This window comes from Phyllobates terribilis, unplaced genomic scaffold (genome assembly GCF_046119375.1).
Source record: "Phyllobates terribilis strain yellow unplaced genomic scaffold, ASM4611937v1 Scaffold_2__4_contigs__length_985480577, whole genome shotgun sequence".
Taxonomy (NCBI): Eukaryota; Metazoa; Chordata; class Amphibia; order Anura; family Dendrobatidae; genus Phyllobates; species Phyllobates terribilis.
In genome coordinates, this window is record NW_027362762.1 from 425,571,701 (window position 1) to 425,643,789 (window position 72,089).

Genomic DNA, 72,089 nt, shown 5'->3' on the forward strand with positions numbered 1-72,089 from the left:
TTAGGAAATGAGCCATTTCTTAATGATTTTGACCTCCTGAATTCAAATCTGACAATGAAAAATTTTAGTTGGCTCTTGTTACTATGATGTCAAAGAGTTTTCCTTTTACTGTTATAAGTAATTAATGCATAAAAGTTTCAGTACTTTGAAACAGTATTTTTGCAAATATAAAGATGCTGAATACTATTGCAAATTATAAACAATTATATAAATTGCTCTACAAAATTTGGTCCTGATTCAGTGACAACTCTTTTTTTGTTTGGCTCAATACCATAGGCTCTAGCGAAAACCAGGTAGTCGCTCAGTCATGCCCCTCCAAGGTAAGCCGAGCTCGTGGCGCAGTAGGTCCATACCCACTAGCGTTATATTCACCCACCAGCGTTACACCCACTCACACACAAAGTAGCAGTACTTTGTGTATCCACCCTGGAGACCAAGTAAGAGGGCAACCACCTTTAAGTCACCACAGAGGGGCCACAAATGTTGGTCATAGTTCAGCACCTTTGTAACTGTTTCATGTTGTCATACAAGTGCATCTCACTAAATTAGAATATCGTCAAAAAGTTAATTTATTTCAGTTCTTCAATACAAAAAGTGAAACTCATACATTATATAGAGTCATTACAAACAGAGTGATCTATATCAAGTGTTTATTTCTGTTATTGTTGATGATTATGGCTTACAGCCAATGAAAACACAAAAGTCATTATCTCAGTAAATTAGAATACTTTATAACAACAGCTTGAAAAATGTTTTTAAAATCCGAAATGTTGGCCTACTGAAATGTATGTTCAGTAAATGCCCTCAATACTTGGTCGGGGCTCCTTTTACATCAATTACTGCATCAATGCGGATTGGCATGGAGGCGATCAGCCTGTGGCACTGCTGAGGTGTTATGGAAGCCCAGGTTCCTCCAGACTCTGGGACCTTGATTTCCAAATGAAATGCAAAATTTACTTTCATCTGAAAACAACACCTTGGACCACTGAGCAACAGTCTAGGTCTTTTTCTCCTTGACCCAGGTAAGACGCTTCTGGCGTTGTCTATTGGTCATGAGTGGCTTGACACAAGGAATGTGACACTTGTAGCCCATGTCCTGGATACGTCTGTGTGTGGTGGCTCTTGAAGCAATGACTCCAGCAGCAGTCCACTCCTTGAGAATCTCCTCCAAATTTTTGAAAGGCCTTTTCTTAACAATCCTGTCAAGGCTGCGGTTATTCCGGTTGCTTGTGCACCTTTTCCTACCACACTTTTTCCTTCCACTCAACTTTCAATTAATATGCTTGGATACAGCACTCTGTGAACAGCCAGCTTTTTAGCAATGACCTTTTGTGGCTTACCCTCCTTGTGGAGTGTGTCAATGACTGCCTTCTGGACATCTGTCAAGTCAGCAGTCTTCCCCATGATTGTGGAGCCTACTGAAAAAGACTAAGGGACCTTAGATGCTTAGGAAGTCTTTGCAGGTGATTTTTGTTAATTATTCTAATTTACTGAGATAATTACTATTGTGTTTTCATTGGCTGTAAGCCATAATCATCAATATTAACAGAAATAAACACTTGAAATAGATCACTCTGTTTGTAATGACTCTATATAATATATGAGTTTCACTTTTTGCATTGAAGTACTGAAATAAATTAACTTTTTGATGATATTCTAATTTAGTGAGACGCACTTGTATGTTTCTTTCATGTGGACTGCATAACCAACTGGAATTGAAGGTAACCCATTGCCAATATGCAGCAAGACGGCTTTTAGGCTTGTTTTGGACGAATCGATGAAGAGCCTCAATTCCTCTGGATTATGACTTATCTTCAGAGCTTCCATTAAACTGTTGATGTTGTTGCATGGCACAAGATCACCCTCCATGAAGAAGTATTGGACAAGATATTTATCACAGCTGCAGAACAAAGAACACTGAACATCACCCGCTAGGTGTCACGGGTGTGTCAGGGGTGACAGACAGTTGCTCTGGAGCCAGCTGCAGAAGGTCACTGCGCTTAGCATTGCAGACGCCTTCTTGATCCTCTCATCACATCATTTTTATGCGGGGGCATTTATGCATATAGCATTTATGCATACTTTATCGAAGTGCCATAGTTTATCAAAGTGTCTCAGCAGTCAGATATGGCAGTTCTAATATTCAACTCTCTTCTCTTCTTACAGGTATATATATCTCACTTCTCTGCTCCGTGTTATCTCTTCTGAAATCTACATTGTATCTACATGTTACTTGCAATGCTCTGCAGCTAATCACTGGTATATATATCTCACTCCTCTGCTCCATGTTATCTCTTCTGAAATCTACATTGTATCTACATGTTACTTGCAATGCTCTGCAGCTAATCACTGGTATATATATCTCACTCCTCAACTCCGTGTTATCGCTTCTGAAATCTACATTGTATCTCCATGTTACTTTCAATGCTCTGCATCTAATCACTGGTATATATATATATCATTCATCTACGTTGTTTAATCCATGATACTTTAAGGTCATCACACTTACTTTAACAGTTTATGATCCATGTTGAGTTGCCAGTCTGTTTTTTTTTTCTGCAGTTTTATTGTCTCCTGTTGTCTTAAGCTAGTTGATTGATTGCTAACGAGTTAAATCTGTGTAGATCTAAGCAGATACGTCCCTATATATTGAGACATAGTCAAGGGGCAGCATTTATGCGGGGGCATTTTATGCATATAGCATTTATGCATACTTTATTGCAGTGTCATAGTTTATCAAAGTGTCTCGGCAGTTAGATATGGCAGTTGGACAGGGCAGGAGACAGGTAAGACATGCAAGACAATTAAACAAACTTGTTTCCAGGTCATCGGTTTTGCAAACAGTATTCACCATTTGTATTTGTGCCATTTACGTTCTGGCTGCTACAATCATCCACATTCACCGTTCTCCCACAAATTCTGCACACTTCATCCATATTAACCCCTCTCTCCTCTCTTCTCCTATGTACAGTTGTCATGCTCTCTTCACAATGTTATACCACACAGATCCATTCATTTCCACCATACAACACAGGAAAAGCTCTCACAAATCACTCAACCATCTGCTCACTCTCTGTATCTTCCTTCTCTTAGTCGCAGGTGATATTTCTCCTAATCCAGGACCCTCCAGTAATAACACTAACTCTTTCCCTGTTACATTCAGTAACCCTGCTAATCTCATTAATATTCTCTGCATATCTTCTGTCTCATTCAACTGTGCCATTTGGAATGCACGCTCAGCATGTAATAAACTCTTACATCCATGACTTTTTCCTCTCTACTTCCCTCAACCTTCTGGCTCTCACCGAAACCTGGATCCAGCAGTCGGACACCACCACCGCTGCAGCTCTCTCCTATGGTGGCCTACACTTCTCTCATACTCCAAGACCTGACAACAGATCAGGTGGAGGTGTTGGTCTGCTTCTTTCAACAAAATGTACTTTTCAGGTTATCCCCCCAGTACCCTCCCTTATCTTCCCTTCTTTTGAGGCCCACACAGTCAGACTCTACCGGCCCTTCTCCCTGCGAGTGGCGGTTGTCTATCGCCCTCCAGGTCCCCCCCGTCAGTTCCTGGATCACTTTGCTGCCTGGCTTCCAAATTTTCTATCCTGCGACATCCCCACGATAATCATGGGAGATTTTAACATCCCAATTGGCGATTCTCTTTCCCCATCTGCCGCTCACCTTTTATCACTAACCTCCTCCTTCGGCCTTTCACAGCTTGCTAATTCTCCTACACATGAAGACGGGAACACATTGGACCTGATCTTCTCCCGGCTTTGCTCAGTACATGACTTTACTAACTCTCCCCTTCCACTCTCTGACCATAATCTTCTTTCATTCTTTGTCAAGAACTGCGACTCTAATCAAGACACCCCCACTTTCCACACTTATAGAAATATATGCACCATTAACACCCAGAAATTTATGAAAAAGTTGCAATCAACATTGGCCCCAATCTTCTCCCTCTCATGTCTCGACTCTGCATTGAAGCATTATAACGAAATAATGCTATGAGCCCTGGATGAAGCCGCACCTCCTACACAAAGAACAATTAGGCATAGACGGCGACAACCCTGGCACACGCCTCAAACACGTCTTCTCCAGCGGTGCTCCAGGTGCGCTGAAAGGCTGTGGAAAAAATCTAATCTGCCTGAAGATTTCCTCCATTATAAATTTATGCAGAAAATATATAACTCTGCGCTTCACCTCTCCAAACAAACCTACTTTAACAACCTCATAATCTCACTTTCCAATAATCCTAAACGACTCTTTGACACGTTTCCTTCTCTCCTCAATCAAACAGCACAGGCCCCGATCACTGACCTCAGCGCTGACGATCTGGCCAATTATTTCAAAGAAAAAATTGACCATATCCGACAGGAAATTTTCTCCCAATCCCCAAACGTTATGCATGCTCTCCCCCGCCACATTGTATCTTGCTCATTTTCTGACTTCGAACCAGTCGCGGAAGATGAAGTGATCAGGCTCCTTGCATCTTCTCGCCCTACCACCTGCACCAGTGACCCTATTCCCTCACATCTCCTTCAGTCCCTTTCTCCATCTGTCACCACTCACCTAACTAAAATTTTCAACCTCTCCCTCTCATCTGGTATCTTTCCCTCTTCTTTTAAACATGCCAGCATACATCCATTACTTAAAAAAACATCCCTTGACCAGAACTGCACGGCCAACTACAGACCTGTTTCCAATCTTCCCTTTATCTCTAAACTCCTGGAATGCCTGGTCCATTCCCGTCTAATCCGCTATCTCTCAGACAACTCTCTTCTTGACCCTTTACAATCTGGTTTCCGCTCTTTACATTCTACTGAAACTGCCCTCACTAAAGTCTCTAACAATCTACTAAGAGCTCAATCTAATGGTCACTACTCCCTGCTGATTCTCCTGGATCTCTCTGCAGCATTCGACACTGAGGATCACCAGCTCCTCCTCACTATGCTCCGCACTGTCGGCCTCAAGGACACTGTTCTCTCCTGGTTCTCCTCCTATCTCTCTGACCGCTCCTTCTCTGTGTCTTTCACTGGCTCCTCCTCCTCTCTCCTTCCCCTTACTGCCGGGGTTCCTCAAGGATCAGTCCTAGGCCCCCTTCTTTTCTCCTTATACACCACTCCCATTGGACAAACAATCAGCAGATTCGGTTTTCAGTACCATCTCTATGCTGATGACACCCAATTATACACCTCTGCTCCAGACATCACCCCTGCATTACTACAAAAGACGAGTGATTGTCTTTCTGCTGTGTCTAACATTATGTCCTCCCTCTGTCTAAAACTGAATCTGTCAAAAACTGAACTACTCGTATTTCCTCCCTCCACTAACCTACCTGTGCCCGATATTGCCATTTCCGTTTGTGGCTCAACCATTACTCCCCAGCAACAAGCCCGCTGTCTTGGGGTCATTTTTGATTCAGATCTTTCCTTCACTCCTCACATCAAATCACTCGCTCGTTCATGTCATCTACACCTCAAAAACATCTCAAGAATCAGGACTTTTCTCACCTTTGACTTGGCAAAAACTCTTACTGTAGCTCTTATTCATTCTCGTCTGGACTACTTCAACTCTCTACTTATCGGGCTCCCTCTTACTAAACTCTCCCCTCTCCAATCCGTCCTTAACGCAGCAGCCAGGATCATATTCCTCGCCAACCGCTACACCGATGCCTCTTCCCTGTGCCAGTCATTGCATTGGTTACCCATCCAATATAGAGTTCAATTTAAACTTTTCACGCTTACCCACAAAGAGCTGGCAGGCGACCAGTCTATGTATTATTTATCCTATTTAGTATATCAAGGCTGCATTATACAATATATGTACATTCTACCTTTTGTGTCTCCCCCATTTCCTCATAGACTGTAAGCTTGCGAGCAGGGCCCTCATTCCTTTCGATATGAGATATGCTTATTCTGTATTGTCTTTATAAGTGCCCCCTAAAATTTGTAAAGTGCTGGGGAATATGTTGGCGCTATAAAAATTATTATTATCTCTTTAGTATTGTTATACCCTTCTTTCTTTAGGACCCAGCAGCTACCTCCACCTTCTGCTGCTGATTGACACACCCTTGCTTGGTAGTTAAAAACTTTCAGTTTCTCCGGAGAGGTGCCGGTGATAGTTCTATGTACCCCTGTGTTGGCTTGGAGCACTTGTTGGCTAGTTTCTTCTCTGGTGCCCTTGGAGGACAGGTGGCGTTATCGCTCTGGTGTCTGCTCAAGCTAAGTGTATCCCCTTTGTTTGTCTACCTTGTTGTCTTTAGTTTATAAAGGGGCTTGACTAGTGCTCACCCTGTCCCCTCCCTATCTAGGGGCAAGCTCTAGGGACATTCAGGGCTTAGGTTCCTGCTCGGCGATAGGTGCAGAACTTATATAGGGACAGTAGGGTAGGCAGGGTGATATTAGATCTGCCTACAGGTCTCCGCTTCCCCTTTCCCTAGTGTTTGGGCTTCCTTCCCCTCTTCCCTTATTGTTGCACTTAGTCTTTCCCTCACCTTGCATGACACTAGGAGATTCCACTGCTATAGGTTGCTGACAGAAAGTGTGGGTTATGAGAGAAAGATGCTTCATGACACTAAGCGCCCTCTTCTTCCTCACTTGACTCGACTGAAAATGTTTCTGGTGCTTTTGGCACCGGCCAGTTCTTCTGTATGTGGTACTGGGTGTAATGCAGATGTAATGTTTGGATACTGTAAAGTCCACTTCTTCTTTCTTGAAACTCCTTTCCTAATGGGGGGCCCCATGCAGTAATAGCAATTGGTAGTGTGATCAGTTGGCTCTCTCCAAATCATTGGGAATGCAAAAGGCATACATTGCCTCATGCAACCACTGGGTAAGATGTGATGCACATCTTTTACAGCATATGTGTGGAGCCTAACTCTTGTCCTGATCTCCTATTCTGCAGCCAAAATACAGGTTGTAAGCTTTCCTTATCCTGGTAGTCAAGTTTCGCCTTTGTGACAGAAAAGTGACTTCTCTGCATATGTAGCAAAAACTATCCTCTTTCTAAATGCAAGAAAGAGGCATATCTGCAAAAACATATAGATACATGTTAATATGTTAAGAAACTGAGCTAAGAAATCCTAAAACTGTATACCTTACACAGAGAGCATTTATAAAAGTAGTTGATGCAACTGTAATTAGGATTACGTCACTGGAGCTGAGTTTTTTGATTGGTCACCCTAAAATGATAGAATACTGAAGGCTCAATAGACTAAATAGATGATGTAGTAGCTACTAACAATGCAATAATGATGATGAAATAATAAAGGCGCAATTTTTGTATAAGTCTGCATGAAAGGTGTCATAAGTAATTACAACCTCCTCTGGATCTTGAAAATTAGAGCCAATCAGCAAATTTAAGCATCATATTCGTTTTCAGCAACACAAAATTAGTTGAGCTCAACTATTTTGGCTGTAGAACAGTGTTATTAGCTATTACGGTAATGAATTGGTCACTTCTGATTGGCTACAGTGGTCATATTCCCGTTTGACTGGAAGAGTGTAACACAGGTGCCGGAATGCAACGCACAGAGACACAACAGTCAGGAGTTGATATAACCACTTTATATGTATAACAACTATTCTGCAAGGGGGTTAGTAACAAGGGTAATAAACAGCAACTTGGAATAACAAGAAATATCTTCAGTGAATTACAGTAAAGTTCTTTGTAAAAGTGTGATGCCCCCAGTCGTGGGAGTCGCATGTGACTTCTCTTTATATGGCCCGAGCGGGGGACACCGGTTCTTGACGCTAGGCCGCAAGTATTTCCCGGATAAAGTTTATCAGATCCCGTTTAGCCTCCCACACACCAACCGGCCTCTCCCAACCTGAAGTCCTAATCCCAACTGTTCCCAGTACCGTAGGTTAAAGTTGGAAGTGACGGCCCTGTTCACTTGTGCGATTCCACCGCTGTTGCTTGCGTGTCTCTCCTGTCGCAGTCCTCTCTCAGCTCTTCTCGGCTTCACCGTCGACGGTAGTCTCTCACGCTTGGGATAAGGGGAACCAGACCTCGGTTCTTGGCAGGCGGCATCAGGTTCAGGGAACTTACTCAGTGTGGAGCGCAGGTCCTGACTCTGACTCAGGGCGCTTCTGTGAGGAGTCCAGAGCTTATCAGGCGGTGTCCGGCTCTGGTGCGACACAGTCCTCCGGCTGAGGCCTATCGCGCTGGGCTCTGCGGCCCATCAGGAGCACGTCTGCTCCACTCTGCAGCCTGGCGCGAAATCCTCCTGTGTCTTGGCGAGCTGGACTTTTATATCCAGGAAATCCTTCCTGGAGGTCACCTGATCAGGTCCGGCATCTAAATTTGCTCCCCCTTTAACTCTTCTAGAACAACTTGGTTCCTCTTGATTTCGTCTGGCCAGCAGATGTCAATCTCTCCTCATCTCTGGCACATCCTGCAAGAGTTCTACTGGTTAATTGCCTTCTACTACAAGAGCAAGCATGGAGATTGGTGGGTGACACTGGCAGCATTGTAAGGGTAAACACAGGGGATCAGAAAGGGTACTTTATTTATTTTAAACATTCTTTCCATTTTTTTTACATCCCAGGTGAAATCTCTGTTAGGGTATGTGTACACGTTGAGTATTTGCAGTCGATTTTTCTGCAGCAAAAACCAGTGTTGGCAGGAAAAACATTGTGCAAAATATAGGCGTTTTTACTTGCTCTCTTTCCCCATTCATTTGAATGGGTCAAAAATGGTGCAAAATGCTGAAGTTATTGACATGCTGCAGATTTGAAAAAAGTCTTTGAACGTTCAAATCTGCAAGGAAAAAATAAGCAGCATGTGCATGAGACTTCAGAAATCTCATTCACTTTGTTGGTAATGTAAAACGCTGCATTTTTTCCGTGACAAAATCAAGGGAAAAAACACAGCAAAAATACAGAGTGTGAACAATCCCTTAGAACTGTCATTGTCAATTAGAAGGAATCAAAAATGAAGTACTTAGGAGCAATAACATTGAAGAGGAAGGCAACACGATTTTGCAGAAAGGGGCCACCAAGTGCTTTGTCTCCCTCGCTGTAGCACTCACTAATGAATTACTGTCTCTGATCACAACTGTTTGCCACTAGCCTCCTGGATTGGGTTTCCACGACTGAGAAGTCATAAATAGCCCTTGATCATCATGTGCAATGCCTACATTAGCTAGAGTAATGTGAAACACACAGTGGCGTAACTTGAAGCTCATGGGGCCCAAAGCAAAAGCTCCAACTGGGCCCACAATTATTGCAATTATTTTACAGTATTGGTATTTTCATATAGGCCAAAGGGACTTTTTGGGTCCTTTAGGCTCCAGGGCCCTGATGCGATTGCAACACCTGCACCAGGGGCATAACGATCGCGGTTGCAGAGGTCACGACCGGGTCCGTGCAGGTGAAGAGCCTTCAGACACCAGGGCAAACTTCAATTGAATGTGCGTCCAAGGACGCACATGCAGCTGAAGTGTATTGCGGTGCAGAGACATGCTGCACACTGCAATACACGACACCAGCCAATTAGAAGCCAGCAGCTAACGTCTGCATGCACGTGACTGAGGGCGCATGGCAGTGACATCATGTGCGCCCATTGCTTGCACACTGAAATCAACTGCCGGCTTCAGAAGAGGACGCTGCATGGCGGGGGAGTGGAGGGAAGGTGAATAGAATAATTTTTTTTCCTATGCATTAAAGAACAGCGGCAGAATGGGGGGACATATATACCAGGATGGGAAACATACATACCAGGATGGGGGATATATATCCCAGGATAAGAGACATATATACCAGGATGGGGGATATATATACCAGGATGGGGCCCAGGATTGGGGCTACATATACCAGGATGAGGGATATATATACCAGGATGGGGCCCAAGATAAGGGATATACATACCAGGATGGGTCCCAGGATAAGGGACATATATACCAGGATGGGGCCCAGATTGGGGGATATATATACCAGGATGGGGGATATATATACCAGGATGGGGCCCAGGATAAGGGACATATATACCAGGTTAGGGAATATATATGCCTGGATGAGGGACATATTTACCAGGATGGAGGACATATATATATATAAACACCAGGATGGGGCCAGGATGAGGGACATATATACCAAAAAGGGAAGGAGCCCAAGATGGGGGATATTACTAAATAATGGGGGAAGAGGTGCAACTTGTATGTTATATGATTTAGAACACTACAGGACCCATACATCAGACCAACATGTGCAGGGTGGGGGCAGATCCAAATCTTGCACTGAGGCCCTATCGGACTGTAGTTACGCCACTGTCCTGCTCCTGAAGCTGTGGCCATGCTTAGGCATGATGTACTACACTGCACCATTTGTAGGGTAACAGCTCTTCCATGAAGTGCAACGCTAATAATTATATACAGGTGGTTCTCACAAAATTAGAATAGCATCAAAAAGTTAATTTATTTCAGTTCTTCAATACAAAAAGTGAAACTCATATATTATATAGAGTCAAACACTTGAAATAGATCAGTCTGTTTGTAATGACTCGATATAATATGAGTTTCACTTTTTGTATTGAAGAATTGAAATAAATTACCTTTTTGATGATATTCTAATTTTGTGAGAAGCACTTGTATTTTCACATAAGTTATCAGTGCAAGTAACACAAACAGACAGACCGGTACAGACAGAGAGGACCCTGCACACACAGGCTTACAATCTACAAGATACAGTATGTGAGAAGGAGGCAGGAGGTCAGAGGGTGAGAAGCCGCTCAGGTGGTAATGAAGCGACGGTGGCGTAATTGTAGACATTTCTGAAAAGATGAGTTTTCAGGTTGCCAGTGTCTGTCAGGGCCGGGGGCGCAGTTACAGCTGCCGCTCTGGTGACTGAAGCCGCGCCGGCACCACTAAGTGACTGGAAGCTGAACGCAGCTGGGGGCAATAAAGTGCATTTTCTCCCGGTACTGTTTGGCTAAGTGCAGGCGTCGGGCAGGATAATAACACTATATTCCTGCAGATTAAGCCCATATCTACTGGTTATTAGCGTTTTTTCTGGTGACAGGTTCCCTTTAAGGCCTCTATTACAGTATTCTAGCAAGCTGTGTATAAATCCCCAACCCTCTCTACAGAGCCAAAAAATACCTGTTCTAATATAATTGCCTGAAAGAGACGTGGGGTGCACATACTCTAAGATGGGCGACCACAGATATAGCCTGAACGTTGGAGTAGTCCAGGCGGGGGATGATGACGGCATGCACTAGCAACGGTTTAGAATGGAGACAGAACAAATAGGACACAGGCAATAACTGGGCTGTTTTGCAGGGTTTGGGGGGTCTAATGAGAAGTTATCTAAGGGCTAATTCACACGCCTGATTTTTTTTTCCACGTACGAGAAAAACAGATGGATTATTCTGATCAGAGTGTGGTCCGAGTGTCATCCGTTTTTCTCGTGCATGGAAAAATAAAAAGTTTCTTCAACTTATCCATTCTGACAGTCTGTGAAAATCGGACTGCACTCGGATGTTATTTAAGTGCGGTCCAATTTTTTTCACGGACCCATCGACTTGCCGATTTTGATCCGATCATTATAATCAGACATGTCTCCATGATTTTCTGGGAAAAATCATCTCCATGTGAATGACCCCGTAGACTATCACAGGTGCCGGTGCTATCTGTGAAAAATACAGATAGCCCTCGTACGTGAAATCGGACGTGTGACACGGCCCTGACTTCTGTGTGCGAGAGGGCGAGTACAGCTCAGTTACGTATTCTTAGAACAGGCAAGTCTTTCCAGTAACAAAAATCATTTTCCAAAAATGTCTTTAATTGATCTTGAACCTGGTGAGGCTGATGTACTTCCTCTAAACATTCATGGCACAATGACTTTATACTTCTGAAATTAAAAAAAGAGTATTTTATGGACTGCTAATTCTAATTGAAAGGTAGAAATTTTAAAATAAGACTGTACAGCCATTCTGACAGGGATTTTCAATGTGCATACACCGGCCTCATTAGGTCTAGATTTAATAATGGTTGCAGTTTTTATTGTGAAATCTGGCGGTGTGATGCCCTGTTCTCCCCGTATACTGATAGGTATATAGGGCAGTGTGTGGAGGGTTTGGGGTCACTGTTCCATGTCTGGTTTATCGCACAGGGTCACTGGTGGGTGTTTTCTGTGGTCACCAGATCTCTTCCTAGGGTGTAATCCGAATGGTGGACATGGCGAGTCTCCGTCTTATTACAGGCCACCCTGCAGGCCGGCTGTGGAGAGACTACACTTAACACTTTTCTTATTACTTTGCATACAGGAAGCAGCGGTCGCGTTATCTGACCTTCCTAAAATGGCCCCGCTATAGCGACCTTCCCAAGATGGCGGCACTTTCCTCCCCACCCCCCCATCACGCAATGTGTAGGTCACACAATGGGGGAAGGGTTAAACCTGCGCAGGCGCACTGAGGCCGGAGCGAAGAGTGAGAGAGACAGAGTGAGGAGCCGGGGAGGGAGAACGAGAGGTGACGGCTCGGACAGCTGTGCTGCTCCCTCCTGTCGGGGGTCGTCGGTTCCTGTATCCGCCGCGCTGCTCACATCGCCTCAGTATGACGGAGCCGCAGTCCGCGCTCCTGCTGCGGAGGCAGCTCGCAGGTAACGTGCGCCCTCCCCGGGGTAAGAAGGGAAGAGGGGAGGGGGCAGCCTGTGTCAGTGTGGGAGCTGGCGGGATGTCCTGTGCCCTCACAGGAGCGGGGCAGATGGCGGAGCTATGAGGAGGGGGAGGGGGCTGCTGCCTGTAGGTCCGACTGCAGGATGTGGTTATGGGGGCACTCTTGTCCCATAGTGTTGTCATAGCTGTGGTAATACAGTATATGGAGCCCACTGTGGGGGGAGGGGGTATGCTGTGCCCCGAGAACCCGCTGCGTGGGGGTATGCTGTGCCCCTAGAACCCGCTGCGTGGGGGTATGCTGTGCCCCTAGAACCCGCTGCGTGGGGGTATGCTGTGCCCCTAGAACCCGCTGCGTGGGGGTATGCTGTGCCCCTAGAACCCGCTGCGTGGGGGTATGCTGTGCCCCTAGAACCCGCTGCGTGGGGGTATGCTGTGCCCCTAGAACCCGCTGCGTGGGGGTATGCTGTGCCCCTAGAACCCGCTGCGTGGGGGTATGCTGTGCCCCTAGAACCCGCTGCGTGGGGGTATGCTGTGCCCCTAGAACCCGCTGCGTGGGGGTATGCTGTGCCCCTAGAACCCGCTGCGTGGGGGTATGCTGTGCCCCTAGAACCCGCTGCGTGGGGGTATGCTGTGCCCCTAGAACCCGCTGCGTGGGGGTATGCTGTGCCCCTAGAACCCGCTGCGTGGGGGTATGCTGTGCCCCTAGAACCCGCTGCGTGGGGGTATGCTGTGCCCCTAGAACCCGCTGCGTGGGGGTATGCTGTGCCCCTAGAACCCGCTGCGTGGGGGTATGCTGTGCCCCGAGAGCCCGCTGCGTGGGGGTATGCTGTGCCCCGAGAGCCCGCTGCGTGGGGGTTTGCTACTCTCCCATAGGCCACTGTGTCTGGGGATAGGGCGGTACGCTTTTTCCCCGATAGGCCGTTGGGGGGGAGGAGTCGCTGCGCCCCGATAGGCCGTTGGGGGGGAGGAGTCGCTGCGCCCCGATAGGCCGTTGGGGGGGGGGAGTCGCTGCGCCCCGATAGGCCGTTGGGGGGGGGGAGTCGCTGCGCCCCGATAGGCCGTTGGGGGGGGGGGGGGAGTCGCTGCGCCCCGATAGGCCGTTGGGGGGGGGGGGGGAGTCGCTGCGCCCCGATAGGCCGTTGGGGGGGGGGGGGAGTCGCTGCGCCCCGATAGGCCGTTGGGGGGGGGGGGAGTCGCTGCGCCCCGATAGGCCGTTGGGGGGGGGGAGTCGCTGCGCCCCGATAGGCCGTTGGGGGGGGGGGGGGGAGTCGCTGCGCCCCGATAGGCCGTTGGGGGGGGGGGAGTCGCTGCGCCCCGATAGGCCGTTGGGGGGGGGGGGGAGTCGCTGCGCCCCGATAGGCAGCTGTGTGTGTGTGGTGGGGGCGGTTGCTGCGCCCCGATAGGCAGCTGTGTGTGTGTGGTGGGGGCGGTTGCTGCGCCCCGATAGGCCCGTGTGTGTGTGTGGTGGGGGGGTCGCTGCGCCCCGGTAGGCCCGTGTGTGGTGGGGGGGTCGCTGCGCCCCGGTAGGCCCGTGTGTGGTGGGGGGGTCGCTGCGCCCCGGTAGGCCCCTGTGTGTGTGTGTGTGCGGTGGGGGGGGGGGTGTCGCTGCGCCCGGTAGGCCCCTGTGTGTGTGTGTGTGGTGGGGGGAGGGTCGCTCTGCCCGGTAGGCCGCTGTGTGGTGGGGGGGGGTCGCTCTGCCCTGGTAGGCCGCTGTGTATGTGTGGTGGGGGGGTCGCTGTGCCCCGATAGGCCGTTAAGGGGGGGGGGGATTCGCTGCGCCCCGGTAGGCCGCTGTGTGTGTGTTGGGGGGGGGGGGGTCCGTCCCTGGTGGCATTGACAGGGTGACGCTGTAGTCAGTGCGGTGTCCTCAGTGACATAACCCCAGGTAAAGTTTGGTGTTGTGTAATGCCTTCCTGCGTTCTGTACAGGCGCCCCCTCCCCCTTGTTAGCTTCTCTCAGCCCTTGGCTGCTGCTTCACAGGGCTCATTTTGCCAGTGACACACGGTCCAGGCTGCCACTCTGTGCCCAGGCTGCCACACTCTGCCTGTTCACTGACCTTTCATATTGGGGCCTCACAATGCATCTTGCATGTGCTGCCAGATTTAAAGCGACAGAAGCCCATTGCCTGTCAACAGGGCTGCCACCAGTTTTCGAGGGGGAGGGAGGAGGCAGCAGAGCTGGTACAAGTAAGATAAGGAGGATGGGGCTAGTGATAATGTATCTGGACATTCTGGAAAGATGTGTTCTTTTACAGCGTCAGTGACTGAGTCCTGATATTTATTATTATCCAAAATGGTATTTGCTAAGGAAAAATAAAAAGTCATTAAGTTTACCTAGAGTGCTTTATCTCTGATGGACTTTTGGGGTTGGGAAAGAGAAGTGACAATAAGGCGCTGCTGGGTTTTGTATAGTTACTATTTTCTGTCCCTTCCCCTTGGTATTAGGACAGAGCAGTTCACCTGATTATTCTGAGCCTTCAGAATCTATTAATCTTTTGTTGTTTTCCACCAGCATTTGTAAACAAGGTATTAGTATGTCAAAAGCATGAAAGTTCAAATCTACATTGGGCTTCTCTTCCGATTATGGGCGTATAACTAGTGATGCAGTGTACTGCCTGAGTACTACCGTGTGATTAAGGACTTTAAAGAGTTTTCTTATGCAGTTGGAAACCACCCCCCCTTAAGTGATTCAGTCTAGTTATTAGAAGGACCCAAAGGACTTATTCAGATGTTTTTTGTTTGCTTGCGTACAAGTGCTATTCATGTTTTGTACTGATAGCACTCGTACCTGTACTAGTGAATGGGGCAGTTCACATGTCCATTACTTGTCAAGGACTGAGTGGTCCTCACAAAATCGTGGAGCCCTGTTTGATATTGACCATATGTCAGATCAAAATTAAGTATGTGAAAAAAAAAAATGGAGAACACTTGGATTTCATCAGTGTGGTCTGATTTTTCACTGACTGTTACATGATAGAACTTTTGTTTTATTTTTGTTTTTTCCACATACAAGAAAAAACTGACGAAAGTCGCTGATGAAACTTAGTCCGTTTTCTCGTATGTGGAAAAGCTGATGTCTGAATGAGCCCTAAGGGTAATGCCAGATGGAGGCGCCAAATGCCCGATAAGAAATAAACTTGATTGAACAAGAAAAATCATTTGATTTGTAGGGTTATAGCGGATTCACCCGCAAAAGCACGTTGTTTGTGCTGCTGTGGCCATTCAACTTTTTCCTGCTCAATCACTTAATCTTGCAGGGAAAGAGCTGTTTCACCTGCATTGTAATGGTTCCACAGTTTTGCATGTAATGAGATTACTTTTTTCCTGAAAGAAAGTGATTGTGCAAGGAAACAGTGGTAAGATCGTGCCAGTAAAGGCCTGCTGTGGTTTTCACCTGCTTCATGTGAATGCAGCCAAAACAGCATAATTTAATTGTTTCAACCACATTGTGGCCACTCAGTCTGGCTTTTCCTTCAAGATCCCAAGGAGAAAAACATTTGATTGTCACCTGTATGGTGTCTGGTTTTTACATGAACAATTTAATAAATAATAGGCTAAATACAATTTCCTTAGTTTAAATGGCACGACATGTACGGCACAAGTCAGAAGTGGATGTATGGAGCAGGGGTGAGCTCGCCCCATACCCGTCAGGTAATGACTGTGTTACAGCCAGAATCTGCCTCCAACAATCGTAGGTGGAGCGAAGCGTCGCTCGTGATTAACTTGTTAAAAGCCGCTGTCAAACTTTGACAGCTGCATTAACAATGCGCCGGCTGTGGGGCACGTCGTTTTATGCACCCATGACGTGATTGCGGGTTGCTTTTACTGCAGGGTGCCTGTTGAAGACCTCCGTGCTTGTCATTACTGAGCTCCCTTGAAACCCTGCCTGTGGTCAAGCTTCATAGGAGACAATGATGTTCTCTATACTCAGCAATTCTGTGGTATTAGGCTGCGTGCCCACTATGCGTTTTTTCCGTGGAATTTCCGCAGTGAAAATGCTTGGTAATACGTGCCCATGGTCCCCAATGATAATCCGCATGTGCTGTGCACATGCTGCGGAAATTTCCGCTGCGGATTATCATTGCCGAAAAATACGCAGCATGTCCATTAATTTTTCGGACACGCAGCGTAATTGCCGCCATTGACTTGCATTGAATCGCTTAATATCCGCATGACTACATGATCGCAGTGATCTAAAAGGACCTTCCATGATGTTATTTAGTCATGTGACAGGTCACGCGACCACTGACGTCGTCGGTCGCGTGACCTGTCAAATGACTAAATGATCTCATGAAAGGTCCTTTCACACCACCGCGAGCCGTACAAGAGACCGGACGCAGCGGAGAAAAGACCGGGGGCCATCAGAAGGTAAGTATAATGTGTTTTTTTTACCATTTTTATTCTTTTTTTCAACTACAGTATTAACTTAGTCACACTACTATAAATCCATGCCGGTTGCATGGATTTATATAGTGTGACCAAGTTGTCAAGCACTTTCCAAGTGATGCTAAATCGCTTGGAAAAGCGCTTGATAACCCGCATGTGGAAATGCATGCAAAAACGCTTCACAAACGCTTCTACCTGGCGGGAAAAACGCATGTAAAACCTACATGCGTTTTTCCTGCCAAGGAGATGTGGAAAAAATCTGCAGCATTTCTGCATCGTGGGCACTTAGCCTTACTGTATATAGCACAGATGATCAGACAAACTAAGAAGTACAGTGAAAAGTGTAAAAATATATAATGAAAAAATACAAAAGATCAAATCCTCCCCCCTTCCCTCATTATACACATGTGGTATTATTGCCACATTTACAAAAGTTCGATCCATCAAACGTTGTAATCAGAAAAAATTCAAGAACGTCAAAATTGTTTTTTTTTGTCGCTGCAATACCACAATTAATGCTGTAACAAGTGATCAAAACATCATATCTATCCCAAAATGTGATCAAAACCGTCTTGCCTCGCAAAAGATAATCCATCGTATAGCACCATCGACCGCAGGAGGAAAACATTACGTGTCTTGGAAAATGTCAACACAGCACAAAAAAAATTATTTTTTTTTCACCACTAAGATAATAAAAAAAAAACTGGACCTGTTTGGTATAGCCATAATCGTACTAATGAGGAGAATCATGGAATGTTGCGAGGTTATTTCTACCACAAAATGTACACCGTAAAAACAGTTACTGAGAAACAATGTCAGAATTGCAGGGGGGTGTCCTAATTTCTCTCCACTTAGAATTTTTTTCCCTTTTTCCAGTATGCGAAGTGGTAAAATGAATGGTGTCATTCAAAAGTACAACGTATCTGGCAAAAAACCAACCCTCATAAGTCTGTGGACAGAAAAATAAGAGTTATTATGGCTTTGGGAAGAAGGTGGTGAAAAATACACAAACGGAAATTGGCGTGTCATGAAGGGGTTAAAACGGTAATGGATCATGCGGATAGTAACATGAATGTGATCCAATATTTGCGCAACCATTGACTTATAATGGGTTAGTGTAATCTGAAATATAGATCAAAGTAGTGTATGCTGCATATTTTATTTATTTTTCTCGCAGGCCATCGGTCATTGTGTAAAAACTTATGTGATGGATCACATTTCCCTGCATTGGTCAGTGTCCTGTCCATCTGCTACCCGTTTTGCGTAGGGATATCTAATACGCTCATCTGAATGACCCCTGAGGCTTCTTGTAGACAGCAGTTTGAGGCATTCTGTTTTTACCATGAATTGCAGTTTGTAGCCACACGGCTTGGACAGCTGAGACACCTTCATGAATAGTTGCACGGGGGCCTTCGGTAAAATAGAGATTTTGGATTACTGTGGTCTCTAGCTGAATGAGGGACCCCCCACGTATTACAGCTGGCCATACACATTGGATCTGTCAGCTGAACCCCCACCATTTCAGATTGATCTAAATGAGGGCTTCGATAATTGGGGGGGCATCTACAGCAAGAATTGATGGTAATATATGCTTCAGATAGAAAGTGAATTTGTTTTTAACACAATTGTACACTCTGAATTTTGACTCCGTAGACTTCCCAAGGTGCTATATAGTGTTTGCTGTTTTCTTTTTCTGTACTTAATAGCATATTCGCCAATTTTTTTTTTCTGTATGTAAGTCATTCTTAAATACTTGCATAGAATAGGGAAGTTAAAGGGTTATTTCTACACTGTCTGGGCCCCAAGTATGAACTCTGGGGATCCCAAAGTACCCTGTGTAAATGGAGTTTTCACCATTTCTTCATTCACTTCTATGGGACGGACTTCATGTCTCAGTCAGTAGCATAGAAATAATGATCGGTGGTCATGCATGTGTATTATTCACTTTTATGGAGAAATGAACTGTCGGTCCCGTTATACTGCACCATTCAAATGGGGATCCCCATAGTCAGATTTGTGGGGATCCCAGTGATTCTGCCTGTGGAAATCATATGTTTATCACCTATGCCGCAAATAGATAAATGTTTTTAGTGGAAAAACCCTTTTTAACTATTATAGTGGCACAAATACCAATGAAGATAGCAATTATACATCCACTCTTTATTTTTTATATAAATCCCCATTCTGAGTTTGTAAAATGGCAAAAAAAAGTAAAGCTCCAAGCAGGAAAGAGAATAGGGCACATGAAGCAGCCTTTTCTGGCATGTAGCATAGGTTTTTCCTTTCCTCTGTAGTGCAGCTTGGGTTATGCTCATGTGAAATTGGTATCCAGTCACCGCGGTCGGAGCTGCTTCAGCATTGAGGCATGTGCATGTTATTTGCACCTTAGAAGGAAATTGTAGTCCTTGAGCTTACGAATGTGAAGAAACAGATGGCAGTTCAGTATGTGCGTATGGTGTTTGTTGAAATCAATAGGATATGTAATTCAGAAATTGCAATTTATCTTATTAATGCAATTTTCAGTTTAGTATTAGAATATTATTGGTCTTTTCCAGCTTGTCGGTACCGGCTCTGTAGAAGTAGGTTATGTGAGATAGTTGTGAATAATCAACACTTTGTTGCTATTTTCTTGGCTCAGAATGAATCTTTCCATAGGTGTCTTCTATTTCCCTGTGCACTGGGTCATGGTGGGAGGGGAGACGAGGGATGCCTTCTCTTGTGAAGTGACAGTAATGAGCTCAGTATTAATATGTATGGTGCAGCCTGAAGTGACAAGCAGGGTGTGGAGAGAGGAAGATCTGCTGGTAATGGGCCTCTCTAGTAATAAACATTCTGAAGAAAAAAGCATCAAGGTTGATTGTCACAAGCTTTTTCCATATGACTGATCTGTCAAAGCTGAGGTCTCAATAGCCTTTAGCTCGCTCTCAGGAAAAGAGTAAAGGCCTGTATACATGGCGATCAGCTTTAAAGGAGTTATCTGACCGTTGGAGAAAAAATAAATAATGATAGCAGATGCCGTAAAAGAACAATACATTTGTTTCCTCTGCTTCTGAAGTGCAGCAGCTTCCACAGTCTCCCTAGTACTTGTTTACAAGAGGTTAGCATGTGACTGCTGCAGCCAATCATTTGCCTCAATGGGCATGTGCCGTCATACTGGTTATAGCCATTCAGCAATTGGAGCCAGGATGTCAGTAGTTTGGTATATGGCTGCTGAAGCAACTGACTGGCTGCAAATATCATGTGCTGGATGTTTGTAATCTGAGGAAGGACGACTACCTGAGCTTCTACGGTGCATCAGTGTAGTCCCCAAAGATCAGATAACCCCTTTAGCGGGGTTAGCACACGAGACATTTATGGCATATCCACAGGAACAGCCAGCCAGAACAGTGGATTGGGGAACCCATTTCTGACTATAGTTGCAGGTCACACCTCTATCAGACGTTTGTGGCATAAACTGAGGTAACTTTTAAAAAAGATCATCGTAAAATTATTTTTTAATTAAGGATTTGTTAAAGCATTTTTTAAGAATTTATGGTTATTTTTATTTAAAAAAAAAACTGCCCCCATCTATAGTTGGCAGGGGGGGAGGGGAGAAGGAAGCTGTGCCCAATAAAAAACTAATACTATTATAGACATCACGTGCAGGATTAGTGATGGGAAACTCCTATGTATAAATAACGTGACCAAACCTTACTATAGCTAATGGCATCCCCCTTCTACTCCTATTCGTAATTATATACAGGAAATAGACTACATAGATGGAGGCATAATATGTAGGTACAGAGACGTGTGTGGGTAATTTGTGAATACAATTTTTGTTAATACAATTTATGTAATTTTTCCAATAAAAACTGCTTTTAAAAGTGGTGCCACTTTTGAGCTCTATTTGTAACCAAGACCTCAATTTTTTAGGGACGTAAATGGTACAATGGCTTTCCCATTACGTCAGGTAGTACAGAAGCCATGGACGTTACTAAGCACTGAGTTTCCTCCCTTGTGATGCTTCCCAGACCTTTACTGCAGCTGACTTCATTTGTTTCTTGTTTGTGGGTCTTTCTGCGTTAGGTTTTGTCTTAAGCATGTGAAATGTATGTTCAATGTAGTTAAGATCTGGTGATTGACATTGCAGAATATTCCACTTCTGTCTTAAACTCCTGAGTTGCTTTCGCAGTATGTTTTGGGTCATTTACCATCAATACCGTGAATTGTCGTCCAGTCAACCTTGCTGCATTTGGTTGAATATGAGCAGAAAGTATAGACCTGTACACTTCAGGATTCATCCTGCTGCTTTTGTCTTCAGTCACATCATTAAAGGGATTGTCCACTACTATTAATAATGTGCCAATCTACAGTATTTTTATGAAGAATAGAAGTTTCTTTGTAATTACCTTACGTTGCTGTTATTGCCTGTGAGCGGCACTATCGCTGACCGCTCACAGACATCACATGACCCCCGGCTGCAGCCAGCCCTGACATCCACTGATGTCACGTCACGTCATGGTTCCGGATGCAGCCAGGGGTCTCTCTCGTCTGCTTTCAACAGTGGCTGCTGGGTTGCCCCGCGTGTCGTACCTAGCATCCACCGCGCGCTCTCCCTCTCCCCTTTCACTGGGAAAGCGCGCAGTGGATGCTTGGTGTGTAAAGTGGGGGGGGGTATTACCACCCACAGCGCAGCATCCACCACAGCGACCCCAGCGCTGAGTCATGCCTCACTTGACGTGACATCAACGCGGGGTGACGTGATGCCTGTGAGCGGCCAGCGATAGCGCCGCTCACAGGCAGTAACAACAACATAAGGTAATTACAAAGAAGCTTCTTTTAACCATAAAAAATAGATTGGCACATTATTAATACTGGACAACCCCTTTAATAAACATTAGTGACCCAGTACCAATGGAAGCCATGCACCATGCATGCCCATGCCATCACACTGTCTCCACCATGTTTTACAGAGGATGTGGTGTGCTTTGGATCATGAGCCATTCCAAGCTTTCTCCATACTTTCTTCTTAGTTTCATCTTTATAAAGAATGCTTTTCCTGAACTGGGCTGGCTGCTTTAGATGTTTTTTTGGCAGCAAAATCTAATCTGGCCTTTCTATTTTAATGCTGAATAATGGTTTGCAACTTGTGGTGAACCCTCTGTATTTGCGCTCATGAAGTTTTCTCTTTGTGGTAGACTTAGATACTGAAACTCCAGTGTTCTTCACTAGGGTGGATGTTGTGAAGGGATTTTTCTTCATCATGGAAATGCTTCTGCTATCATCCACCACTGTTGTCTTCCATGGGCATCCAGGTCTTTTTGCGTTCCCAAGTTCACCAGTGCGTTTTTGTTTTTTTTTCAGGAGAACTGTTGATTTGGCCACTCTGATGGATTTTTTTTTCAGCCTAATCATTTCTCTTCCATTGAGAGCTCCTTTGACCACATGTTGTGAGTTTACTGCAAGAGCTTCCAAATGCAAATGCCACACCTGGAATCCGCTTCAGACCTTTTACCTGCTAAATTAATGATGGAAAAGCTTATGTAGCCCATTTAAAGATCTTTTGAGATAATTGTCCAATTACCTTTTGGTCCCTTTAACTCCTTTCTGACATTGTCAGCAATAGTATGTCCCTGTGCCCTGGGCCTTATTGACCAGGGATGTACTATTACTGACTGGCGATCGGGCCCGCACATAGTGCGGAAGCAATCGCCACCGGGTTTCAGCTGATTCTAACAACTGTCACCCGGTACTATGCGCCTGGAGTGGTCCCGCACCACTTCTGGCACATATAACCCCGGAAGTGCTGTGATCGAAGTCGATCGCAGCATTTCTGGTGCAAGCAGAGGTAAGAGCGCCCCTCTTAACTTGGATCGGAGACCCCATGCTTTCAGCACTGGGTTCCGATCGTTGCCATGGTGACCCAATGTCGTCATGACGACATCCAGGTCACCAGGCATTAGGAAGTTAGATATATTGTGCGCAGTGCGATCTATCTAACTTGTGCCAGTGCAAGGCTTACAGCCTGCATAGCACAAGGATGCTGCTGCATCTCTATGCTATGCAAGCGATCAGCCTGCAAAAAATGAAAGTCCCATAGTGGGACAAAGTATAAAAGTGTCAGGAAATGTCAGAAAGTGAAAAAATATATATATTAAAATGAAAAAATAATCCAAAAAAAAAAATAGAGTACCCATAAATAAATATTTTTATGAAAAAAAAGGGTACACATTTGGTATCTCCACGTCCGGAAAGACCTGACCTATAAAACTGTCCCACTAGTTAACCCCTTTAGTGAACACGGTAAAAAAAATAATTAAAAAAAGGAAGCAAACTATTCTTGATTATCATACCGCCAAACAAAAATGGAATAAAACGCGATCAAAAAGACAAATGTAAATAAAAATGGTACAGCTGAAAACGTCCTCTTGTCCCGCAAAAAACAAGCCGCCATACAGCTCCATCAGCCGAAAAATAAGTCATAGCGCTCAGAATAAAGCGATGCCAAAAAATAATTTTTCTATAAAATAGTTTTTGTGTAAAAGCGCCAAAAAATTAAAAAAAACTATGTAATTGTAGGATCGCTGTAAACGTACTGACACGAAGAATAAATCTGCCTTATCAATTTTACCACACGCGGAACGGCATAAAAAAAAAAACTATTCCTAAATTGTTGATTTTTGCTCTGCCTTCAAAAAAATCAGAATTGAAAGTGATCAAAAAATGTGCATATGCCCGAAAATGGTACCAATAAAAACGTCAACTTGTCCCGCAAAAAAACAAGCCCTTACATGACTGTCAGTCGAAATATGGAAAAATTATAGCTTTCGAAATATGGCGATGCAAAAACTAGTCTTTGCAAAAAAAAATCGTCTTTTAGTGTGAGACAGCTGTCAATAATAAAAACCTGATATAAATCTGGTATCGCTGTAATCGCACTGATCCGAAGAATAGTCGTCTAATCACTTGTACCGCACGAGGAACGGAGTAAAAAATAAATAAAACCAATTCTTAACCTGCTGCTGTTTTGTTCATTCTGCCTCCGAAAGATCGCAGTAAGGCTCGTTGCACATTTATCCTGCACTCTGTGCTGAGCGCTTACATCGGGGTTTCCGTGTAGATCTCTGAAATGTGTGATTCAGACAGAACCCCCGGCGGAATATTCCATATAATGAGGCAGATGGAGGCAATGTGGATGCCATCTGGCCTGTGATCGGACCGTGTCCATTTTTTTTTTATTAGGCGTGCATAAAAGTGCCGTCGACCACAGTTTTGTGAACCTCTGAAACAAAGGACACTGCTAAACAGAGGCCAGACTGAGTCCAGAGTAACTCTGCTGCCTCACTATAGTGAATAGATCCCTCAGGTTGGGGTTGTGCTAGGGTTAGCGATCGTGCGGGCACAGAAGCAGTGCCCGCTCGATTGCAGACAGGAGCTTGGCTTAAGTGTTAAGTGAAAGCCGAGTGTCGGCTCCGCCACGGGCCATTTAACTCCCTAAATGTCACGATTGATCGAAGCATTTAGAAGGAAAGGAGAGGGAGGTACCAATTTTTGCCATAGCAAGTCGAGGTCATCATGATGACATCTGGGTCGCCCAGCTACGGCAAACCTGTTAGGCCATGCTTAGAGCATGGTCTAAGAGGCTTCTGTCAATGCAGCAATGACAGGTATAATGCATTCCACCAGGGATTAGACTGATAAAAGTTGAATTCCCAAACAGAAAGTAAGTCTGTGTGGTAAAAAAAAAAAAAAAAAAACCTAAGACACACAAATTAAACAAATAGGTATATTTATGTAAAAAAATAATAAAGTACACATTCGGTATCGCCGAAATGGGAACAACCTGACCTATAAAACTGTCAGTTTAACCCCTTCAGTGAATTCAGTAAAAAACAAAGTGCCAAACTACGCTTTTTCATCATACCGCCAAAAAAGTGGAATAAAATTGGATCAAAAAGTCGACTGTAAATAAAAATTGTATCTCTGGAAACATCTTGTCACTCAAAAAACAAGCCACCATACAGCTCCGTCAGCGGAGAAATAAAGCTTTAGCATTCAGAATAAAGGGATGCAAAAATAATTATTTCTTTCTGTAAAATTAGTTTTTGTGTAAAAGCGGAAATACATAAAATTTATATAAATGTAATATCAGGGCTGTGGAGTCGGTAAGTCAAACCTTCGACTCCAACTCCTCAATTTCCATAACTCCGACTCCCTCATACATGGCTCATGTTTAAGTGATAAATTTACTGTAGCATAGATTCATCTCAGCTAAGAGTTTAGACCCTTAGATCAGGAATAGGACAGACACTTATAGGACATTTCATAACTTTCCCAAATTCTTATGAAAAAATATTCCACTAACTACATTGAATTACTGTACCCAATTTATTAGATATTTTAGGAGTCGGTCCATTTTATACCGACTCCGACTCCACAGCCCTGTATATTATCATACTGACCCAAAGAAGCTGCCTTATCAATTATCAACACTGTGAACCGCATAAAAAAAACTATTCCTGAATTGCTGGTTTATGCTAATTCTACCTCCCAAAAATCAGAATAGAAAGCAATTAAAAAATCTTATGTGCCTGAAAATGTTACAAATAAAAACATCAACTCGTCCTGCAAAAAAAAAGCCATCTCATGACTGTAGGCAGAAATATAGGAAAATTATAGCTCTCAAGATATGGTGATGGAAAAACTTTATTTTGCAAAAACGTAAAAAAAGATATCAATCTGGTATCGCTGTAATCGCGCCGACCCAAAGAATAAAGATGTCTAATCCCTTATACTGCATGAGGAGCGGCGTAAAAAATAAATCCAATTCTTTACCTGCTGTTTTGTTCATTCTGTCTCCCAAAGATCGCAGTATGGCTCGGCTCAAATTTATCCTGCGCTGAGCGCTTACACCGGGGTCTCCATGTAAATCTCTGAAATACGTGATTCAGATGAAAACCCCAGTGGAAGATTCCCTATCATGAGGCAGATGGAGGCACTGTGGACATTGTCTGGCCTATGATCCCACAGTGTACGTATTTTTAAGCATGCATAAAATCATGGTCAGCCACAGTTTGTGCACCTCTGAAAAGGAGACGGCTGAACAGAGTCCAGAGTAACTCTGCTGCTTCATAGTGAATGGATCCCTTGGGGGTTTCATCTCCATCACGTCATTTGTGAGCTATAGTGGGGAAACTGATGCAAGTGCTCAGCATAGAGCACCGGATAAATGTGATCCAAAATGTTATGTAAAATGTTCCCAATAAAAGCTTCAACTCAATCCACAAAAAAAGCAAGTCCCCACTCAGGTCAGTCATCTGTGTGGAAATATAGGGGTTTCCACATTACTGGTAGCACAAAGGCTCTGGAAAAACACAATGGCTCCTCCCGAAAAGAAGTCTGCACTCCCAAATTCAATTGCCCCTCTCTCTTCTGAGCCCATGTGCCTAAAGCACATTTAGCGTCCAAATGTTTGGCATTGATATAGCGAAATTATGGGTGCATGTCTCTGGAAACACAATCAGGGCATAATGTACTGGTCACTACAATGGCAGATTTGTAATTTTCACTGGGCAACATCTATTGCTGCTTGTTTCTGGAAAACACCCATGGAGTCAAAATCGTCACTACACCTATAGATAAATTCCTAGAGGGGTGTAATTTCCAAAATGGGGTCACTAGAGAGAGGATTCTGCTCTTCTGGCACTTAAGGGCACTGTATATGGAGTCTGCGAACTGTTCTACGATAATTTGTTCTCAAAAAGTCAAATAGCGCTCCGTCCCTCCCGAGTTTCACTGTGGGGCTAAGCAGTACTGTGCAGGCACAAATGGGGTATTTCCACGTTCAGCAGAAATTGTGTGCACATTTTGGTGCCATTTTTACCCATTTTCCCTTGTGAAAATGTGGGGCTAAAACTAAATTTTGGTAATTAAAAATGTACGGTAATTATTTTTTCTTCACAGCCCAATGATATATAAAATTCTGTGACATGCTTGTGGTGTCAATATGATCACTGCATCCCTAGATGAATTCATTGATAGGTGTTTGTAAAATGGGGTAAATTATGGGGGGTGCTGCTGTTCTGGCTTCTCAGGGGCTCTCGCCATGGGTCATGGCACCCGCAAACCATAACAGCCAAAACTGCACTATAGTATACCTCTCCTTCTCTTCTGAGCTTTCTGCTGTGCCTGAAAAGTAGTTCTTGGTTACATTTAGGGTATTGGCGCACTCAGGAGAAATTGCACAACAAACCGTGGTCCATTTTTTCCCATTAGCCCTTATAAAAATGAAAAAGTTGGGGTTAAAACATTTTATTGATAAAAATGTAATTGCCGTATTTTTCAGACCATAAGACGCACCCCAAATTTTGGGGTGGAAAATAGAACAAAAATATTTTTTATAAGATGGGGGTCCATCTTATAGTCTGAATAGGTACGGTATCTTACCTGGGGGGCAGTGTAGTGATGGTCACAGGAGGCAGGGTCCCTCAGGAAGTCGGCAGCTGCAGCAGAAATCAGATGCTGTGGAGCCTTTGTCGGTGCCTGTGCCTGGCTTGAGGCCCCTAGCCAGGCCAGTTCCTGTGCGGGGGCCTCTGGCTGGGGCCTGTACCGGGCTGCCGTCGACGCCAGGCTGTGAGCGGCGAAGCAGTGTGGCCTGGTCAGGTTTCTGGTGTGCGCAGCCATCTTCCTAAAGCTGTGATCTACAGGAAAATGGTCGCCGAAGCTATGGGTCCGCGCATGCGCTGGCTCGGACGGCCATTTTCCTGTAGTTCACCGCTTTAGGAAGATGGCCACGCACACCAGAAACCTGCGCAGGCCACACGCCGCTCACAGACCAACATTGGCCCCAGTACCTGCCAGGCACAGGTGCCAACCCCAGCCGCTCACATCTGCTGACGCAGCGAGGACCACCGCAGGTAACGTTCGTACAATCAGATGCACCCCCCATTTTCCTCCCAAATATTGGGGGGGGGGGGGGGAACTGCGTCTTATGGTCCGAAAAATACGGTATTCTTTCTTCTCTGCCCAATGAGATAAAATTCTGTGAAACACATGTGGTCAACATGCTCACTGCATCCCTAAAATGTATTGAGGGGTGTAGTTTGTAAAAGGGAGTCTCTTATGGGGTGGTTCTGCTGTTCTGGCACCTCAGGGCCTCTGCCAATGTGACATGACTCCCTCAAACCATTTCAGCAAAATCTGAACTCCAATATGGTGCTTCTTCTGTTCTGAGCTTTGCACTGTGCATCAAAAGTAGTTTTTGACCACCTATTGGGTATTGGCATACTCTGGAGAAATTGCGTAACAAATTGTACTGTTAATTTTCTCCTATTTATCCCTTTTGAAAATTAAAAACTTGGAGCCAAAGCAACATTATAGCGGAAAAAATGTTCATTTTCCTTCCATATTGCTTTAGTTCCTGTGAAGCAGCAGAAGGGTTAATAAACTCATTGAATGGGGTTTTGTGCACATTGAGGGGTTCAGTTTTTTAGAGTGGTGTGACTTGGATATTTTCTGTCATATAGGCCCCTCAGTCACTCCATATGTGATGTGTTTCCTACAAAAATTGGTTTTGTAAAATTTGTTGGAAAATTGAGAAAATGCTGATCAACTTTTAACCCTTTTAACTTCTTAGCAAAAAAAATGTTTCCTTTACATAAGCATATTTTTTTTTAGACGTGAGAAATGTTATTTATTAACTATTTTGTGTGATATACAGTCATAGCCAAATGTGTTGGCAGCCTTGAAATATTCCCAGAAAATGAAGTATTGGAACAACACAAAAAAATAGCGGAAATAGGCAAATTGGACATAATTTCACGCTATAAACCCCAACTTAATATTTGGTTGTACACCCTCTTGAGAAAATAACTGCAATCAATCACTTCCTGTAACAATCAACAAGCTTCTTACACCTCTCATTTGGAATTTTGGACCATTCTTCTTTTGCAAACTGCTCCAGGTCTCTCACATTTGAAAGGTGCCTTCTCCCAACGTAATTTTAAGATCCCTCCACAGGTGTTCAATTAGATCCAGAACTTTCCAGTCCAGTGCTTTGTTTAGATCCATTTGGGTGCATCTTGAAGTATGTTTTGGGTCATTGTCCTGCTGGAAGACCCATGACCTAGGACGCAAACCCAGCATTCTGACGCAGGGCACTACATTGCTACCCCAAATCCTTTGGTAATCTTCAGATTTCATGATGCCTTGCACACAGTCAAGGCACCCAGTGCCAGAGGCAGCAAAACAACCCCAGAACATCTTTGAACTTCCACCATATTTGACTGTAGGTACTGGGTTCTTTTCTTTGTAAGCCTCATTCCATATTCAGTAATCGGTAGAATAATGTGCTTTACCAAAATGCTCTAGCTTGGTCTCATCTGTCCACAATATGCTTTCCCAGAAGGATTTTGGCTTACTCAAGGTACATTTTGGTAAACTTCAGTATAGCTTTTTAATGTCTGTGTCAGCAGTGGGGACTGTCTAGGTTTCCTGCCATAGTGCTTCATTTCATTCAAATGTAGACTGATAGTTTGCACTGACGCACCCTGACCCTGCAGGACAGCTTGAATTTCTTTAGAACTTGATTGGGACTGCTTATCCACCATCTGGACTATCCTGCGTTGCAACCTTTCAGCATTTTTTCGTTTATCCACGTCCAGGGAGATTAGCTACAGTGCCAAGGGTTGAAAACTTCTTGATTATGTTGCACCATGGACAAAGGAACATCAAGATCTCTGGAGATGGACTTGTAACGTTGAGATTGTTATTTTTCAACAATTCTTTGGGTTCTCAGGTCCTCAGACAATTCTGTTCTCCACTTTCTGTTCTTCATGCTTAGTGTGGCCGGCACAATGCAAAGATTGAGTCAACTTCTCCCCTTTTTATCTGGTTTCAGGTGTGCTTTTCAGAGTGTCCACATCTGTTGCTTGCCACAGGTGAGTTTGTTCGAGCATCACGTGCTTGAAACAAAGTTGTTTACCCACAATTTTGGAAAGGTGCCACCAATTTTTTGTCTGGCCCATTTTTGGGGTTTGATGTGAAAGTATGTCCAATTCTCCTTTTTTTTTCTCTTTTTGTGTTGTTCCAATACACACTAAGGAAATAAACATGTATAACAAAACGTGTAATTGCAATTATTTTCTGGGAGAAATACTTCATTTTCTGGAAGAATCTCAAGGGTGAGAACACTTTCGGCCATGCGTGTAACTATCTGGTTTAAGGGCATAAAAATTAAAAGTTTGAAAATTGTGAAATTTTCAACATTTTTCCAAAATTTTGGTATTTTCACAAATAATGGCAAACAATATCTGCTAAAATTTACCACTAACATGAAGCACAATCTCAGAATCAGTGGGATCGGTTGAAGCTTTCCAGAGTTATTGCCTCATAAAGTGACAGTGGTCAGAATTGTAAAATTTGGCCTGGTCAGGAAGGTGAAAACAGGCTGGGGGGATGAAGGGGTTAAAGAACTGTAATTTCTAAACTTTTACTTTAATTAGGATCTGAATACCCTCAAAGTAAAGCGAGTCTCTGCACTTTAAGTCCATATTGATTATATAACAATATCTTGAATATGTTTTGGTAAACAGCTAAAATGTAGAAACTTGTCACTGTCCAAATATTTCTGATCCTATAGGTAGTAAGCCCGAATAGCAATTTGGAGAATACAAAGTCGTTATTAATCCAGGATACATATGTCTAGTCTTGCTGCAAGCCTTTTTTTTATTCGAGTCACAAGTTGCTCTTACCTTTTCCTTACATGACAGCACCTTACTTTGGTCATGTGCTAAGACTATCTGAACTTCAAGCACTTGCAATCATGATCTAGGATTTGAGACGTGGCTCTTGTGTTTGTACTGTCGTCTGTGTTGTGTAATGGGCTCTGACATGTTGGTGTTGAATTCCTAGATTAATGTTTTGTAGTTGAACTCTGTTGGTTTGAATTGCCCAGGTGCTAGATTAAGGCACTGTTCACATTATGCTACAGTCATACATACAACAGCTTCTGGCACACAAGTCTCTATTCACCATACTTATGCCAAATGTCTGCATGACACGATCAGACTGAAATGTATATACCTATTTTTTTCCCCCTATATTAAAGTGAACCTGTCACCGTGACAATGCAGTACAATCTGCAGGCACCATTTATAGAGCAGGAGTGGAGGAGATATATCTATAGTTCTATGAGAAAAATTTAGTATAGCCTGTGATTTATTCCTCTGCTCTTTGTTGGGTTTTTGATACACTAGGCGGTCCTATCAGTGACTGACAGCTTTCCTTGTATAAGTTTGCGTACATAGAAAAACCAAAGACAAGAAAAATACCCAAATAACTGGAAGTAAATGGATAGATCGCACAGTGCAAAAATAATAATAAATAATAAAGGGTATTTAGTTAACATAATTTTGATCAAAATAATGTAAAAGCTATCCCGCCACGTCACGGCAACCCTTATGGGACCGTCCTAACTCTAATATTAAAAACCTTACCATTTGTCAAGTGACATACATATGGACGGAGACATACATAAGGGCAGAGAGACTGCATCCCTAGTATAAGCATAGACCTGGGGCAGAATGAGTGTCTCAGCTCAGACAAAGGGCGGCCACACCCTTTTATATGCATAAAGCACACTGAACTACAAAGAAAAACCCGGAGGTCTGAACTGAAACGTCACTGATAGGACCGCCCACTGGACTGAAAATCCCAGAAAGAGCAGATGATTAAATGATTGATATACAGGTTATAGTGAATCTCTTCTTACAAAATATATATCCATCTGCTCCCCTCCTCGTGCTCTATCACAAGGTGCCTGCAGATTGCACTTCACTTTCATTGTGCTACATAATTTCCTGCTGTCATCTAGTGAGGGTATGCTCCATGGAAAGTTAAAACGTGATTTATCCACTGACTAGTATTTTAAACGTATACCCCCCTTGCCCCCAGGGCTATTTATCCTAAAGGGTTTTTTTTAAACAGAGTGTTCAGAGACAGAAGTGGCTAGTAAATTGCAATTTTGCCTCACTTCTCAGTTGTCATTGTATCAAAATGTATTACATCATTTTTTTTTATTTTTTGTTTTGTTCATTGGCAAGAGGACCGGCCATTGCTGTGTGCGACCTGTGGTTGTACATGCGCTCTTCATTCCAATCCAGCTTTCAGTGAGGCTGGCTGGGATCTCTAGCGCATGTTTATAGAAGTGCTACAATACAGTCCACTTATTCCTCCCGTACACATTCAGACCAGCTGAAGTCTCTATCGGGAGTGCCTTTACCCCCACAATCAAGGAAATTGCTAGGCTGAAAGCCTTTAAAATAATGTGTGCAATATAAATACAATCAGGAACTTTGTTTTTATTAGCCATGAGTTCGTTACAATGTTCACTCTTGTTTAACATTCTTGTATCATAGTAACAGTCATTCAGATTGTAGGAGACAAACCACTTGATGCCAATTATGACCTAGACCCCTATGTAACTAAACAGAGTGGCTGTTTAAGAAGCATTGAAACAGAGGTGTTTAGGACATGCTGACTGCAAGTCGTTGGTGATTTAATTCTCCTGCAGACTTGCTGTCAGAATGGTTGGTGCTTAAAATGATTGCAAAAAAATGTAAGCAACTGTAATGGCAATTTCCTAAAAAGCTTTCAAACTGTAGATTATAGGGATTGTCCTTAGGGTAGGTTGGTGGGGGTCAGACAATGAACAGTGTGATGGGGCCGTGGTGTTTTGCTCTATACACAGTTTACATCTGAGTGTGCCTGAGCTGATAACAGAAGTTCTGCTATCGATGACCTATCCACTTTAATTTTAATATGGATTGTGACACTATGATAACAATCCAGCTTTTTCTTTATTTCATTCAATCACAAGTCCTCCAATATGTGTAATTCAGGTAGAATTTCTTTGTTTCATTGTTACTGTTGATCTGGAAAGTCATGGTATATTTCTCCTGGTAGGTCATATGATGTCATGGTGACTCCTTGGAATTTAGTCGAAGGCTATGTTCACACTGTGTGTTTTTGGTCCGTTTTTTCCATGAGGAAATGCACCAAAAAACGCTAGGGAATACTTGCGCCAGCTAATGCAATGACAATCCTGAAGTGCTGTGCGCATGATCAGGCATTTTCCTGTCAGGATTGTCATGGCTTTTAAATCTGCAGCATGTCAATTTTGTTTTTCACCCATTGATTTCAATTGAGTCAGTCAAATCCGCAGCAAAAACGCAGGTATAAAAATACTTGTGGATTTGCTGCGGATTTTTGCTGCATATCTGACTGACTCAATTCAAGTTAGTCAAAAGCGCTGCAAAAAACGCCCAAAGAATTGCCTGTTGGAAACTACTCCTCCCATCGTCCTACGGACGCTCCCGCTGATAACACCTACTTCTTCCCTCAGCTGGCGTCTGTGCGCAGTGTGAAAGAAAGTTAAAATAAATTGCTATTAAAATTAAAAAACAGTTTATACTTGCCAACCGCTGTCATCACGAGTGTACCACGGCGATCCGGTCACCCGGCAGCACGCTATACACTGACTGGAGCACAATCGCTCTCAGCAGTGTATAGCGCTGAGCTTCCGGGACAGAAGTCACTGGAGTTCAATCAGCTGAGAGCTCCGGTGACCTCACGGCATCGGTGCCGCGTGAGAATTTTCTCTGTCCCAGCACCTCAGCGCTATAAACTGACAACAGTGATTACACTCCTGTCAGTATATAGATTGCTGTCCTCTAGAGCAGCCAAATCAGTGATTGCTGGTGTGACTGCACTAGACGTGACCCAGATCGTCGTGGGACACTCTGGATTATGTCATCACGGTGGACAGGTGAGAGATATGGTTGTTTCTTTACAGGTGACAAAGGTGAGTATACAGTGTTTTTTATTTTCAAATAAACTGTTAAAACCGTTTGGAATTTTATTTAAAATAAAAGACTTTATTCTGTCCGTGTCTTTATTTCAAAAACTTTACAACGGGGTTAGTAATGGGTGCATCTTATAGATGCCCTCCATTACTAACCTAGGCTTCATGTCAGCTGCCAATACAAGGCTGATATGAACCCCATCCCTATTACCCCTCTTGCCACCTCACCAGGGCAAGTGGGAAGAACGGAGGCTAACCGCATTTTATGGATGCGCCATTTCTGGGCTCGCTGAGAGCTGATATTATTAGCCTCCGAGGGGGCCAGGATCCACGGCCCCTTTCTTGGCTATTAATATCAGCCTGCAGCTGTCTACCTAGCCTTTGCTGGTTAGATTTTATAGGGGGACACTACGTCAATTGTTTTCTGGGGTTCCCCTGTAATATAGCTAGTAAAGGCTAAGCAAACAGCTGTAGACTGTTATTAATAGCCAGGGAACATTTTTGGCTAATGGCCCCTTCCCCGGCTAGTAGTAATAGCCCCCAGTGGTTGGCTTTCCCTCTGCTGGTTATGAAAATGACACGGGAGCCCACGCCTTTTCTTTAATTTAAGGGTATGTGCATATTTTGGCTGCGTCCAAAACGCTGCGTTCTATTGAACACAGGTAAATCCGAATGTGTTCACTGAACCATGCATATTTACCGAATTAAATACATTCGAGCGATCAGATTTCTGTTGCCGAGACTAGCGACTCCACAAAAGAAATTGACATGCTGCTGTCCTGAAAGAAGTGTTGCATGTCAGTGTCCGTGGGTGATTCGCAGCCTCAGATGCACTCATAGTGGACATGGGATCTCTATAAATACCATCCACTATGCTGTAACATTTGGCCGCTGCATAAATATGCAGCGTCAAACCCGCAGTGTTTCCTAATCATGGGCACGTACCCAAACTCGCCTGCAGCATGTCAATTTCTGTAGCGGAGACGCAAGTCTCCTCTGCAGATTTTGACTGATTGAAATGTCATTACATGCGGTGGATCCGCATGTAGTGACAACACAAGTGTGGCATTAGGAGTAATGGAATTAGCCTTAATGGGATTAGGTGTCGCTGACACCTAACCCTGGCATTAGTAATGTAGAGGTGTCAGCCAGACACCCTCATTATTAAGTAAAGCGTTAAATAAACACATACAGAGAATAAAAAACTTTTATTTTAAATACAACAGACACATTCTTTAAGCATTTAAAATAACCAATATACTCGCCCTAGGTCCGATGATAATCCATGGGTTAATGTGATGCCCCATGTTTCTTTTTTCAAATCTCTTTAGCTCCAAAAAACATTCATTGCTGTACAAAAACGCACCAAAATCGTGGCAAAAAGCATATTTTTGCTGCCAAGAGATGCAGAAACCTTGCAGAAATTTCTGCAAGCAAATACTGAACGTGTACACTTAGCCTAATGGGGGTAACAGTCTCTGTCAGTAGAATTACTTGTATGATAAAATTGCATGGACTGTACCAATTAAGTTCGTCACGGGGAAGACAGAAGATATCAATATAGGAAAATGCAGTTCAGCATCTACTGTATACTTTTAACCTATTTGTTTATGTAGAAGGAAGGGTAATCTGTCATCAGAGCAGACAGCGGCTTCAGCTGGTCATGTGACGGGTACTGATCCATCATGGGATTTATAGCAGAGCATTGAGGTATAAAGTGCAGAATGAGAGCTAGGAATCAGGATGGTGTCTGAAAGGAAGTAAACAAGAATCTGAGCTACATGGAAGTAAGTGCACTTCTTTTATGTATAGTGTGACAATGGGAAGAGGGTGCAGTTTTATAGCCACAAACTGGAAGTGCGTCATTAAGTGCTTTTGTTCTTGTTTAATATGCTTCCTCCTTTCAAAATTGAGTATTAAAGGGACTCTGTCAGAACAGAATGACTGTTCAAACTAAGCCCACAGGTCAGTTCTTCGTGGCGGATCCATTTAAACATGCGTTACAACCTGCTTGTTTTTTCTCTATCTAATGGAGTTCTGTTAATAAATTTTCATGTCATTCTATGAGAAACTGCCGCTGAATTGCTTAGTTGTTCCTCCCTGTCTGCAGTTTTTGGCTACCGAGTACACTATTGTTTTGCTTATTGTTGGACGTCTGCTACCTTGATCCTACTTTCCCAGTGACTAGAAGATGCCATCTAGTGATTCCCTGTGGTTTCTGGCTCATTGGGAAATATTTCCAAATGAGTTAGATTTTCTGTTGCAAGCGACATGGACTTGCTGCAGCTTGACTTTTTTACAGAAAAGTCAGAGTTCTAAAATGGTTGCTTGACAGCAAGTCACAGACAAGTTACATAGATATTTTATTTTACCGTTTCACTGAGAATTGCTGTTGTGCGCGAAATGTTGTATAGCCCTAGTCTAAATACATGCAATGGCTGTTTAAATAGTGAGGTTTTATACTTAGGATTTCCCACAGGAAAGCAAGCTTCCTATCTGCTCAGGAAGTCAAGTAAGCTGTAACTACAAAGGTGAGGCAAAGTTCCCAAGTTACCTTACTAGTAACATTGTTGATAACTTCTGCTAAATATTTAATGAGTAAACTTAAAAAGAAGAAAATTTTTTTTTACAAGCATGAAAATGTGTAAATTGCTTTATTAGGGGGGGGATCAGTCTTCTTTCCGACCAAAACATTATATGCTAGTGACTTCCAAACACTTGTTTTTCACCAGTCTATTTTCTTTAGCTGCATTGATATCAGAATATACTTATTTTGGAGTACATATGATGGCAGTGAAGAGGTCAGCTTAGCACCTGTGTCTGTGTCTAAAAACAACATTCAGAGGAGACTGCTACTTTTAAAAATATGGATATTTTTTAAAATATATAAAGAAATATTACAAGTATTATTGAAATGGTAAGTAAATTTGAAATAAGATGAATGTTTCAAGCAGCGAGGAAAAATCACAGCCAAGCGGACATGTTTGGATTTTTCTTTTTAGAAGGTTATTCCTTGACGTTCCCTGTAAGCTGCATTAATGCAGCTTATTAGATAGAGATTCTATGAAAAGCTATCTGTGGATCTCGGTCCCATCAAGGACTGCAATGCATGGACTGGCTGCGGCTCCTCTGAGCTGAACATGACAGCCTCATAGAAATATATGAAGCCGTCATGCTCCGGTCAGGAGACCAGTGGCCAGTCTGTGCATTGCGGTCCTTGATGGGACCGAGATCCACGGATGTTTGCATGAACCCTCGCTCTGTCATGTCTTTTCAGTTACAGCCTGTACGGTAGTAAAGAGCTGTATTCACAGTTCTGCTTAGATGAGTTTCCAGTAACATAAAGCAGACTAGCTGGACCCCTGTTATGCAATGGACATGGTGTTCCCTACATCAGATTACTGTGCTGCGCCAGGTTTAAAGGGAATTTGTCATGTAGTTAATTTAGAATCCTTAATTAGACTTGCATGTGTAGATGATCAATGTGTCCTTTTTTAAAAATGTAATTTTTCTATTTATAAAACAGTCTCAGGAACTGCCATATTGGTACACATTTCCTTCCTGTGTTTCCTGTATAGACAGTGATGAAGGATGTGGGTGCTTTACGGCAGCTGCAACTAATGTTGACATAAAATGGTAATATTATTACTCTCCAGGAATACAGTCCCCTGCCAACAAAAGGGGGTGATAGAGGATATAGAGCCTCATCTGATGCTATGCTCCTATACAGTAGCCAGAAGTACAATAGAGATGTCATTAAAGGCTGTGTCAACTGTTAGAACCATTTTTTGGGGTTTTAAATTATCTCGATATTTAACTTCTTCTTGCAAGGTCAAGTTTTAATGTTTTTGTTTCTCTTTTTTTCCAAGAGTCATAACATAGATACATTTGGATGCAGTGATATCTTGAAACCAAGTGTTTTATTTTTCTATTTTTTTTCAGTAGTGAGAGGGGTAGGGGGTGATTCAATATTTTTTTACCTTTCACTTTTAGTCCCCACAGCGGATTTGAACCTTTAAGTAATTTCTTATTGCGCTATATACTGTAATATTTCAGTATTTCAATATAAAGTGAATCTACCGTGAAGAGATTGTGATTGGTATTTAAATTGGTGAACAATCGGGATTGTGCAATTTACGGTAAATGCCACTTTGTGTGCTTGCCATGCAATATTTAAGGGGTTAAAAATCAGCAAGCAAGCTCTGGTCGCTGCACTTGCCGTGTATAAAGGAGGCGCTGAATACACTTCCATCCGACATGAGTGTATAATGCTTACTCATCAGTGTTTATTTCATTCTGCCTCAGTCACATCTATACATATCCTCTCTTTAGCATAAGAAATTGGGTGATCTCTCCCGTCTGACATTAAGCCCAGTATATATCCTGTCCACACACATTTATCACGTCAGCCTCTGACGTCTTGTGTCTTAAATGATGACCATCTCCTATTAAATCCCTCCTGAAAGCGGACTCCTCCCTTCCCCTCAAGGCTTCACCCTCTGCCTTCTGTAGGTCTTCGCATGCATCTAATGATGTTGTAGACTTATAAAACTGGTCTTTCCTGTCCATATAACCAACCATAGAGCTGCTTGAATTTTGTATTTTTCTCTTGAAAATTTAAATCTGTGCTGTAATTGGTTACTATGGGCTATCAGTTTTTCTTTTGAATGATTTCATAAATGTGACTTATGTATGCATTATATAATAGAGCAGTGATCTAATAGGTGAAACAGGCTAAAGTCTCCATAATATTGGCCACACTGAGGCTCTGCCGTGTGTGTACTCCCCATCGCTGGCCGCACTGAGGCTCTGCCGTGTGTACTCCCCATCGCTGGCCGCACTGAGACTGTGCCGTGTGTACTCCCCATCGCTGGCCGCACTGAGACTGTGCCGTGTGCGCCCCATCGCTGGTCGCACTGAGACTGTGCCGTGTGCGCCCCATCGCTGGCAGCACTGAGACTGTGCCGTGTGCGCCCCATCGCTGGCCGCACTGAGACTGTGCCGTGTGCGCCCCATCGCTGGCCGCACTGAGACTGTGCCGTGTGCGCCCCATCGCTGGCCGCACTGAGACTGTGCCGTGTGCGCCCCATCGCTGGCCGCACTGAGACTGTGCCGTGTGCGCCCCATCGCTGGCCGCACTGAGACTGTGCCGTGTGCGCCCCATCGCTGGCCGCACTGAGACTGTGCCGTGTGCGCCCCATCGCTGGCCGCACTGAGACTGTGCCGTGTGCGCCCCATCGCTGGCCGCACTGAGACTGTGCCGTGTGCGCCCCATCGCTGGCCGCACTGAGACTGTGCCGTGTGCGCCCCATCGCTGGCCGCACTGAGACTGTGCCGTGTGCGCCCCATCGCTGGCCGCACTGAGACTGTGCCGTGTGCGCCCCATCGCTGGCCGCACTGAGACTGTGCCGTGTGCGCCCCATCGCTGGCCGCACTGAGACTGTGCCGTGTGCGCCCCATCGCTGGCCGCACTGAGACTGTGCCGTGTGCGCCCCATCGCTGGCCGCACTGAGACTGTGCCGTGTGCGCCCCATCGCTGGCCGCACTGAGACTGTGCCGTGTGCGCCCCATCGCTGGCCGCACTGAGACTGTGCCGTGTGCGCCCCATCGCTGGCCGCACTGAGACTGTGCCGTGTGCGCCCCATCGCTGGCCGCACTGAGACTGTGCCGTGTGCGCCCCATCGCTGGCCGCACTGAGACTGTGCCGTGTGCGCCCCATCGCTGGCCGCACTGAGACTGTGCCGTGTGCGCCCCATCGCTGGCCGCACTGAGACTGTGCCGTGTGCGCCCCATCGCTGGCCGCACTGAGACTGTGCCGTGTGCGCCCCATCGCTGGCCGCACTGAGACTGTGCCGTGTGCGCCCCATCGCTGGCCGCACTGAGACTGTGCCGTGTGCGCCCCATCGCTGGCCGCACTGAGACTGTGCCGTGTGCGCCCCATCGCTGGCCGCACTGAGACTGTGCCGTGTGCGCCCCATCGCTGGCCGCACTGAGACTGTGCCGTGTGCGCCCCATCGCTGGCCGCACTGAGACTGTGCCGTGTGCGCCCCATCGCTGGCCGCACTGAGACTGTGCCGTGTGCGCCCCATCGCTGGCCGCACTGAGACTGTGCCGTGTGCGCCCCATCGCTGGCCGCACTGAGACTGTGCCGTGTGCGCCCCATCGCTGGCCGCACTGAGACTGTGCCGTGTGCGCCCCATCGCTGGCCGCACTGAGACTGTGCCGTGTGCGCCCCATCGCTGGCCGCACTGAGACTGTGCCGTGTGCGCCCCATCGCTGGCCGCACTGAGACTGTGCCGTGTGCGCCCCATCGCTGGCCGCACTGAGACTGTGCCGTGTGCGCCCCATCGCTGGCCGCACTGAGACTGTGCCGTGTGCGCCCCATCGCTGGCCGCACTGAGACTGTGCCGTGTGCGCCCCATCGCTGGCCGCACTGAGACTGTGCCGTGTGCGCCCCATCGCTGGCCGCACTGAGACTGTGCCGTGTGCGCCCCATCGCTGGCCGCACTGAGACTGTGCCGTGTGCGCCCCATCGCTGGCCGCACTGAGACTGTGCCGTGTGCGCCCCATCGCTGGCCGCACTGAGACTGTGCCGTGTGCGCCCCATCGCTGGCCGCACTGAGACTGTGCCGTGTGCGCCCCATCGCTGGCCGCACTGAGACTGTGCCGTGTGCGCCCCATCGCTGGCCGCACTGAGACTGTGCCGTGTGCGCCCCATCGCTGGCCGCACTGAGACTGTGCCGTGTGCGCCCCATCGCTGGCCGCACTGAGACTGTGCCGTGTGCGCCCCATCGCTGGCCGCACTGAGACTGTGCCGTGTGCGCCCCATCGCTGGCCGCACTGAGACTGTGCCGTGTGCGCCCCATCGCTGGCCGCACTGAGACTGTGCCGTGTGCGCCCCATCGCTGGCCGCACTGAGACTGTGCCGTGTGCGCCCCATCGCTGGCCGCACTGAGACTGTGCCGTGTGCGCCCCATCGCTGGCCGCACTGAGACTGTGCCGTGTGCGCCCCATCGCTGGCCGCACTGAGACTGTGCCGTGTGCGCCCCATCGCTGGCCGCACTGAGACTGTGCCGTGTGCGCCCCATCGCTGGCCGCACTGAGACTGTGCCGTGTGCGCCCCATCGCTGGCCGCACTGAGACTGTGCCGTGTGCGCCCCATCGCTGGCCGCACTGAGACTGTGCCGTGTGCGCCCCATCGCTGGCCGCACTGAGACTGTGCCGTGTGCGCCCCATCGCTGGCCGCACTGAGACTGTGCCGTGTGCGCCCCATCGCTGGCCGCACTGAGACTGTGCCGTGTGCGCCCCATCGCTGGCCGCACTGAGACTGTGCCGTGTGCGCCCCATCGCTGGCCGCACTGAGACTGTGCCGTGTGCGCCCCATCGCTGGCCGCACTGAGACTGTGCCGTGTGCGCCCCATCGCTGGCCGCACTGAGACTGTGCCGTGTGCGCCCCATCGCTGGCCGCACTGAGACTGTGCCGTGTGCGCCCCATCGCTGGCCGCACTGAGACTGTGCCGTGTGCGCCCCATCGCTGGCCACCATTAGATAAGAGTAGGAGAAATTGAATGAGATTCTGGCATCATGGCACAGTTTTGTTAATATGGAGACCATTTAACACCATTTACAGCTCCAATGAATATTAACTGATGTAATTACTAATATGCTGTAATTTTCATTACATTGAGAGTGAAATTTTTGATGACTGTGTACATAGCCGTTAACTCCTCAATCTGTGACTGTGTACACCAAAGCTGATAAGTGCACTACAGAGTATGGCAATATCTACTTATTGCGACTGCTCCAGTGGCCAGTGTCGAAAACTCCACTTGCCAGTCACCCAAGTAGGCTCTGAGCCAACTAAGAATTTTGAAAGATTTTAGATTTGACAACTGCAGCTGTAATGTTTTTATGTCTGATTAACAAAGTATATACATGTTGTTGAACTTTTTTTTGCATATTAAAGAGTTTGTCCAGGAGTTGTAACTTTGATGCCGTATCTTAAGGGTGACTCATCAATATAGATTGGTAAGGCTCTGACTGCCAACATCTCCACCAACCACTGATCACTTGTTTACAGCTCCCCCTGCTGACTGATGTAAGTTGTGTTCAGAGCCAGAACAACAAAGCTTCCTTCACTGAGTACATCCGGCAGGAGCTACAAACAGTTGATCAGTGGGTGGGCTAGGTGTCGGACCCTCACCAGTCCCGAGTTCAGTAGATTTCCTTGGCAAGCCCTCTTAAGTTTATATGTGTAACGAACAGGTGTTCTAATATCCCTAACACCAGGAAACTGTAGATGCTGGGACTCTGGATTGATTTTACAGAAAGGTACACCTTGCTGTGGCTGGTGGGCACACATTAATTGGTCAATTTTATGCATTCAGTATCTACAATTTAAAAGTATATTCTATAGAGCAGTAATGCAGTTAAAATTCCATATAGTCAGTTTCTATACATTTTTTATTATTTTGATTGTATACTTTACATATAGAATAGGCATTTGAGCAAGCTCGGGAAAGTGAGAACAATGATGAGGTGAACTGCTCAAGACGAGTCACTGCCGAAAATGATTCTTATATGCTGTGCAAAGATCATTTCAGGTGATCGGCAACCTGTTTACACTTTTTGTTTTAACAGCGTTTGTTCACAATTATCTTATAGTGTAAATGACCCGTATTACTAATGTTTATCACTGGATATAGAGGTGTGTACTAGTTTAAAATGACTTCTATGTGCCCACGAAGCAGAAATGCTGCGGATTTTTCCTGAGCGTTTCTGCCAGGTAGAAGCGTTTGTCAAGCGTTTTGAACATGCGATTTCGCATGCGGGTTGTCAAGCGCTTTTCCAAGCCATTTTAGCATCACTAGTAGAAGTGCTTGACAAGTTGGCCACACTATATAAATCCATGCAACCGGCATGGATTTATGTTGTGTGACCAAGTTATGATGCTGGAAATGCAGCAACAATAGTAAAAAAATAAAAATGATTATACTCGCCTTCCGATGGCCCCCGGTCTCCTTTGTTGCGTCCGGTGTCTTCGGCGGCTCGCGGTGGTGTAAAAGGACCTTCCATGACGTCATTTAGTCATGTGGCAGGTCACACGACCGCCGACGTCAGCGGTCGCGTGACCTGCCACATGACTAAATGACGTCATGGAAGGTCCTTTTACCACCATGAGCAGCCGAAGAGCCAGCAGCGACGCCGGGAGCAGAACGGGGGCCATCAGAAGGGGAGTATATGTTTATTTTTTATTTTAATTCTTTAACTACAGGTACTATGGTACCCGGGTCTGGAGGAGAGTCTCCTCTTCTCCAGACCCGGGTACCATCCGTGCATTGAACCGCATAATATCCGCATGTGTATGTGTAGTGCGGTCCAATGCAAGTCAATGGCGGCTAAAACGCTGCGATTCCGCAAAATTAATGGACATGCTGCAGATTTTTCCGCAGCGGAAATTTACGCAGCATGTGCACAGCACATGCGGATTATCATTGAGGACCATTGCAGACCTATTAGCAAGCGTTTTTTAAGCGTTTCTGTGGTGCAAATTACGCTGCGGAAACGCTTAAAAAATGCAAAAATTTCTGAACCAACAAGCAGCAGTCTTCTGGTTTAAAGGGAGTTTGTCAGGTTGAATATAGGGTATACTAGATGGTGGCCCGATTCTAACGCATCGGGTATTCTAGAATATGTATGCGGCCGACCGGGCGCAATCAGCAGAGCGGTGTTTAAATTTGGCACCAGAATCGCTGATTGGTCACGGTCGGTGGCCGTGACCAATCAGCAAACCGTATTAGTGAGGACCAGGGAGCGCTCTGCCTGAGCTTGTACTTCCGCTGCGAGCAGCCAGGAGATGACCGGTTGCTCGCAGCAGAAGTATCCCGACAGGCGGCGCCGCTCCCCGGTCCTCCCTTCACACTTGCCGTCGGGAGATCAGCGGCCCTAGCCGCTGATCTCCCGATGGTAGCCGCATGGAGGTCAGTGGCGCCGCCGGTCGGGGTACTTGTGCTGCGAGCAGCCGGGCCGGACCAATCAGCGATGCGGGATTTACTGGACAGAAGGACAGACAGACGGGATAAGACGATTATGTATATTAGATGTTACCAGGTCTCTGGCAGAATTTTTTTTCCTACATGTGCTTTTAGTGGTAATAAACATTTGTCATTGCAACAGTCACAATTGACTTATTTTTTCTCCTTCATTGATTAGTTGTGTGTTTATGGCTTTACACATTTTAAATAGTCTGTGACTGTCACCTGATGTAGTGTGGGTGTCTGCTTTTGTATCCCGAGCTTTGGAAGGACTGGTGTAATAACTTTATAGTTTGTGATTTGCTACAGTATGACTTTGCATGGTGTTTGGATGATAACTTTAAAAAACATTGTGGTAAATATTTTTTCCTTGTTTCTGACAGTTGACAATCTTAATATGTTTGTGCTAACCTGGTTACCATTGGATTGAGGGGGATTTATATGCACTGATAAATGCGGACATGGTATCTGAGTACTTGGGGTGCATGAAGTGAACCCCAGTTTGATGCTGTCAGCTGAACATGTCGGGCACACCTGCCTCAGCAATGATGGCGGCTTCAGAACCGGCCTCTCTGTGGGTTTGCCTGCCACTGCTGATCAAGCATCGGATGCAAACGGAGCTGATCCTTGCTGGCTCAGGGTATTGGTTACACTGGTGCTCTGGGAGGGTACATTACTTTGTTTCTGTGAAATTATGCAGTTCGATTTGTGCACTGATGAACTTTGTAACTGCTTGGCTCTGTATCAATTATGAAACATGGTTTTTTGTTTCAGTGTTTTTTCTTTTTTAATTTATACAAGGAGGTATCTTTTTTTTTTTTATTTTTTTTTTTTATTATATCTATATAATTTTTTCGAACACCAACTCACCTATGATCCTATTTTGCACAGCTGGCGTTAGTGTTTTGCAGAGACATTCAGCCACAGCCCTTTCCTGATTTTCAGGCTTGCATGAGTTGAGTGTTGTTTCCATTAGATCAAATGGTTGGCTGGTGACTATTAGCACAAACTTGGAAAGTTTGGACACCGCTCATAGCTCCTGTATTTAGCTAGAGGGCTTTTTCTGCTTAGTCATGATTTAATAGCAGAGCTGTTTTGTTTAGTTAAATGCCTGTAGAGACAAGCAGAGCGGCTGCAGAAATCTGAAGATCCAGAAACTCCAGCCTTACGATACAGCTTGTGCCCCAATCATTCCACAAAGACGTAGGCTGCAGCGCTTGTGCTGATCTCTCCAGCTCATTCAGACAGCTATTATGTGCTGGGGTGAGTGTAGTTTTCGGTGGCTCACAATGGGAGTACTTGTCAACTGCAGGCAGGGAGTCCTCTTTATAATGCAGAACTGGAACTGCTTTGCCATCAGTCTTAAAAAGTTTATGCTTGTTACCTAAAAAGCCTTTTTTATTAATCGTGCTGTGACCAAAATTGCTATTTTAGAAGAATATCCATCCTTGCAACTGTTTAATTGTTCCAGCAGCTCTGAAATGGCCACTTCACAAATAAGTTAGTTTCTAAAGTATTTGATAAGAAAGATATAAGGAAAGCGTTACAATATGGTTTCCTTCGGACATGGTTATTTGTAAGATGACAAGAGAACTACTCTTTAAGTATTGGCATGATGCTGAAAAAAATATAAGCCAAATGCATGCCTAATGTTAAATGTGTTGAATGTTGGTGTGGAAGAATAAACTGTTAAGTCCTCTGTAAGCTCCAAGTGGCTAAAAGTCCTGTTTTATGAAAGCCCAAACCTGCATGGAGGCAGAGATGGCTAGATAGGACAACACATGTCAAAATGAGTGTTTGGCCCGCCACTAACATCTTATGGGTAACTTTTTTTTAGGCTTGTTCTACAGTCGCTATGACTATGGAAGATTGTAGCACTGACACCCTTTTTCAATGGGGTTGAAAACCAGGATAAATTGCCGTTTTTCTCAGGGCTGTGGAGTCGGTAAGCCAAACCTCCGACTCCTCAATTTCCACGACTCCGACTCCCTCATACATGGCTCATGTTTAAGTGATAAATTTACTGTAGCACAGATTCATCTCATCTAAAAGTCTAGACCCTCAGATCAGGAATAGGACAGACATTTATAGGACACTTCATAACTTTCCCAAATTCTTATGAAAAAATATTCCCCACAAACTGCATTGAGCTACTGTACCCAATTTATTATATATTTTAGCAGTTGGAGTCATTTTATACCGACTCCAATTCCGACTCCACCATAATGGGCTCCGACTCCACAACCCTGGTTTTTCTACGTATTTCAGATGATATTTTCCCAAACGTTCAACTTGGGGATGATGGAGTGTCTACTTCTGTATTTTATGTATGATTAGGTTATTTGCCCTCTAGTTCTGATACTGTTGTACGTTGCTGCCACATTTTTTACTTGTGCGTTTGCATGTGATGCCATCCAATACTTCAGATGGTTATTGAGTGATGAATATAAATTGAAGTTGATCTAATTTCAAACAAGACTTGACATATGGCATTTAATGCACCTGTCACCTTCTATGCGGAATGTATATAATTGCATAACGTATCTGGTTACTGTGACCTCTCAAGCTTCAAAACAGAAATGGCAGCAAGTGTTAATCTAGATTCCAGATGGGTTTTCTGCTTTCTTTCTTACTTTTTTGTTTTCAAATGTCTTAAATGCATTGTTTTAATACATTTACGACAAATCACTGTTGTTTTTTTATTTCCATAGAAAGTAACCAGACATAAATATCATTGTTTGCTAAGAAGATAATTTCATGGAAGGTTACGCCCCTCCCCCACCTCCATGTTGTTGCTATCTACTAAAACTTTTTAAGAGATTATGCAAAATAGTATTGAATTTCTAAGACAGCATCCCCTCCATTATTGGAATTAATGCTTGTGTTTGGATAATTGAGACAAAGTACTGTTAAATCATGATTTTATATATTTTCTATATCCTATAATCATAAAAATGTTTGTGTTCAGACATGGTTTTCTTTAAATGGTTATGGGACGCCAAGATTTTTCTTTTATTTCTCCAAATGTCTGCCTAATGTGTCACCTGCTGGTGGTGATTGTCTGGCCTGCACAATAGCAAGAATCACTCACACCACCTACTCAGATATTTCATGGAGGTTTTCTGGGCGCCCAGGTTTATATGACTAAAATGGATATTAAAAATGTCTAATCCCAATTTTATTTACATGCAGTCATGTGACCTCAAACTCCCCACATCCTGTTATAGTAAATAAGGAACTTGACACTCAAAAAGTTGCAGTGAATGAAACAAGTTTTATTGGCAATCCTTATAGTTAACGTTTCAATCCTGAATATGGACCACCTTCAGAACTGATTGACTTTATACTGTATGCTTGTATATTGCGTTATTATGGATTGGCGCTCTGATGATGGTCCATATTCGGCACCGAAACGTTAACAACTATAAGGATTGCCAATAAAACTTATTTCATTCTCCAATTATTTGAGTGCAAAGTTCCTAATTTACTGTGACTATGGGTTGGAACCCAATGTGGGGACCCCATCTAGTGCTGTATATCTCTAGTATACCACGCGCTGTTATGTCACATTCAAGCACAGACTACAGCTATTTGCTGTCTGTGCTTTGTATGGCACATTACCTGTTAATCATGTATATGAGGCAGGCCTAACCCAGCAGCTTTCTGAGCGCTCCACTCTGAATATGGATATCATGATGGGGGCATGTCCTAAGTACTCTGGCTGGATTTGATTGACACATTGAATGTTGACGTCCACAGGGTGGGAAGTGAGTTGAGGACTGACCAAGTGGTGGCTGGTAGAAAAGCCAGAATACAATGCCTCTTGGGACTTGTAGTCTAGAGGCAGAAGGAGCCCTCAAAATTAAAAAGTGACAGTGCCAAGAAAGTTTGTGGGTTTATTAAAAGGACTGAAAGATGCTTATTTTTCTTCACTTTCTGTCTAAGAAAAAAAAAAAACTTTAATGTGACCCAAATCATAAATTCATCAACTATTACTCAATTGGGGTATAAACTGAGCATTCACGATTGAGGAACAATTGTACCATGTAGGACCTCTTATATTTTAGCCAACTATATTTATTGTGTAATTTTAAACTTTTTTCTTTGTCGTCCCCCCCCCCCCCCCCCCCCCCACCCCAATTTCAGAACTAAATAAAAACCCAGTAGAAGGCTTCTCGGCAGGCTTAATAGATGACAATGACCTATACCGATGGGAAGTTCTTATTATAGGTCCTCCAGACACATTATAGTAAGTATTGTTACTTACCGTAGATATGCAGTTGGTTGATGTACACTAAACATAAGTAACTAATAAACTTTTGATTAATGCAAGTTTTTCATGTGCTTCCACAATAAGATTAAATGCTAAATCATTTTAAAGGGGACCTGTTATGTCCCAAAAACGCTATTAACCTACAGATATGGGGTTAATTTGCAGGTTAATAGCGTTCCAAAGCTGCCTGGTCACTGCGCTGAAAGCCCAGCTGCCGGAAGGAAATTAACTTTATTCCTAATGGCAGCCTTGGGCTTTTGTTACGGCTCACTGGTCCTTCCGACTTCCATAGGGCAACAGTTACCATTAGAATTTTGTTAGAGATTAAATGAATGCAGGTTACATCACGGCTTTTGTGTCCTGATGTGCTACCCGTAATATGTACATTTTGTTTTCTCCATAGTGAGGGTGGTGTATTCAAAGCGCATCTTACGTTTCCAAGGGATTATCCCCTAAGGCCGCCTAAAATGAAATTCATAACGGAAATCTGGCACCCGAATGGTGAGTAGTCCTTTTAATATAAAATGCCTGTTACGTGAAACTAAATAAAAAATGGCCACCCTAAATTAGTGCTTATGACTTTTCTGTGCTAACAATTATAAATATGTGCCGTTGTACCACCTTACTGCTATGGCAGCCATTCATTTTCTGGAAAAGTTCTTGAAACTGTCCAAATTTGCATGTTTTCTGCTACAAACATTATGGTGGCACAGAACTAATCGCTGTAGTCATGTGGCAGTGTGCTTTACTTCAACCCAACTTTTCCTCAATAGAGCCACGAAATATCACCTTATACAAGGCATAGTCAACTTGGTGTAGCAAACAAGGGCAAGCCCTCTTTAATGCTACAGTGCAAAAACTTTTTTTATTTGAACAACTGTTCAACCATAAAGCATCTGGCATCTTGGCGCTACCTGGCAAAGCTAGATGAAAAACACACTGGAAAACTGGATCGTACAACTCTGTTTTACTGTGTAGACTGCATAGAAAGTTCTGTTTATGTCTATATTGATAATGGACCTGAATCAGTTCACATACTTTGTGTAGAGTGTACAGAAGTGGCCATGACTGTCTTCTATAGCATATTATAAAGCGAAGGATGTTTTGGCACCCATTTGTTGGTCCAGTCAGGGCTTATGTCGAGAAACTCCCACCCACAAGACGGGGCTCCGACGTATGTGCCAACGGGGCCATAGACTATAATAGTGCTGACAGAGTGAATGTGTGCTCGGTAGTGCATCATTTTTGGGCGCGTACACCTACTGGAGACGGACAACAAGGTGCAGTCTGTTACATCTGAGTGTTCAACTCCAGTAGGCGTATACGCCCAAAAATGATGCACGATAGAGCTAAGCTATGGCCCCATCAGCGCATACACCCGAATCCTGTTTTGCAGGGGGTTTGGACGTAAGCCCCAACGAACTGGTGCTAGAACGTAGTGTGAAAGCACCCTTAGGGTAACGAACGTATGTCTTTTTACTGTGGTGGATGTTACCATAAAGTTTAATTTTTATTTTTGCAGTTGATAAGAATGGTGATGTATGCATTTCTATTCTTCACGAACCTGGGGAGGATAAATATGGTTATGAAAAACCAGAAGAGCGCTGGCTTCCTATCCATACGGTGGAGACTATAATGATCAGTGTCATTTCTATGCTAGCAGACCCTAATGGAGACTCCCCGGCCAATGTAGATGCAGCAGTAAGTTCACATGTAATGATTTGTGATGACATAAAAAATTATCAAGCTATCAAAATTTTCTTATAAATGCAAAAGTATAAGTATATCAGTAATTCCATTACTTTTCTAGTGTTCCATTTTTGGCTGTGTTCACATCTGAGCATTGCAAATGGTTTAGAATCCCAATAGGGCCTTTTTCACAGTTCTAGGAAACATGGACCATGCCGGGATGGAAGAACCCCGATTTTGCTCCTGATTTTAGCTAACTGCTGCTTTATATATGCTTATATAAAGCTGTGTTTTCTAATCCAAGCATGGTCTGTGTGTCTCTGATGTGTGAAACCGACCTAAAGCTGAGTTTTTAGATATATACAAAGCTACAGTTCAATATTTTGTACTTTGGAAATCAAATTCTGTTTTTCCAGTCCGCTTGTGTGATGAACACAACAAAGTTCTGCTTATTGGTTTAAATAGATCCTGTCAGCTTCTCCAGGCCTCCCAAACCTCCACCATGTACAGTTATGGACAAAGGTGTTGGCACTAGTGTTGAGAGAGCGTGCTCGCCGACTATTTGCGGCATGCTCAGCATCTAGGTTTGATCCACTATTGTTATACACATTTTTATTTTGTGTGTATCAGAACGACACAAAAATGCTGAGGGGAAAAAAAGGCAAGTTGAACATAATTTTACACAAAACCCCACAAATGGGCCGAACAAAATTGTTGGCACCCTCAACTTAATAATTTGGTTGCACACCCTTTGGAATAAATAACTGCAATCAATCACTTCCTCTAGCAAGCAACAAGCTTATTACCCCTCTCAACTGAAATTTTGGACCACTCTTTTGCAAACTGCTCCAGGTCTCTCATATTTGAAGGGTGCCTTCTCCAAACAACAATTTTAAGATCTCTCCACAGGTGTTCAATGGGATTTAGATCTGGACTCATTGCTGGCTACTTCAGAACTCACCAGCCATTTGTTTCCATCCATTTTTGGGTGCTTCTTGAAGTATGTTTGGGGTCATTATCCTGCTGGAAGACCAATGACGTAGGACGTAAACCTAGCTTTCTGACACTGGGCACTATATTACGACCCAAAATCCTTTGGTAATCTTCAGATTTCATGATGCCTTGCACACAGTCAAGGCACCTAGTGCCAGAGGCAGCAAAACAACCCCAGAACATCTTTGAATCTCCACCATATTTGACTGTAGGTAATGTGTTCTTTTCTTTGTAGGCCTCATTCCATTTTCAGTAATCGGTAGAATAATGTGCTTTACCAAAAAGCTCTATCTTGGTTTCATCTGTCCACAGGACACTTTCCCTAAAGGATTTTGGCTTACTCATGTACATTTTGGCAAACTGCAGTCTAGCTTTTTCGTGTCTGTCTGCAGTGGGGTCCTCCTTTGTCTCCTGCTATAGCGTTTCATTTCATTCAAATGTTGACTGATAGTTTGGGCTGACACTGATGCACCCTGAGTTTGCAGGACAGCTTGAATTTGTTTGGAACTTGATTGGGGCTGCTTATCCACAATCCCGACTATCCTGCGTTGCAACCTTTCTTCAATTTTTCTCTGCCATCCAGGGAGATTAGCTACAGTCCCATGGGTTGTAAACTTCTTGATTTATGTTGCACACCATGGACAGACAAAGGAACATCAAGATTTCTGGAGATGGACTTGTAACCTTGAGACTGTTGATATTCAGCAATTTTGGTTCTCAAGTCCTCAGACAGTTATCTTCTCCATTCTTCTTATGGCACATACAGACACATAATGCAAAGATTGAGTCAATTTCTCCCCTTTTTATCTGGTTTCATGTGTGATTTTCATATTGCCAACACCTGTTGCTTGTCACATGATCTTGATCGAGCATCAGATGCTTGAAACAAAGTTGTTTACTTACAATTTCGGAAAGTTGCCACCAATTTTGTTAGGCCCATTCTTGGGGTTTGGTGTGACATGTTCAATTTGCCTTTTTTTCTGTTTTGTGTTACTCCAATACACACAAAGGAAATAAACTTGTATAACATATGTAGTTGCAACTCTTTTCTGGGAGAAATACTTTATTTTCTGGAACAATTTGAAGGGTGCCAACACTTTCAGCCATGACTGTATTTACTGATCCCTTTATACTGTTCCTAACAAGCGCCTTTCAGTGGCTCATTGATTCTTGCATATGGCTAAAATCAATTTTATAAAGGTGGTGGCGATATGCTAATTAGTGGGTGAATATTTGTGGTGGCGTTGTTTTCCCCGGACTAATCGTCCTGCTAATCATGTTATTATCATCCCCATCCCATGGGCTTGAGTGTCCTGATTTGCAAGACTAGCACCGACTTCTCTTTGCAAATTTCTACCTCCCTGGCAATGCGCAGTAAAGCCGGTTGTACGCGCCTCAGCTTCATCAGCACATGTCCAGGGAGGTGCTACCACCGGTTCTGGAAACCTTGCGGCTTGTTGTGTCTTCGACACTGCTGCCTCAATGGGCATGCGCAGTGTGCCACTGAAGCTTGGTAGTGTACACCAGGCTTCACTGCGTAGTGCCAGGGAGGCAAAGATTTGCAATGAATCGTGGTTGATGCCATAAGGCAATTCATGTAAACCACTCCAAAGGTTATGATGGGGGTATGTGTTCAGTCCGTGAAAAACGGATGTCTGAATGAGGCCTTAATCTTTAGCAATCTTGGCTATGTGAATTAATTTGAGGCCGATCCAGCATAGATGAATCCACCAAATGAAATGTTGTACCTATATCCTGGTCTCCACAGAGATTACCTCATTTCCAGCAGTGGCCCCAATGCATCAACAAGGGTATTTCTAGCCACATTATACAATTTGTTTATCTAATAATTTGCTGTCTTTTTTATTTTTTCACCTCTCCATAGAAAGAGTGGAGGGAGGATCGTAATGGTGAATTTAAGAGGAAAGTTGCCCGCTGTGTAAGAAAAAGCCAAGAGACTGCTTTTGAGTGACCTTTATGCAGCAGCTAGTAGCTTCACAATTTCAGGGTAAACTTTCCCTTTTACATTTTTTCCTTCCAAATACATTTATAATGTAATATTTTGGTGTTTGGGTAGAGGATTAATCTAGTATTTCTTTGAGTAGTGATAGGAAGTCATGACAAATGTCTGCCTGCACGATCACTACTTTAGTCTTTCATATCTCCAGTTTCAAGAACCTCCAGAAACATTGATGATTGATTTATATATAGATATCTGTTGACGTTATATTTACTATCTTTTTAATGCATTCTATATGACTGGACAAAGAAAGTAAAATGCAATATATTTTACTGCATTATACTTTAGTGTGGTTAAAAATAATATATAGTGTATATTTAATTCTAATGTCTCTTCCCACACAGGTCTCCATTTGAGAAACAAGGCACTGTATTTCCTGCACTCTACCCACCTTTTGCTGGACTTTTTGTTGTAATTAGTTGGCAAACACTGGCTGGCACCGGGGTTGCAATAAAACATGCCAGTTATCAATGCTGACAAGAGCCTTAAAGTGCCAACTTGAAGGTGATTTTCGCATTTCAAAAATCTAAAGAACTGCTTTAAACTTCAGGAAGAATTGTACAGACCTGTACATAGCACAACATGATCCGGATAATATATATAATGTTCATGTACATCCATAAATACACATTGTACCAAATAATGCTTTCTTTTTAGGAAAACAATTATGTAAAGTCTGAGAATGCAAACCGAGCAAGAAATGAAGGAAGAGTGTTTGTACTTGGGGTTTGCCAGTCATCTGTTCAGCCCGTTCCCCAGATTTTTTTCATTTTCTTTTTTCTCTTCACCTCCTAGCTTGTAATAGGGAGTCGGACAGTTTTCAAGCAGTGCAGGGTGGTTCTTCTCTCCTGGCAAGTGCTAATGAAGTCCTACAAATGTATCTTCTGCTCTCAAAACTGAACCAGTCCTTTCTATGCAGAAAAGTACTTTAGTGGTATTGTGGGTAAAACTGTAAGTGATTTTAACTTTCCATGCAGCAGGATTTTATAATGCCCCCTCCTCCAAATATTCCCACCCTATAGTCTTCTGGCTTCACCTGCTTATAACGTGTTCCTTTTTTTTTTTTCAGAATATTTGGTCACTGCAGGAGTTTGGTTACCTTTTTGTGATCATCCATATTTAACCCCTAAGGGAGTATGGTAATTAGACTTCTGAAGTGCCTTATGTCCAGCAAATGTTATGTACCCCTCTGGTTCTACTGAGTTGATGTAAACACATGCTGCTCATCCTGGCTATACTAAAACTTAGCTCCTAAAGCTCTGCTGCTTTTAATGAAGCAACCAGTGAATTAGTAATTTCCATATCCTGTACAATACTTTTCCTTAATTGCCTGGTCTTGAACTTGAAAGAAGGAAAGCATGCATACGTGTCAGTTTATTAAATAATTTTCAGGGTTTGACATAATGTTGCATTTTCTCTTTTTCTTTTACTTTATTCCCTCAATGTGTCTTTCCTCCTCAGCTCTCCTATCATCCTTTCTCCTTTTCAGCTGTTTTTCCTCACCCATTGTACAAAGAAAATTGCGATGTATATTTTCATGTAATTTGATTTTGGAATTCTGTCACCTACTGTAGTGCATTCTTCCAAAATATAATTTTTTTTCCAATAAGTCTTTATTGTCTGTGTGGATGTATTATTCTTACACTGGAGATTTCTGCAGATTGCTTGAAAGCAATACTCCCATCTCATTAAGACACGGGCACTTATTCATCAAAGCAATTTCGCCAGAATTCTGAAGTAAATTGCTTTAAAAAGCCTCTTAACTTTTTGTGCACCTTGCAGTTTGCGCAAACATTTTGCTACTTTTGATGTTTTCATGCAAGTTGGGAACGTGACTCCACAGCTTATATAATTCATGACCGGCTGTGGCATTACTTGCACCAGAAATCTTACTCCAGTAAAATTTCTGGTGTGTCTCCTACACACCCCCTCATCAAGATTGGTGAGAAAGTTTCCAATCTAAATGAATCTTGTCAGAATAGTGCAGTTTTTAGTCATTAATGGTTATAAAAGGTGTAATATCTTCAGAGAATTCAGACACTAAATATAAAGATTAGATTAATATCCTCTATGTCAAAATGGAAAAAACTGCCTGATTTCTTGATAACAGTGATTTGTGCCATTAGATGTACTATATTGTGAACTGATGATCTTGAAGTGCTGTCCACATCTTCCAGACTGGAAGGTGTGCAGACCAAACATAACCCGGAAACAAAATGAATATATACCCTGCTAGAAGTAAAGGCAACAGTGCATATGAATCACATCGGGTACTTGGTAAACACCTTTTTTTATCAAAAAAAGCATAAAGGCTATCCCACCGGCGACAAGGTGTACCCAAATCGGGACGGTACTAACCTCTAGTAAAACGCTACACAAGGTGTGAAGGTAGAGAAAAGCTATACCTGAATGGATTAGAAAGATCTCACATTGTTCAAATGTAACAAAATGCTCCAAGCAGGTATTTTAGAAAGTATGTTCTATGTCTTGGAAGGGATACAGCTCCCTTAAAAAGGCTTAAGACTTGATGTCTGCCGGGCCCACTGTTTTCAATGGGTTTTCCCAACAGTCTAATAGAGGCCAATAGAAAAGTTAAACAATTGTCCCCCAACATTTATGTAAAGGTGGTATTCTTAAAGGGTTTCTGACATTTCTGTTTAGGATAGGGGGGTATAGGGTAAGGGAAAGTATCTACAAATTATTTGCTGATGGTGGAAAATGCCCATTGCTTACTATTAGGGCTCATGCACACATCTGTGCCCATTGGTCTGAACTTGGACCGCAATACACGGAAGAACAGGGAGTCTCCCAACTGGAGCATGATGGCTTCATGTATTTCTGTAATGCTGAGAAGCTTTGGTTAGGATAGCCGTGGCCAGTCTGTGCATTGCAGTCAGAGATCGGACCGATTTGCACAAACATCTGAATGAGCCCTCCTTACAAAATGATCTATTCCAGTCCTTAGTTGAATTGCTTTAATTAACTGCTTGCAGTGTTTCTTTTAATTGGCAAAAAATTAGGTGTACGTACTGACATATATCGTACGTCTGTGTATATGGAATATATGTACAATGGACATAAGTCTTCACACCTGTTAAAATGCCTGATTTTTTTTATCATGTAAAAAATCTTACGAAGAATAATTTCAGAACTTTGCCAACTTTAATGTCACCTATTATCTGTTCTATTCAAGTGAAAAAATATATATATTTTTAGGTGGAAAAAAAACTAAAATAATGCACCATTAAACCCTTCACCCCCGAGCCTATTTTCACCTTTATGACCAGGCCAATTTTTTTCAATTCTGACCAGTGTCTGAGGCAATAACTCTGGAAATGCTTCAACGTATCCAACTGATTTTGAGATTTGTTTTTTCTTGACATATTATACTTCATGATAGTGGTAAAACTTGTTCGATATGACTTTATTTGTGAAAATATCAGACATTTGACAAAAAATTTGAAAATATCACAATTTTCAAACTTTTAATTTTTGTGCCCTTAAACCAGAGAGTCATGTCACACAAAATAGTTAATACATAACATTTCCCACATATCTACTTTACCTCTGCATAATTTTTGAAACATTTTTTTTTTGTTAGGAAGTTAGAAGGGTTAAAAGTTGATCAGCGATTTCTCATATTTACAAAACCATTTTTTGGGGGTACCTCACATTTGAAGTTACTTTGAGGAGCCTATGTGACAGAAAATACTCAAAAGTGACACCATTCTAAAAACTGCCCTCCTCAAAGTGCTCAAAACCACATTCAAGAAGTTTATTAACCTTTTAGGTGCATCACAGGAATTAAAACAGTATTAAAGCAAAAAATTAACCTTTTCCTTTTTTTCACAAGTATTACTTTAGCCCCAATTTTTTATTTTCACAAGGGTAATGGGAGAAAATGGACCCCAAAATTTGTTGTGCAATTTCTGAGTATGCGGATACCCCATATGTGGGGGAAAACTACTGCTTGGGCGCTTGGAAGGGAAGGAGCACCGTTTGACTTTGAATGCAAAAATGGCTGGAATCAAGAGCTTATGCCATGTCGTGTTTGGAGAGCCCCTGATGTGTCTAAACGATGGAAACCCTTCCATAAGTGACCCCATTTTGGAAACTAGACCCTCCAAGGAATTTATCTAGATGTGTGGGGAGCATCTTGAACCCACAGGTGCTTCACAGAATTTAACATTGAACAATAAAGAAAAAATTAGATTTTTTTTTTCCCACAAAAATGTTGCTTTAGCCCCAAATTTTTCATATTCACAAGGGTAGCAAGAGAAAATGGACCCCATAATGTGTTGTGCAATTTCTCCTGAGTACACTGATACCCAGGATGTGGTAGCAAACTACTGTTTAGACACACTAACAAGCTCCACAAGTAAGGAGTGGCATTTTTGAAAAGACTTTGATGGAATTGTTTTTCGGGCGCCATGACTTACTTGCAGAGCTCTTGAAGTGCCAAAATAGTAGAAACCCCCCCACAAGTGATCCTATATTGAAATCGATATACGGTTTTCCTGGTGTGTGAATTTCATATGTTGGCATATGTGAATTGTGTGGAGTGTATCTGTATGGTATAAGTAAGTTGTGTAGAGTACATCAAGTAGTATAGAAATAAATTTAGTAGTCCATGGATTAGTGGTAGACTCTGAAACAGTCTCTCATACACAGACCAGGTTTGTCGGAGCAGGTGTCACATTGATAAGTTGGTGTCCTTTCGTATCCCCTTTCTGTAACACACTTTGCACCTTATTTGCGACCTTCGTCTCATGGTTTGAGGGACTTCACCAAGGAATTGTTGATCTTGTACATTATGGGCACCTTCAGTTCCAGAAGTACTGGGCCCTTCCTGACTTCCAAATATTGGGGCCTTGATCACTACCTAGCTCATGAAAAATGAGCAAAAAATAAGACTTTTTCTATGTACACAACAGGGGTTTTTCTCTCAAATATTGTTCACAAATTTAGTCTAAATCTGTGTTAGTGAGCACTTCTCCTTTGCTGAGATACGCGACACCTGTGAGGTGGCTGAATTATCAAGATGCTGATTAGACAGCATGATTATTGCATAGGTGTGCCTTAGGCTGTCTGCAATAAAAGGCCACTCTAAAGTGTGCAGTTTCACAATATTGGGGGGCGGGGGGGGGTGTCAGAAAACCAGTCCGTATCTGTTGTGACCATAATTTGTCTTGCGTAGTGCAACACATCTCCTAGGCATAGAATTGATCAGGTTGTTGATTGTCACCAGTGGAATGTTGGTCCGCTCCTCTTCAATGGCTATGTGAAGTTGCTGTATCTTAGTTCGAATTTGAACAAGCTGTCGTATATGCCAAGCTAGAGCATCCCAAACATGCTCAATGGGTGACATGTGCGGTGAGTAGGCTGGCCATGCAAGAACTGGTATGTTTTCAGCTTCCAGGAATTGTGTACAGATCCTTGCAACATGGGGCCTTGCATTATCATGCTCTTAACATTAGGTGATGGTCGTGGATGAATGGCACAACAATGGGCCTCAGGATCCCGTCACAGTATCTCTCTGCATTCAAAATGGCATCAGTAAAATGTACCTGTGTTCATTGTCCATAACATTTGCCTGCCCATACCATAACCCCACCGCCACCATGGGCAAGTCGATTCACAACGTTGATATCAGCAAACTGCTCACCCACACGATGCCATACACACAGTCTGTCATTTGCCCTGTACAGTGAAAAACAGGATTCATCCGTGAAGAGAACACCTCTACAACGTGCCAGACGCCATCTAATGTGAGCATTTGCCGATTACGATGACGAACTGCAGTCAGGTGGAGACTCAGGTGAGGACGAACGATGAGCATGCAGATGACAGTTTGTACAGAAATTCTTTGCATAACCAAACAGATTGTTGCAGCACCTGTCCGGGTGGCTGCTCTCAGACGATCTTGGAGATGAAGATTCTGGATGTTGAGGTCCTGCGCTGGTGTTACACGTCTGCGGTTGTGAGGCCTGTTGGATGTACTGCCAAATTCTCTGAAACGCCTTTGGTATAGAAATGAACATTCAATTCACGGGCAATAGTTCTGGTGGACATTCCTCAAGTGAGAATTGTAATTACATGCGCCCTCAAAACTTGCGACATCTGTGGCATTGCTCTGTGATAAAACAGCACATTTTAGAGTGGCCTTTTATTGTGGCCAGCCTAACGCAGGGAGAAGGAGAGGGATTTCAACTGTAGAAAACTATTCACCACACACTACTTACGATATGCAAACCGTTTATTTCACAAGTAGTGATTTAAGACATAGGCATTGACATGGAAAAGGTGCAGTGACATGAGAAAATTTACCGTTTCGACCTCGACAGGGTCTTATTTATATTGTTGCTTAAGTGGCGTTTTGGATGGGGGCTCCCGTGCCTTCACCATATTCCCCAGTGTGTGTATGTATATAATTATTGCGTGAGATAGAGATATATATATATATATATATATATATATATATATATATATATATATATATATATATATATATATATATATATATATATATATATATTAGTACAGTACAGACCAAAAGTTTGGACACACCTTCTCATTTAAAGATTTTTCTGTATTTTCATGACTTTGAAAATTGTACATTCACACTGAATGTGGAATTATATACTTAACAAAAAAGTGTGAAACAACTGAAAATATGTCTTATATTCTAGGTTCTTCAAAGTAACCACCTTTTCCTTTGGCTGCTTTGCACACTCTTGGCATTCTCTTGATGAGTTTCAAGAGGTAGTCACTGGAAATGGTTTTCACTTCACAGGTATGCCCTGTCAGGTTTAATAAGTGGGATTTCTTGCCCTATAAATGGGGTTGGGGACCATCAGTTGTGTTGTGCAGAAGTCAGGTGGATACACAGCTGATAGTCCTACTGAATAGACTGTTAGCTGCTTTTTTCTTGCCATAATACAAATTCTAAGTAAAGAAAAACGAGTGGCCATCATTACTTTAAGAAATAAAGGTCAGTCAGTCCGAAAAATTGGGCAAACTTTGAAAGTATCCCCAAGTGCAGTTGCAAAAACTATCAAGCGCTACAAAGAAACTGGCTCACATGAGGACCGCCCCAGGAAAGGAAGACCAAGAGTCACCTCTGCTTCTGAGGATAAGTTTATCTAAGTCACCAGCCTCAGAAATCACAGGTTAACAGCAGCTCAGATTAGACACCAGGTCAATGCCACACAGAGTTCTAGCAGCAGACACATCTCTACAACAACTGTTAAGAGGAGACTTTGTGCAGCAGGCCTTCATGGTAAAATAGCTGCTAGGAAACCATTGCTAAGGATAGGCAACAAGCAGAAGGGACTGGTTTGGGCTAAAGAACACAAGGAATGGACATTAGACCAGTGGAAATCTGTGCTTTGGTCTGATGAGTCCAAATTTGAGATCTTTGGTTCCAACCACCGTGTCTGTGCGATGCAGAAAAGGTGAACGGATGGACTCTACATGCCTGGTTCCCACAGTGAAGCATGGAGGAGGAGGTGTGATGGTGTGGGGGTGCTTTGCTGGTGACACTGTTGGGGATTTATTCAAAATTGAAGGCATACTGAACCAGCATGGCTACCACAGCATCTTGCAGCGGCATGCTATTCCATCCCGTTTGCATTTAGTTGGACCATCATTTATTTTTCAACAGGACAAGGACCACAAACACACCTCCAGGCTGTGTAAGGGCTATTTAACCAAGACGGAGAGTGATGGGGTGCTACGCCAGATGACCTGGCCTCCCCAGTCACCAGACCTGAACCCAATCGAGATGGTTTGGGGTGAGCTGGACCGCAGAGTGAAGGCAAAAGGGTCAACAAGTGCTAAGCATCTGTGGGGACTCCTTCAAGATTGTTGGAAGACCATTTCCGGTGACTACCTCTTGAAGCTCATCAAGAGAATGCCAAGAGTGTGCAAAGCAGTCATCAAAGCAAAAGGTGGCTACTTTGAAGAACCTAGAATATAAGACATATTTTCAGCTGTTTCACACTTTTTTGTTAAGTATATAATTCCACATGTGTTAATTCATAGTTTTGATGCCTTCAGTGTGAATGTACAATTTTCATAGTCATGAAAATACAGAAAAAAATGTAAATGAGAAGGTGTGTCCAAACTTTTGGTCTGTACTGTGTATGTATATATGTGTGTGTGTGTGTGTGTGTGTGTGTGTGTGTGTGTGTGTGTGTGTGTGTGTGTGTGTGTGTGTGTGTGTGTATATATATATAATAAATATATTTTTTTTTATTTTTTTTTTAAGCTTGTAGATTTTTTTTTGTTCTGTAGTGTTTGTTTTGTTTGTGTCCCCTTTCCTCTCTTTTTATTTCGGAAATTAATATTAAAGGGCAGGCTAACAGCCTAGGGATTTATTAGTAAAAAAAACCTTGGTTTATGACATGACATCTGGTGATGCTGAGCCGTCTACTGCTTTCCATGAAAGTTAAATCCACTTAAGGTAGAGGAGATTTAAGATATGATCTTTTGAAGTGTGGGGGGGAGACAAATCGGCACACTTACAATCTAAAAATTGCACAAGTATTTTGGGGTTTTGTTTTATTTTAGGTAGTTTTCATAAATGTAGCCTACAGCTTATTAGTAAATTCCATTCCGCAAAGAATTTGTGGATCATAAAGGTAAAGTATGTATTTTTCAAGATGACAGTTTCCAGTCCCTAAATGATTAACCCAAACCACATCAATTAACTGCTTACAGTGTATTTTAATTGGAAAAAAATCAGGTGTACATTGAGACATGCATACATGTTTACAATACATTGTATAGGAAGTATAAATTTTATCTACACACTTAACATTTGGCCGATTAAAATACATTGTCATGTTTAATTGCTGTTAATAACTTGAAGATTGAATGTTTTTCACCTCCATAACTTTTTTTTTTTGTCCTTTTGATCAATAATAGAATTCATACAAATGATATGTATTTCTGCTGGCGAAGGTTGATGTACCATCTTTCAGAGCAGATGTCCCAGAATCGCAAAAAAAGTGATAAATTCTGCTTTCTGTAAAGCTTTTCAGCGCACCTCCCCCCACATGGTAATTAGGTTTTTGTTCACATCCTAATTGGTAATAATAATGATTCTTTGCTTTGTTAGGTCATATTTGAGTCTGCCTCCTTTCCCCATTTTCATCACGTACAACACCCTTCAAATTACCAGTTTCTGAATGGTGTTTTCTGGTAAGCAGACAATGTGTGTTGCTTGACAGTTGGTTAGTAGCCAGACACAATAGACTTGCCTACACTAAGAATGATACGTGCTGCTTGGCTTCCAGCTGGGCAGGACTCTGAGCGGCGGCCAGCTGGCATCCAGTCCCATTAGAAAAGATGTTTCTTGTCTGCTGTGTTTCGGTAATTCAGTTAAATGTGAGAGGAGGTAAAGCAGTGTACTAGTAAAATATATATTTTATAAATTGTTTTAATTTATACATTTCAATTTAGTTGTTTCCTACAACTCAACAGCTAATCATTTTTATAATACGAATTAGTCTATGTGCCCACGTTGCGGAAATGAAGCATATTTTTTACGCTTCTTCCTGGCGGGAAAATCGCATGCGGATTTTACATGCGGTTTTCCCGCCAGGTGGAAGCGTTTGTGAGGCGTCTTTTGCAGCGTCTTTGCATGCATTTCCGCATGCGGGTTATCAAGCACTTCTCCAAGTGATTTAAGCATCACTTGGAAAAGTGCTTGACAACTTGTTCACACTATATAAATCCATGCAACCGGCATGGATTTATATAGTGTGACCAAGTAATAGTTAAAAAAAAAAGAATCAGAATGGTAAAAAATAAAAAAATAAAGTTTATACTCACTTTCCGATGCATTCTCTGCCCCGTCCGGAGTCTTGAGTGGCTCACGCTGTTGTGTGCAGGACCTTCGGTGACGTCATTGAGTCATGTGATGGGTCACATGACTCAATGACGTGGCAGGTCCTTCACACAACAGCGCGACGGAGGGAAAACATCAGAAGATAAGTATAAACTTTATTTTTTCTTTTTTTTTACAGGTTCTTTGGTACCCAGGTCTGGATGAGAGTCTCCTCTCCTCCAGACTTGGGTACCATCCGCACATTGATTCCGCATGCGGAAACGCAAAATTAATGAACATGCTGCGGATTTTTGACCGCAGCATATACGCTGCGGAAAAATCCGCAGCATGGGCATTGACATTGCGGAATGCCATTGGGGACCATGGGGTGCGGATATACATGCGTTTTACAAGCGTCTACGCTGCGGAAATGCCACAGCATATACGCTTGTAATACGCAACGTGGGCACGCAGCCTGACAGTTTGACATAGGCCAGTTATTGCCAAAAATTATTTGATTTGATACCATGGAGCAATATATGAACAAATGAAGTTTTGTATGTCCCATGTAAGTTTTCAAATTATTTAATTGATGAATGACAGGATAATTCAAATAAAAGGTGAGTAGTTAACAGAGTTGCACAATAATGCATGCATTCATGCCAAACCTGGCCCACAGTATAATTATATTTTGTCAATGTCTACTAGAACTGGCCTGCGGGTACACTGCACATGCTAATACTACAAATCCAAACCCCACGTCCCCCTACTCTATCATTGACCCTATTATTGTAGCCTCCACCACGCCCACAACAATGACGCAGCGCAACCGCCCCCTCACCTGTACACTCTTAACACTTCATATCACTCCCTTGATGATGCAGCACCACGAGCACTGCGGACTTTCCCTATTAGATAAGCCTGCTCCCTTACTACATACCATTTTCACCATTCTGCCTACACTACTTTCTATCTATCCTTTCACTCATACCTACATATCAGTATTCTTCATTACTGGTCTCATTACCCATACAGATCACCTCGCCCTCTAACACACCCCATATCTTTATCTATGCACTGCACAGGTACCCACTAATCTTACAATTTTTTTTACATATTTTTACTACGCTTTTCTGACTTCTATCTGATCCTCATTTCTAGGTCTCTAGCCCCACCACTCCAACCTCTTGACCCTTACATCAGTCATTTGAACAGGAGTTAATAACTCTGGCTACATAACAGCCTTATCCTTTCCTTTTCCACAACCCTCACCCCTTAGCAGTTACTTACAAATGATGTTCTCCCTCCCCACTATCCCATTCCCTTTTTTTTTTCCCTCACTCCCTTTGGTATCACTGACCATGTTCCTGCATACAGTTGAAACCAGAAGTTTACATACACTATATAAAAATACACATGTCATGTTTTTCTCAATATCTGACATGAAATCAGAATAAACCTTTCCCGTTTTAGTCAGGATTACCATAATTTTTAATATTTGCCAAATGCCAAAATAATAGGGAATGTTTTAAGGCATTTTTATTACTTACTGCAAAGTCAAAAGTTTACATACATTTCATTAGTATTTGGTACCATTGGCCTTAAACTGAATTACTTGGGTCAAATGTAAGGGTTTTTTGGCAACATCTGAGTTAATTAGAAACACACCTGTGGATGTATTTTAATGCACACCTGAAACACACTGCTTTGTGTAGCATCATGTGAAAGTCTAAAGAAATCAGCCTAGATATCATGAAGAGAATTGTGGTCTTGCACAAGTCTGGCTCATCCTTGGGTCTAATTTCAAGATACCCGAAGGTGCCTTGTTCATCTGTACAAACAATTATACGCAAGTATAAACAAGATGGGAATGTCCAGCCATCATACCGCTCAGGAAGGAGACGGGTTCTGTGTCACAGAGATGAACGTGCTTTGGACGGACATGTGCATATCAACCCAAGGACAAAAGCAAAAGACCTTGTGAAGATGATGGCGTAAGCTGGTAAGAATGTGTCAATAACCACAGTGAAATGAGTACTCATCAATATGGGCTGAAAGACCACTCTGCCAGGAAGAAGCCATTACTCCAAAAGAAACATAAAAAAGCCAGATTAATGTTTGCAAATGCACACAGAAACACAGACCTTAATTTTTGGAGACATGTCCTGTGGTCTGATGAAACTAAAATTGAACTTTTTGGGCATAAGGACCATTGTTACGTTTGGAGGAAAAAGGGAGAAGCTTGGAAACCTAAAAACACCATCCCAATTGTGAAACACGGGGGTGGCAGCATCATGTTATGGGGTTGTTTTGATCCAGGAGGGACTGGTGGCACTTCACAAAATAGATGGCATCATGAAAAAAGAAGATTACGTGGCAAAACTGAAGCAACGTCTCAAGACATCAGACAGGAAATTAAATTAAAGCTATTTTACCGGGGGCAAACATTTACTTCAAGTAGGGGCTATTCTAGTAATGGACAGCCCCTTTAATGGCTCAGCATCACCAGGTCAAGGACCAAGTGTGTTTTTATTTTTCTAATTAAATCTCTAGACTGTCTGTTTTGGGCATTGAGTTACTATTACTTTGTTGGGGGGAGGGGAGGGAGACTTAACATTTCTTGCTCTGAGGCAAGATCCTGAAAAGGCGAATAAAACCATTTATGCCAAATACAAATTAGTGTAGGCAATGATGTGCCCGATCAAAGAGCTGAATCAATGAGAACATAGCACATATTAACCCCTTCCAGCCAAGTCCAACCTTATTTTTTGCACTTGTTTTTTCCTCCTCTTCTTCCAAGAGCCATAACTGTTTATTTATTTTAATTTGCCTGGAGAGTTGTAGTTCTAAATGAAACCATACATTGTATGGTAAAATGTACTGAGAAACCAGAAAAAATATCCAATTGCTGTGAAATCTTAAAACAAAAACAATTCTGCCGTTTCTTTGTTTCTAACAGCATTTATTGTGTTTAAAAACGTATGGCAACATGATTCTTCAGGCTAGCTTCATGGCTACCCTACCAAACTCTTATGTAATTTTCGGTAGTGAAAAGCAAAACTAAAATTTTAGCTATCAATAAAATAACATTTTAAATATATTTAACAAAAAATGGCAGCACTCCTCCAATAGTTGAAACAAACATTAATGTCTTTATTATTGTGTAGCCAATAAAAACATTTGCAAACTGTCATAAGGTGCAAATGGGTAACTTTAAATAGTGCAGACATTACTTCATAATTTAGTGATTAATCATATCAAAATAGAGTAGACTGAACATTCCAAAAGTTAAATAGTAAAATGATAATACATCATATATAAAAGTACATAATAGTGTAGGTTGGATAAAAAAATATCAAGTGTGTAGATATGTAAGGTGCTGGAGGGCGGTAGCTGTGGACGAGCTGCTGCTCCATGGCACCCTGGCACTTTACAAGAAAAGATGGGTCCTGGCTGTGTGTTTGTGTTGTGAGGGCCTTGCCGCCATTAGGCGATTGTGTTGGCTGGCCAGGACCACGAATTCCCCAGATTAATAAAGGAGACTTTCATTCAATCATGCATACTTTACTGAACTTGATAAGGGTTATGTACAAGGGATAGCAGGTACAGTCTTAGGCTATGTGCCCACGATGCAGAAATGCTCCAGGATTTTTTCCTGAGCGTTTCTGCATCTCCCTGGCAGAAAAAAACGCATGCGGATTGTACATGCGGATCGTACATGCGTTTTTCCTGCCAGGGACTTGCGGAAATGAAGCGTTCTTCACATGCATTTCCGCATGCGGGTTGTCAAGCGATTTTAGCATCACTTGGAAAGTGCTTGACAACTCGGTCACACTATATAAATCCATGCAAACGGCATGGATTTATATAGTGTGACCCGAGAGAATGTAAAAAAAAAAGAAAAATAAACCTTTTACTAACCTTCCGATGGCCCCTGCAGTCTTGCTGCACTCCTATGCTGGCTGCCGGCAGATCGCGGTACGCTGTACTGAAGGACCTGCCGTCACATGACTGTGACGTCACCGCAGGTCCTTCAGTCCTGCGCGATCTGTCGGCAAGCACAGGGAAGGAGTCCGGGGGCTGTCGGAAGGTGAATATAATTTTTATTTTTTATTTTAGTCTTTTTTTTTTACAGCTTTTAATGGTACTTGGGTGTGGAGGAAAGGCTCCTGTCCTCCACACCCGGGTACCATCCGCACATTAGAACGTGCCAATTACGCAAGTACAGATGCACTCTTGCAATTCCGCAAGTCAGTGGCGGCGAAAATGCAGCACTTCCGCAAAATAATTGATAGTGATGCGTTTTTTTACGCAATGATAATCCGCAGCGGAAATTTCCGCAGCATGTGCACAGCACATGCGGATTATCATTGGGGAACATGGCAGGCCTTCTACCATGCGTTTTTTAAGCGTTTCTTCAGCGTTTTTGCCCCTGCAGAAACGCTTAAAAAACGCATCTTGGGGACACAGCCTTAAGCAAGTTTCCTTCACAGTAAGAAGCCTTTTCATTCCCACTATAACCTTTCTCTGTAGGCTACTCCAAGGTTCTGCAGCTTCTGTTTCGTCTCTACAACCCAGCTTCTAAACCACAGCCCTGATCAGTGAGTTTCTCTCTACCCGCTCAGCGGATTCGTATCCTATTACTATGAACGCCCTGGATCTACCGCTCGGGACCCCCTCTAGTCCCACACTCCCAGTCCTCTTTAAGTCCATTACCTTCGGCACTAGCAAGCTCTTGCGTTTCTTGTGACTTGGCATCTTGTTTGATAAAATCTTCTGGAAGGTCTGTCTTGTCAGCAACTCTTTAGGATCTTGCTATTTCTGACTCCAGTCTCTTCTAGCTGTAGATCACCCCTTGGCAGCACTGCACACTTGTTATTCTCTAAACGCTAACTCTTCCCAGGATGTACAGTCTGTCCCAACCCTTAACTATATCTGTCCCTGTAGTCTGTTGCTGGGCAGACTTAACCTTACAAAACATTATGCACTACAGTACTTATCTTACGCTACTCATTCCTTATAACACTACTACACACCGTGCATATTATACTAACAATGTTATCACACTCTATACATTACACTGGCAACCACCACAATGCAATACAATTCACATGACACGATCTATAAAAATGCATGACATAATACACATGACGTGATTGGTGTCTTCAGGTGTAGGAATGATACCTCATCGTCCACCACCCATACACACCGCGCCTGATGTCCTCAAGAAACGAATGCGCATAAATATCACATGATTGGTACTTTGCCCTATCAGCTAATGGCTTCCCTGGAAGTCAAATACATCATCTGCACTATGTATGCCAATGATTCTCTAGCACAATGCTATTTAAGGGCAGAACGCTATGATTAGCATAAGATCTCTGTGTATGCTCCTTGTTCGTAACAAATAAGTGGCGCCATCTTTAACATGGGATAGGGATTGGCAAAAATGACTATATAATTATATAGAAAAATAGTCACTGTATAATTCTTCAACCTTAGAGGTCATATCACCATTCCATAAAAATAAAGGAAATATTGCAAGAAAACAGGTAAGTGAACTCATAGCCTGGGTATAGTCCAAACATTGTACATACAGTATACTGGTAAGCGATTATCATGGAGCGCATCTCCGTCCCAGCACTAGATCTATTATGGAGGTGGTGTATAACCATCATGTGCACGCCTACATGGAGTTAGAGGTGTACTACTAAAGTGAATATCACCCCAAACTGGGGCAATTTCTCCCTGTATATTCACCATACAGTTGCCTATCCATTGGAACAGCACATTTTATAGCCTATTGTGAAAAGCTGAGGTTGTGAGTTGTAATTATCATCTAGGCAGGTTAACAATGCAACAGTTTTTTTTATTCCTTACACCCATGGTCTTACAGTAATTGCAGGTAGATGGTCACAATGCAATGTTCCCAGTCCACAAGATCCCATCCTGTGGCCATTAGTTCACTGCCCCCATTCCAGGTGATACTCACTGTCTCCCAACTTTTTGTTGGCCCACAGCTTTTGTATTTCCCACCAGTATAGTCAGAAGTCACAGTCCATGCTCCATTCCATGTCCGTAGCACATGTATCCCACTTCAGCTGGCAACAACAATCCTTAAGATAGTTCCTCACATCCAGACGATAGATATCACAACTGTAGCAGGGGTATGAAGCTCCATCCTGCAACCCATCTTCTCTCTCCATAGGCCGTCCATATAGTGGCACCAGGACCTTACCAGCAGATCCTCGGCGCCACTGCACCAACTGCCTCACTAAACACGTGGCTTATTTTTCTCCCTTCCTGGGATCAGTCCCATGGATGGGCAGAAGTGTTCACACCCTCTCTCTTAAACATTTGCTTTTAGCTCAAAGAATGAAGAATGTTCCAGAAACTGAGGCTCCAGCCTGTCTGCAGGGCTGTGTATTAGAGAGAAACAAAGACACACATGCCCCCACCAGATGCAGGACAGAAATGCTAATGTAGGCCTTATGTATACATGAGATCCAGCCGACATGTCTTCCTCTGCTTACAGTCACTGAATGGAAACATTGATTCCTGAAGCTGAACACTTAGTGCACTTAAACTGACAAGCAAATCTCTACTAAACACAATAAGATCGATGTACCGATGCTCCGTGCTGGAGAAAGTCCATGGCCAGCTTCTCACCCCAATAAACATTCAGAACTGATGGTGTGCTGGTTAAAGTGACTGTACTAAACAGCACCTGATATCACATAGATCAATAAGCACAATGGGAGCATAAAATATTTATTAAAAAATGTAATATTCAGAATGGGCCGTATTTGTCGGGGGAAGGCAAGCCAGATTGGTCACAGTGAATCGAAGAGGGGAAAAAAACAGGTGAAAGGAGGTTATAATGGATTCTCCAGGAGTAGTTCCACACTTTTCACTCTTCTCTAGAACAAGAAAAAAATATGTAAGTATATAAATATGAAAGAATCCATTAGTCCACAATTGTAAATATATATGTGGGCCTAATATATTATGGGTAGTGTAGAGAAGAGTAAAACCACCTACATCACTAAGGAGTTGACTAGTCCACACATCACAAAATGTTATTTATGTTAAAAATCAAAATTGATTCCATGAGGTCTCAGTGTACCCAGAGTGTAAATCTATTTTAACCCCTTCACAACCTTGGACATATCCTTACGTCCAGGTCAGTAGGCAGTTGCCGAACTTGGATGTATGGATATGTCTAGGTGATTTTGCATGAACAGAGGTACGCAGCGATTCTGACAGCTGACACTCTGCACTCAGTGCCAGGAGCTGTGCCTGCACTGCTCTCGGCACTCTAACCCCCTAAATGCTGTGATCGGTAACGATTGCAGCATTTAGAAGGCAGAGGAAGGGAGTCCCCTCTGCCCTACGATTGCCGCCCCCGTGACGGCATTGCGGGGGCTGGATCATTGCCACGGTGACTTTGTCGTCATGATGCATTTCAATGCATTTATACTGTGATCAGACTGCTGAAAGTGAAAGTCCCATAGAGGGACTAAGTTAAAAAAAAAAAAAATCAAAAATATTTTGTTTTTAAAATTATATATATTGTACTCATAAATAAATATTTTTATGGAAAAAACAAAAAAGTACACATTTCACATCGCTGTGTCCTGGAAAATGGTAACAATAAAAACATCAACTCGTCCTGCAAAAAACAAGCCCTCGCATGACTCGCTCAGCAGAAATATGGAAAAATTGTAGCTCTCAAAATATGGCGATGCAGTTTTTGCAATAAAAAACGTTTTAGTGTGTGACAGTAGCCAAACATAAAAACGCGATCTAAATCTGGTATTGCTGTAATCGCACCGACCCAAAGAATAAAGTCGTCTAATCACTTATACCGCATGAGGAACTGCGTAAAAAATAAACAAAACCAATTCTTCACCTGTTCTTTATTTGTTCATTCTGCCTATCACATTATGGCTCGGCTCACAGTTATCCTGCGCTGAGCGCTTACACCAGGGTTTCCGTGTAAATCTCTGTAATACGTGATTGAGACAGAACCCACAGTGGAAGATTCCCTATAATGAGGCAGATGGAGGCACTGTGGACACAGTCTGGCCTATCATCTGCCGGTGTCCATCTTTTTAGGTGTGCATAAAAGCGCGATCAACCACAGTTTTGTACACTTCTGAAAAGAAAGACAATGCTGAACAGAGGCCAGACGAAGTCCAGAGTAACTCTGCTGCCTCATTATAGTTAATGAATCCCTCTGGGGTTTCATCTGAATCACGTCCCTCATTGATTTAGATGGAAACCCCGTTATAAGTGATCAGCGTAGAGTGCCGGATGTGATCTCAAATTTGATGTAAAATGTTCCTAACAAAAGCTTCAAATCAATCCACAAAAAAAAAACAAATCCCCACTCAGGTCTGTCATCTGTCAATGGAAATATAGGGGCTGCTTCCACTTTACTGGTAATACAAAGACTCTGTAAAAGTGAAATGGCCCTTGCCACCCCCCCAAAATAAATTCAGCAAATTCTGCATTCCCAAATCCAAATGCCTCCCTCCTTTCTGAGCCCGAGTGTGCCTAATCCACATTTAGCGTCCACACGTTTGGCATTTTTGTAGCGAGAGCTCGCTTAATTTACGGGTGCTTGTCTCCAGGAGCATGAACTGGGCACAATGTATGGACACTACAACGTACTGGCCACTCCAACGGCAGTTTGCAATTTTCACTCCACAACATCCACTGCTGCTTGTTTCTGGAAAGCACCCATGGAGGTAAAATCGTCACTAGACTTGTAGATAAATTCCCAAAGGGGTATAATATCCAAAATGGGGTCACTTGAGGGGGGATTCTGTCCTTTTACCACTTAGGGGCTCTGTATATGGAGCCCGCAAACTATTCTAGGAAAATCTGCGCTCCGGAAGGCAAATGGCACTCCGTCCCTCCTGAGTCTCGCCATGTGGCTAAGCAGTACTGTACAGCCACACGTATTTCTACATTCAGCAGAAATTGTGGGACAAATTTTGGTGCCTTTTTTACCCATTTCCCTGTTTTTTTTTCTTCACTGCCCAATGGTATAAAATTCTGTGACCCACCTGTGGTGTCAATATGATCACTACATCCCATAGATGAATTCATTAAGAGGCGTAGTTTGTAAAATGGGGTCTCTTATTGGGGGTTCTGCTGTTCTGGCATCTCAGGTGTTCTGCCAATGTGACATAGCACCCTCAAACCAGTCCAGCAAAATCTGAACTCTAATATGACGCTTCTTCTCTTCTAAGCTTTGTACTGTACCTCAAAAGTAGTTTTCGACCACATATGGGGTATCGTCTTACTCAGGAGAAATTGCACAACAAATTTTGTGGTCCATTTTCTCCTGCTATCATTTTGAAAATGAAAAAATTGGGGCTAAAACATAATT

General features: G+C 43.4%; 1 protein-coding gene across 1 annotated transcript; it reads left to right on the forward strand.

Moving 5' to 3' along the window:
* The first annotated feature begins 12,376 nt into the window (after positions 1-12,376).
* On the forward strand, positions 12,377-54,466 carry UBE2G1 (ubiquitin conjugating enzyme E2 G1). Its single transcript, XM_073665190.1, has 6 exons — positions 12,377-12,607; positions 48,029-48,131; positions 48,559-48,656; positions 49,678-49,856; positions 52,723-52,845; positions 53,202-54,466. Exons 1-5 carry the CDS (start codon positions 12,562-12,564, stop codon positions 52,807-52,809), a joined length of 513 nt encoding a protein of 170 aa, XP_073521291.1. The 5' UTR covers positions 12,377-12,561; the 3' UTR covers positions 52,810-52,845; positions 53,202-54,466.
* The last annotated feature ends 17,623 nt before the right edge of the window (positions 54,467-72,089 follow it).

What these genes read in the sequence shown, in the direction of transcription:
- UBE2G1 (XM_073665190.1), top strand. Translation starts at nt 12,562, where the DNA reads ATGACGGAGCCGCAGTCCGCGCTCCTGCTGCGGAGGCAGCTCGCAG. An exon ending in GCTGCGGAGGCAGCTCGCAG is followed by an intron (nt 12,608 to 48,028) that starts GTAACGTGCGCC and finishes CCCCAATTTCAG; the next exon opens with AACTAAATAAAAACCCAGTA. An exon ending in CGGCCAATGTAGATGCAGCA is followed by an intron (nt 49,857 to 52,722) that starts GTAAGTTCACAT and finishes ACCTCTCCATAG; the next exon opens with AAAGAGTGGAGGGAGGATCG.